This window comes from Cydia strobilella, chromosome 10 (genome assembly GCF_947568885.1).
Source record: "Cydia strobilella chromosome 10, ilCydStro3.1, whole genome shotgun sequence".
NCBI lineage: Eukaryota > Metazoa > Arthropoda > Insecta > Lepidoptera > Tortricidae > Cydia > Cydia strobilella.
Genome location: NC_086050.1, coordinates 12,632,184 through 12,704,272, shown reverse-complemented (window position 1 = coordinate 12,704,272; position 72,089 = coordinate 12,632,184). Strand labels below are relative to the sequence as shown.

The 72,089-nt window shown below is 36.0% G+C and overlaps 1 protein-coding gene across 1 annotated transcript; it reads left to right on the top strand.

Annotated features, from left to right (window-relative positions):
- Window positions 1-19,959: 19,959 nt before the first annotated feature.
- Window positions 19,960-58,354, top strand: LOC134744678 (uncharacterized). The gene is made up of 5 exons (XM_063678585.1): window positions 19,960-20,049; window positions 45,499-45,628; window positions 48,970-49,118; window positions 57,460-57,601; window positions 58,099-58,354. Exons 1-5 carry the CDS (start codon window positions 20,013-20,015, stop codon window positions 58,310-58,312), a joined length of 672 nt encoding a protein of 223 aa, XP_063534655.1. The 5' UTR covers window positions 19,960-20,012; the 3' UTR covers window positions 58,313-58,354.
- Window positions 58,355-72,089: the final 13,735 nt, after the last annotated feature.

Here is a 72,089-nt window from a genome sequence, read left to right as displayed (position 1 = left end):
AATCATCAAAAAAATCATTCAAAATTTTTGGGGAAAAGTTACTTTTCGCGTTTTTTGTACGTAAATTTTGTACACCCAAAACCACTTTATATACGCCGTTGCCGTTGGCAGGTCCTACGTCAAAATGCGCATTTCTAAAGGGGCTTAAGAGCGCTGGTTCCAGCTCCAGCACTTCCAGCTCGCTAACAATCATAGTTTTCGAAAAATCTTCATTGTCACAACTCCTCTCTGTCACAACCCTCCTCCCTACTCGAGCAGTTAAATTTATAAACACGCCGCCCGTGCAGTCACGCCTAGTGAATACAGGAAAGTGCTTTTAAACTTGATGAAAACTGCACTTCAGTAGTTTTACTGGAATCGTTTTACCTGATCATTTATCTGAGATCGGTAATAAAGAACTAGATTCGTTAAGTTTTTATTAGAAACTACTGCTGTTTAAGTACTAATTCTAATTGAGATTTGCTGGGATTTAAAAATAAAATAAAATAATTGATTTTCTAAGAACCAGACTGAAATACATATGTTTCAAATCACTCCTACAAATACACTGGTCCGATTTTTCCGATGGGGCACCACCTTATTTTGTTACATTTATTACGCTGATAAAATTTACCAAGTTTTGTAACTTTATCTCAACTACAAGGGTGTGCTCAACCACTGAATTTTTTATGTTATATGAATTCCAAAAAAAGTATTAATTTTTTAGATTTTTATTTTAGTGTCTGTTTTCACAATATTTAAACATGTGGTTGATAACTTTGAAGTGGAAATCATTTTTATTTCAGTTTTTAATTATTTTTCAATCGTTTAATTTTTTGCAATCCAATTAAAAAAATTAATTTAAAATGGAAAAAAAATATTTTTTACATAATAACTTAGAATGTGAAAACACTACTTAAATAACAATCTAAAAAGTAATTGTATTTTTAATTATATTATACATTTATTTACATACAAGATATATACAGTGGTACTACGTAAACGAAATTAATAACTAGCTTAAATCTAAAATAGGCCCTTGAGGCATTGTACCAAGGATGCTGGCGGCATTTCCCCGCTGTATCGCAATGCTGATACGTTGTGCGAGAAAGCCGCCAGCTCTTCGGTCACCAGTTACGTCAACCAGACGCTTCGCGATTTCTGCAAACAACTTATGCGCGCTGGGACCCCATGGACCTAGAGTTTCAACTCCAAATGGAACGAAATGATACTCTCTACCGAGGCTCTTATATTTATTACGTTTTAAAATTTCGGCGCTTTCCGCCGCTCCGCCCGCTTTTACATTAGTCCGTTGGAGGTGGGACGGTGCCAGTGTGTCTACGCAGGTAGCATCCCACACCAACATCCGTCCCAAGCTCCAAGGAACCAAGGACATCCCATCGGGCCTCTTGCCATCATCTCTGATAATGCCAGTCGGCTCAAGAAGAGCGGGTACATTGATGGTGGCAAGAGACCGACGGATTATGTCATTAAGCGACGCATGTCTTGAAAAACGGCCGGCACTTTTTTGACAAGATAATCCATGGTGTCCCAGTCGGTCCACGTCCGTGCCACAAGAGCATATGTGTGGCGTACACACCGAAACCCCGAGTCGCAAACCAGTCGCCAGTCTAAGGGAGGCCGGATCCAAGAAAGTACCAGTATTAGGCGAAGGATGGGCATGTAGCCAGTAACCCGCTTCCCGGGCTCCGACCGCCAAAAGCCTCGCGCGGTCTGGACCTGTACAGTTGTTTAGGAGAATATTGTAAGTTAAATCACAGTAAACATTATCCCAACTCCTTTGTGAATTTGGGTTGTCTGGAAATTGTTTTCCCGGGCAAGCAATTTTAAAAGCATTTCTGGCGTCCTCAAAGCCCGCAATCTCACAGTTTGTGGGCAAAGCCCTTAAAATATTTCCTATGAGACCAGACGTGCTATGAGTGGACGCCAAAAAGGCTGGGGAAGCCACACTGGAAATTTTGCGAATAAATTTGTATTTTTGGATTTCATACAACTTTGAAAAATTTCAAAGTGGATGAGCACCCTCTTGTAGTTGAGTTGGCGTATTTTATCAACATAATAAATGCAACAAAATAAGGGGGGGGGGGGGGGGTTGGGGGTGGGATTCTTCTAGCTAATATTTTTTCCCATACAAACGTGAACCACCCTACTCGTCAGTCTCGTGCCAGAAATTTGGACTGTAACTTTCAGTTAAAGTTATTTGTGAATATACCTTTCCCCATTTATCACTTAATTTTGATGCTGGTTTTTTTTTCAAGAAACTATTTTATTCAGTCCCTAGGACTCCATCACATGAAATGACTAAGTGGCGTAAAGGAGGCTCTTTTGTTGCTCTATCGTATTTTATTTGGATGTTTCTCTCGGCTACCCCTGCGCTGTTTTTATGCAGGGTGAAGTTGGTGTAAACGGTAGCGTCAGCTTTCCTTGCAGGTTCCCACACACTGTTTAGTAATAATTTCCCCATGAGGGCTGGTGGCTGGTCGAGTCGTGGTGGCATTAACAATATTAGTTCTATTTTGTTATTACGATTTTTTAGGGTTCCGTACCCAAAGGGTAAAAACGGGATCCTATTACTAAGACTCCGCTTTCCGTCTGTCCGTCTGTCACCAGGCTGTATCTCAAGAACCGTGATAGCTAGACAGTTGAAATTTTCACAGATGATGTATTTCTGTTGCCGCTATGACAACAAATAATAAAAAGTGCGGAACCCTCGGTGCGCGAGTCCAACTCGCACTTGGCCGGTTTTTTTTTAGATTTCTTATGTTAGTATTTTAAGTATTTTTTCGACTATGAAAAAAATTCTGTAACAAAAAACATTAAAAAATAAATGCCTCGTATTTGTTATACTGTATGTAACTCTTTTAAAAATGCTCTTTACGTACCTATTCGGTTGAAAGTGGGTAGAAATCTTAGTTACTGCGTTATGATAAGCATAATTTGTGTAATAACGTGTAAATTTATAGGTAATATTTAATTGAAGATTCATTTATATCTCATTGAAAATATACATTCTATTTTACATGTCAAAAAAAAATGCATTCACCAAAAGATCGACGCAACAATAAAATAATAATTAAGAGTAAAATTTAATAAAGAATAATAATCTAAAAAATAAAACATTGTCCGTTAATAAATAATCAAAAGAAAATAACTAAACTAGATTATTTTTTAAGATTTTCTCAATTTCTGTATTTTTATATTTATATAAACCATACCAACACCCAACAACAACTAACTAACTAACTAGCCGCAACCACAACAACAACCAATTTACAAGAGCAGCTCAGCCGAATTTATTGCAGAAAGCCTGTCGAGAGTGTCGAGTGATGTGAAATTCAGCTGTAATTGTGACAGGCTTATTTTTTATTACAACCATTATTTAACTTTATCAGTGGCAGTGCAGCATAGCTTGCTAGCTTTTCTAATCTCGTTTTGCCACGATCGGATTCGATTTTATCAATCGCTTTTGGTGAAGAAACATCGTGAGGAAGCCGGACTAATCCCAATATAGTACATCTCGATGCTAGTGCGTATTACTTCACGAGGACCGAGACATCTTGACAAGACTCAGGACGAGTGAAGAATGACATTTCCGCGCGTGTATCGAACGACGTTTTTTAATACAGGTGCGAAAAAATAAGAAAAACAACAAGAAAGAAATTCGAAACTTTTATATTATTAATTTTGTGACATCATTGACATTGACATTATGAAGAGGTATTTTTTAGCTGTTATTCGACTAGAATGGATTTTGTTATTATTATTGAACCCACTTCAATGAAAGTTTTTTTTTTCAAATGCATGTTCTATAAGACAGAAACTATTGTAAATATAAAACAGTGTACTAGTATTACCTAAATATCGTTATTTACGATTATTTGTGTATCGTATATTTATAAAAACGATATCGAATGTTGCCTTTGGAAACATAAAACATTCTTGCAGTAAAAAAAACGCCTCTTCTTTGACAGGCATTCCGTGCCATTCAGACAACTTATTAAGAACGGTTTTTCAACATTAAAAAATAAACGTATAATAATACTTATAATGATGAAGAGGTAAGTAATAAAATATTAAATATGCATATTTTTCGTATTCTTACATTAACAGTAGGTTTTTATGTTGATTACGACGTTTAAAGGAAACTAATATTAACACTCATCAATAAGTAGTCATGAATTGGAACAAGTATAAATTTAAAAAAATTGGAAAAGTAAAAAGCACTAGTTTGCGAAAACAACTTTCCGCACGCTAAACAGCCACGAAAAGTAGCACTTTTTGAGCAACTGTATTAAAAAGGTTATTTCCTTCGGGGTTAGAAAACCAACTGCATTATACTGGGGTCCGATAGGTTCCATATCGGACCCCAGGCTCTAACCAGGAACACGAATATATCTACATATCAAGATGTGAACTTTCGATAAGTGCAAGCCGAACAAATTATTCACTACGTTGGTTGCATGTTGCATCCATTTGCAGTCTTTATTCGAGCCACCCCACGTTTACGAGTCGTACGTGCCCCAACGTCATAAAACGAACTCAAAGAGCATCTCCGGGTCGTAATATTCACTTATTCATTATTCATAGAAATTGAATCGTGAGAACTGATATTTTATTTTCAGTGGAGTTGGTCTGGCGATATTCCAAGATTGTGTCATGATTTAGAATGAATAAAAAATCCTACCATAGCCGTTTATACAGTGATGCCAAGACTCACAAACTCGAGGCTTTCACTGTTAAAAGCGTTTGAACGTTACCTATATACCTATCTCTTATTAAATCACGCATAGCTCAGCCTATAACAAAGTTAAACTTTACCTACCTAACGTTGGAGACTTTATTTTACATTTGAAATACTTTTTAACAATCCAAACATTATAGGGCTTATTACATCTAATTAATGTCATTTAGCGCCACTTGCACCATCCCACTAACTAGGGGTTAACTGGTAAAACCGCTAACCCAGTGTCAAATTGTACTGGTAACCATGGTAACTCCCGGTTTAACCGGTTAACCCCGGTTAACAATCCCACTAGATGGTGCAAGTGGCCCTAACGGGTCTAAACTCTAATGCGATTAAATTTCATTGTTTTACCTCTTATTACATCTGCCCTTGTATTGGCAGGGTGAAACATGTCAAGTTTGCCATTTCACGAATATTAAGACATTATGTTATTTTTACAAAAAAAAAGAATTAGTTTTGTTTGTATTTTTTCTTGTAAAATTTAATAGCAACACATAACATGTACTGCAGCAGTAGTGTTTGGAATGTGGCAGTCTTCATTATGTAAATAGTTAAATGTGATATATATTTTTATTTATAATTTAATGTGTGTTTACTAACATTAGCATATTAAGATTAATTTAATTGTATTACTAACAAATTATATGGGCATTTGCCTGAAATAAATAATTGAATTGAATTGAATTGAATAAACCGGAAAATGAGCACAAATTAAGGCCTTTTGAAAGGAGCTGAATCAAAGTGGCTTGTTTCTATGTTTTTGACCGGTATGTAAAGATCCCGATTTAACAACAAGAGAACCGAAATTTAATTATCTCAGTTGTATATTAAACAAGTTACGTATAATTATCATAATTTGGTCTGTTTAATATAATTGTCATAACTGAATATCTTCCCTTCATTTATTACACGACTCCTAAAATAAAGAATGTATGTTCTACGGCTACAATCAAAATAAAATATACATACAGGGGGGCGATTCTTGACTTTCGAGCGCTCAATTTCGTGTGGCCCCTACTAGGCATTTAAATTCTACTAATAGAATTGAAAACGAGTGGTCAATACACCCAATTTCTATCGCACGTATTTCAACGTACTTACGAGTATGTTATTATTTAAATTCGTTACGTTAAGTTTACCTTAAATATTTACCTATCTAAAAATATTGATATTTTAGGGTTCCGTACCCAAAGGGTAAAAACGGGACCCTATTACTAAGACTCCGCTGTCCGTCTGTCCGTCTGTCTGTCTGTCACCAGGCTGTATCTCATGAACCGTGATAGCTAGACAATGGAAATTTTCACAGATGATGTATTTCTGTTGCCGCTATAACAACAAATACTAAAAAGTACGGAACCCTCGGTGCGCGAGTCCGACTCGCACTTGGCCGGTTTTTTTTTCAGTTCGCTTTTAAACTGCACCCTTGTTTTGAATTTTTAATTGCTTGTTGTTTATCTACTTTTCTTGGAGGACTCTACATTATATATATATTTAATATTTATATGAAATGAAGTATGGAAGCCTTCCAAGACCGTTTCCTTACCTTAGCAATATTCTAGCAAGAAAAGTTAGGTTGTTTCACTCTCCTCGTCTGTACTGTTTTGTACTCGTTTGTTTTATTATTGTTACTTAAACTTAAGTTTGTGATGTTTAACATTTTAAGATTATGCTAAACATTGCAGCTGTTCTCCGAACCCAAAGTAGACTTACGAATTGTTCAAAATGATTTATAGTAATCTATGATAATTTCATAAGTTTATTATCTAGTTATCTAGGTTCTGTTGGGATTTAGACTTCACCGGCATTACTGCTGCAGTATTGTGGCGCGACTTTGCTGCATTGCTGCTGCAAATGTCGAACATTAGGGTGTCAACGTTAATTTTTACATTTGCGGCAGCCATGTAGTCGGCAGCATGTCGCACCACATCACTGCAGCAGTAACGCTGGTGCAGTCTGAATCCGAACAGTACTCCGAATAACTTATAATGCTATTGCTATACAATTTTAGTATATCACAAAAAAGGCGCTTATAACGTCGTTTAATACTACTTACTTTGTTATAAGAATCCCAAGGTGTCCCTCTCCCTCCAATACATGCGAGTGAGATTACGTGATATCACGCGTAATAATAAAGCAATACGTCATATACCTCTCTGGTGACCCACATGGCGTTTTGGAATTTTTTTATTATACGAGGATTTAGTACACAATTAGTACTTAGGTCCTTGAAAAAAATGGTACCTACCTCTTTTTATTTGTTAGTGAAAGCCAAATGAAATCAGTATCGAGAGTTGGTTTTATTTGCAAGTTTCCTGGCAACTACCAGGTATTAAACTAAACAAAGTTTACCTACTTAATTGAGAATAAAATCGTGAGTACTAATTTCTGGATATCCCAAAGTAGTTAGTTAGTCATAGTTTCTTAAAAATTCTTAAATTTATAGGAAATATTTTAGTTAATGTAATGTACTAATTTCATATAGCCATAAGTTTACTGCATGTTTACCATTGTTCACAGGTACAAGACACTTATATAAGTTGTGGTTACCTATAATTAGATAAGCATCAGTCATGATTGTTATATAGATTTAAGAGCATGTAAGATTATCTGTTGGTAATCCTAAATAAAGAAAATAAAATATTTTTTAAAACTTCTCGTTTGCTGAAGAAGTTTATATATATATGCTGGAATTAGGTAGGGGTGGTGAGATGTTTTACAGCAACCACAACTTCATTTGGCGTTCACTCCCAAACAAAGGGGGTAATTTTTTTTAAGTACAAGTTAAGTACCAATTAGCTCCATGCATGAATTTATTTTTATTTTTGGATTCATAATTTATATCGTTGGAACACCGGAAATGATAAAAATACTTTTGTAAACCTTAACATTATTTTATTAAAAAATATTTAAAATGTTGAAAATTTTTGAGCAGTTGAAACGCTCATAATTTTTGGCGCGAATTCGACAGAGCGTGATGACGTCACACGTTGGGCGGCCCAACTGACGTTTGCTACTAATAACACTAATCTGTCGAACGCGTGACGTCACGTGGCGTTTCGAGCGTTTCGCTCACTAGCTTTTCGCGGGCAAATTATTGTACTTTTTATTTATAATTTTAAGTAATTAAATGGTAATTTAAAAACGGAAATGCATTTGTAACATGATATAACGGTAACAAACATCCGAATAAAACATATTTCGTTCAAATATAAACTTCATGCATGAGGCTAATTGTGTACTAAGTTGTACCAATTGTGTAATTGTGTCCTCATATAATATAAAGTGCCTAAACGCAATGTGGGGTTGCCAGAGAGCATGACATAAAAGTAATGCACATCGCGCCTTTGTTAACACATAACATTAAATAGCACTACCACCTACTTGTAAACGTATGAAACGTTTTGCGGTGTAGAGAGGTATTATAAAGCTATTTGCATGAAATTTGCTTTGTTTGATTAATCAAATCACTCTCATAATGAGACTCTGCAATGTTAACAGACTCATGTTGTATTTATAGCTAATTGCGGTAATGTTCATTATCTCTTCTTTGATATTGTGATAGCTTCTAAATTACTCATAACAACATTTTAGAAAGATTCATGTTCCTTTACGTGAAAGGTAGGTACTTACCTATCTAAGCAGGTACGTACTATTATAACTACATATATGTCACTACATTTTAAACGTCCACATGGACCGATAGTGGAGCATTCCACCATACAAAGACTACTTTTATTTTCTAAGTATCATATGTACTATATGGACTGGAATAACACTGGCACTGCGGGTACTGTCAAAATTTGCAGACTTTTCTGGGTCTAACTCTAAGTACTTACTTAGATAATAAAAGACATAAAGGCTGTCGATAAGCGACTCTTCAGTGTAATTCTAGGCTGGCACAAGAATTTCAAAAAAAAACCTGTCACCAGCCGAAGGATGCATGCATTTACATTTTTATTTTATTTTTATTCATAAATAATTTACATATAAAATACACTCTAAATATTTAACATTACGTCATTTAATCGTCACTTAATTTGATTGGAATATAATTTGATTTTTTATTGTCAATTTGATATATAAATTATGTCTTTGATATTAAGGACCTCTTTCGAGTATAGGCCTCCTCCAACTCCTTCCATTTATCTCTTATTTTGCCTTTTTCCATCCATAGTTTTCCTGCTATTTTAATAATTTTATCATTTTCATCTGACCACCTTTCTAGTGGTTTTCCTTGCCTTCCTTTTCCCGCTGGATCCGGCCATGTTGTCACTGTCTTTGTCCACTTGTTGTCTTTCATTCTTGTTAAAGCCTGACCAGGAATATATGATCACGCACCATGTTGAGGAATTTCACTGGAACTATTTTTTTCATACTATACTGAACTGTCACCCTATACATTTATAAATTGAACCCCCTAGGAACGATTTCAAAAAGACGAAACACCATTATACCTATCACCATAGTGAGCGCTAGAACACACTGCTATTAAAATCAAAATGTTGTTGTTGTGTGTTGTTGTTGTTGTTGTTGTGGTGTTGTTCCGTGACCACAGCGGGTGCAACCTAGCTGAAACGTCAGAAAAAAGGTAAAATAATGAAATTTAATCGCGTTAGACCCGGTAATGACATTAATTAAAATGTTGTTATATTTAACGTTCCAGAACACGCTAATATTGTGCAAACATAAGACATTCCAAGCAACTGCATATCCGAATTGTTTTATCCTATTAGGGGAATATTTTCAGTTCGCGCTCTGTACATTAGGCGCTGCATTGCAGATGCCACCGCACGCCATTTATTTTCCAGCTCGCTTTCTCTGACAATAAAATGTATGTCGTAATTTGCAAGTTATGACTTTTTGTGGATGGTTTGTTTAAAAACCACCAGGGATTTATAAAGCTTTACTGATGAAGCGAAGAGGAGAATGTATAATATGTAACCTACTGTTAAAACGTATATACACTTGGTAATATTAAATAATTAATAAGAAAATGTGTTTTGACGATCATAAAGAATAGGAAACTCCATTTACAGAATGACTTCAAAGGCCTGAACTTTAATTACTAAAATGAACTTACCTATAAGATAAATTCCAGAAAACGGGGTCAGAAGATAGCTGAACTCTTGTAGATATTAGGAGTAAACGTTAAATGGGCTTTATAAACTATAATTATTAGAAAAACGAATGAGAAATAGTTATATATAATGGAACATCAGTCCGTAGTAGTTTATAAGCTCTATTTTTATACCCCAATAGGGTAATTTTTTATTTTTATTTTATTTATTTGGCTCACAAAACAAGTTACAGACAATTTCAGAAATTAATACAATATTAGCATACAGTTCAGATCTAGACTATAACTCTAAGCATGTGTGCACAGAAGGATTAGAAGATTTAGTTACAATTTATTGCTAGGGAGGTGAGATGCCATTTCTACACAAGATTATGGACAGAAAAGTAAAATAAAATAAGCAAGATCCAGTTTACAGAGTTGCGTGCGCTAGTAATTAATCTACCTAAGTCTAAAACTAAAACTAAATTATACTAAATATTTTCAATTAATTAATTAATTAATTACACTGTATTTAAAATAAATTATTTCAAACCATTCATGAAATAAAGCACTAGATAATTATGAGAAAATCATAGATAGCAGTTATTTTTACGCTGCGTCTTACGTAAGCGAACAACTCTCGAATGCGAAGCGAAGCGGCGCCGGCGTTCGCGTTTGTCGAGATCGCCAACGTAGGAGACTTCTATAGGCATCAAAGGATTGATTCACCCCGCGCCGCATCGCTTCGCGTTCGCGTGTTGTTCGCCTACGTAGTACGCTGCGTTAAACACAATTTCTATTTAATCAATCGGATTCAACTATAAAAAGTAAGTGAGTTGACTGCACGTCATTGTGTAATGTTTCATAAAAATTCCATATTAGCAAATCGTTTTGACAGTTCCAAAAAAGGAACTGTTTTGACTAGTAGGAGAATACCCTAGTAACAGTTCTATAAATCAATTCACTACCTAAAGGTGACTGTCCGTTTCCAACCGCAGCTGCACTGCTGCTCCGACACTACTGCGGCGGCCCAAACGCGTCGGTGTTATTGTCAATTTCCATAGTAAAATGAATGACGATATCGACTGCACGTAATATGGTGATTTTAACGTTTTCCCGACCGCAGCTGCACTACTGCTCCGACACGTCGGTGTTATTGTCAATTTCCATAGTAAAATGAATGACGAGACCGACTGCATGTAGCATGGCCATTTTTGCGTATTTGGTGTATAAAGGTGACTGTCCGTTTCCAACCGCAGCTGCACTGCTGCTCCGACACTACTGCGGCGGCCCAAACGCGTCGGTGTTATTGTCAATTTCCATAGTAAAATGAATGACGATATCGACTGCACGTAATATGGTGATTTTAACGTTTTCCCGACCGCAGCTGCACTACTGCTCCGACACGTCGGTGTTATTGTCAATTTCCATAGTAAAATGAATGACGAGACCGACTGCACGTAGCATGGCCATTTTTGCGTATTTGGTGTATTATTGCAACTGCGGCTGCAGACCGCACGTCAAATCTGTCACCTGCACTGAATTGTATTGGATCACAGATATTAGTAGTTTTAAGCAAAGAGGATATAACCACTACGTTCTAAGGAGTTATTACACCCACGGATAAACAACCCCGATGGTACCGTCGCCATATATCGCAGATATATCGGGGCGGCCAAGGAGCTCACAGATATCTGAACACGCATTTATTGTCAATGCGCTAGAGTGCATGTTCAGATATATTTAGCACCTCGGTCGCTCCGACATATCTGATGGCGACTGTAGTACTACTGTAAACTTTTTTGCTAATCTATATTGAGCCATACGAGTATCACAGAGCCAGTTAGGAAACTAGAATGATAGGTCCGAAAAAGAGAGTGTCAAATTCGGAAGTTAACTATAGTCTGGCAAACCCTTCGAGCAACACCGGCTTCCGACACGTCGGAAGGGAGGAGCCCAAGCGATATCTTACCGTACAAATCGTTCTGCCATTTTTGCGGGGGAAAACGTGCACAAAATCGCACTTCTCACTCACTACTTGCAAAATCCAATCTCTAATTAGGATTGTTAATTTTTTTTTAATGTTCTATTTCGAAAACCATTTCGAGATATTAGGTTTTTAAACAGTTTCCGACATTTGCTGCGATATAATAATCGAGGATTGAAGATATTTCAACAAACCTTTGACCTTCTCGCGAGGCTGAATATAATAATGTCATCGTATAGTAAAAGTTATCGAACCATAATAAATAAATCCGTCACTCACGTAATTGTCAAAGATGTCATTGTCATCAATTGTCATAATAAAAAAATTCAGTTAAACCGCTAGTTTCTTACGATTTGATTTATAATTTTTAATACCTAAACAGTAGATTTTGATTGCTTAATATATCAAAAACCTTGTTTCCACTTGTGGGAATGATTTACAAAAATTATAGTCCGCGAAGACCTACGTGAAAGACGGTGTTGTCGTGAAGTAAATGTGGAATGGAATACTTCAAGTGTTACACACAATATTGCTGTGAGGATCACGTCGATGTAAGTATAAAATTAATATTATTTTACTACGAATATTTAAAAGTCCATTTTGGTGGTCGGGTCACTATTACCTATTTATTTTCTGTGATGATGTGGCCAGAATATCTAAAGACAAACCGTTTAACACAGCTTGTCCGCTACTAGCTCCGTTTTACTGATTTGAAGTTAAATTCAACAAACAGACATACATATATGTAACTTGCAAGCAATAAATCATATACATACAAAAATACATAGTTATATTCAAAATACAACATGAAACTGAAAAGATAATTTCTAATTTCCAGGTACCTACAAGTTGCAGTTCAAGGCTCAAGCTGCTGATATCACGATCATGGCGGACAAAACTAAAGTTAATAAAGAGTTGTGAAAAATAAAACATGTCTTATTTTTTACTTTTTTATTAATTTACGAAAAACCTGTTTCCCAAAAAAGTGTATACATTATATGTTCAACATGTTCTGCACGTAAGGTTGACATTGAGGGCTTTGTTTAGTAGCATTCAGTTGAAGTTGATTTAGGTTCTACTCTTGTTGATCCAGAAAATAATTGTATAGTTTATTATTAAATCTATGCCCACGCCCAGGCACTATTCTTGCTATAACTTTACATTCTCCGCCTTCTCTAGAAATTTGTACATTATATACATCCAATAAAACTAAGGTATATAACTTAAGGCAGATTTGTGGAATCAGCTTTCACAAATTTAGCGTATTTTGAGATTATTGATTTAGGGATTCAAATAATACGACGATATTATTTATAGATTCATTAAATAAACTGTTCTTTTATTTTTTCGTAGTTTTGCGAGGATAGCTATAAGCTCGACAGGGCACGAGCGATAGAGAGGCAAATAGAATACCGAATATCCGGCAAAGTGGCCAAATACCGAATAGTTGCCGAATATTCCTGGCAACTGTAATTGTATTGTAATATATCATATTATATAATGTCGTTTATGGTGACAATTTCTCATTTTGTCATTGCAAAGCCATTCCTGAGCTAAATAAAAGAAGCAATCATTTATTTTTATTACAAGGGGCAAAGATGTTATTTAATACCTCATGGTAACATATTGATATCCAAACATACGAAACGATACAAAATTGAACCACGACAGAAGCGAATGGTTTAAAATTTAGAATATTGACAGTTGCGGAGGTCTCAAGGCATGAGGGTTAAACAAACTGTGTTACAGTGCAACACGTAATTCTTCACACCAACACGAGGAAACCATTTATTATTCAAATTAATTTATTAAAAGTTCTTTCTATCGGCCAAGGCGAGGGAAATATCTTTCTTCATAAAGGATTTCTTGTCTCGCCCGTCAAGTTTTATATGGATGGTGCGGTCATATCATAGAGTGCCGTCGCCCATTCACACCTGCAACTGGACAATATGAAGTGTAAATTACAAATTATTTTATTCATCATACTTCACTGTTTGGTACCTAAGGAAAGTAAAATTGGCTTAATATTGATACTTAGAAAGATAAATCTGTAATATTTTGCTAACACCGAACGACTGCCTGCCCACCATTGGATAATTTTATTCTTACGTGTCGCATCGTCATCTCCAGAACCCACGAATCACTTTGCAGAAATCAATAAAAGGCCTGCTAAAAGAGCCTACCTGGCATGGTTTTGAGGGGACGTTTATTACAGACTTCTAAATCCAGCCGCACGTTTCTGACGGCCGAGTACCTATACGTGATGCAGGTGGATCAAGTGCGCACTCCCCCCGTATATATCACGAACTCCATGAGTCCCGTTTCCGTCGGATTGCTGTGTGCGGTGGTCACGCATTTAGGCAAGAGGATGGGGAAGAAAATTTCACATTGTGAACTTACCTTAATGTTAAGAATAATTTTTCCTCTGCATTAATTTTATTTGAGTAATTTGATTGTATTTCGTCAATTATTAAGTCTCATTCAATGTTGAATTGCTTTTCATTTAATCGGCAATATTATCTGAATAAAGGATCACCATTAAATATCAGATTTTTTATTAATATTGCGTAGCTGCCTTCGTCGGACTCTGACTATTGTAGAAAGGCAAACTGGTCTTCTTTTTCATGTAGCATGTAGCATTATCGTCACTCGCTTCTTCACGTAAAAAATACAAAAGTAAATTAGTATTTTATTTGTACGTATGACATTATATGACTTGACATTGACAAGCCATCAACGAACGCTGTCGCGACTGCACGCCGCAACAGCCGCAGTCGTGCTGCTACAGTAGTGCGGCACCGCGTAACGTCGCAACTGCAGTGCAGCGGCAGTTACAATTGGACAGTCACCTTAACTCACAACCCATCACCATTTCCCATCCTGCGTTTGTCACATAATAACTAATAGCTATTCACAATTTTGTACGGAAACGACAAATTAAATGCATTAATTCATTAAATACTTAAAAACCTGCATAAGAAAAAGGTATAATTTTCTTTGTCTTTACTCCGGATGATTCCATTAACAGCAGCCCTTGGCCAAACTGTATTGTTGAATTTTTTTCCCCATTTAATATTTGAAGAAGATAATAAAATTGACGAAATCAAACTAATTTTAATAAAAACAAGCATTCTGGTATGGAAAGTCAGATGACTGACGAACCCTACAAAAGGTAAGATAATCATAATGAAGTAAAATACCGCATAAATGCTCTTTGAGTAGTTAATCATGCATAACAGCTGTAATAACAGGTAAAGTTTGATCACAACACGAGCGGCGACAGTCGACACGGAAATTGCCCGCCATATGATTTACGAGTATGAGCGTTAGTTCTAGTGGCTTACCTAACTAGGCCGCCTGCATCTGGCCATGATTATTTCCTACTGCTCGCGAATGACAGCTAGATGAGCCAGTCCACCCTAACCCTGAGAGCTGTGAAAACTATACGCGGTCGCAGAACACATTTATATGGTTTCGCCCAAAGCGATTAACTACATGGCGATTACAATGCACAACGTTAGTTCCTACAGCATACCGAGAGCAGGCAACTTCGAGGTAGTGCAGTACGTACGCCGGAAGACTGGCTACTCGCTGAGGAAGCACCAGCTGCAGTCGCGTTACTACTACTACGTGTATCTACTTCACTTCGTTTGTGGTGCTCGTGCCGAGGCCGCTGCAGGAAACCATTGCAAGCGCGGACTTCTGGCCTAAGTGTCGTGTTTCGCTGGTTCCGGGGCAACCGGTCGAATCCTGGTCCAAACGAGACGTAACGGAGCCACGCTGTCACATCGTCGGCCAAATCCAGTGTTTTATTTGTGTTTTGTTTTTATTTGTAATGTTTTTCGTTTCTTCGTATTTTCGATTTTCTTCTATCAACAGTAGCTACAAGCGAACTGGCCGGTGTTAAGATGACTCGATACCGTCCAGTGGCGCCCTCATGAGTGGAATTGTGTTTTCTAATAAACCATTTTTGTTTTGTATAAATCAGTATATTAATATTATTGTCCTACTTATTCCCCACTTTTTTAAACGAAATATATGGTAAAGCACTATGTTTGTCTGGTTCACCCCGATCAAATACAAGCCCGAGATAATGCTTGTCTGCAGTCGATACGCGAGAGGAATATGGAAGCTGACTCCGTATAAATGAGGCTGTTCTTGGAATGGAATAATTGCATTTATTTACGCGGCGCAGCATTTTGAGTTTCGAGGATGCTACTCCACGTTGAATTTTGACATGCATCGCAAAGCTTCTAATACATTATGGGCCCCATATTTGCCTTCTATTCACCTTATCATTGACTTAAAACTGCAAAAGTGGTAACTATATATATATCGGACATTTTTTTAGTTCTGGGAGCGTTAATTAAAATTAAATATGTAGTAGGTACCTAAACTACCATAGCGAAAAAATTAGGTACTCGTTCTGACAAACATAGTTCTTGTGTTTTGTATGTCTATACATATATAATTGACTAAAAATAATTAAATGCAAATATTGAATGTTAAGAGAGCAGTTATCATATTTGATATTCTAGTGGCGCATTTTCGTGAAAACGTAGTTTAGTTACAGGCATTATTATACCCTATTCAATATCGGTAAATAATTATCTCATGACATTGTCAGGAACAGATCAATCTTTAACGGTAAGACTGCCTTTTCTTTTAACGTCTAATCTCGCGTAACCTTGCCCTTGAACTTTGTTTATATTCATTCCTTTAACTCATTTATAGACGAAACTATGAAAATGCCGAGAATGTTGAATAGGTATTACCAACCATTACCGAATGCATATTATTTACCTTTAATATTAAATAATATAACAATAAAGCATAATTTACACTAAAAACTACAGTAGATGAAGAGTCAGAGCGTGTATATGTATGAATAAAACTAGCCCCGACTTTGTTCGCGTGGATTTAGTATTTCCCGATACGAGTACTGGTGTGGCTTAAAGCCGCTGTTTAATCCTATTAGGGGATGAATTTTTAAAAGCACTGAAATCACTTTTTGTACTTTCTAATAGAAGGATAATAGGTATTTTGTCTTCCTACGAATTTCAAGTGCCTATACTAAATCGTTCCCGTTACTAACTTTCAACCCCCTCTTTTAACCCTCTTTGGGCCACTTGGACCATTCCTAACCCGTTAAATCGTGAACCCAGTGTCTAATTGTACTAGTAACCATGGTAACTCCAGATTTAACCGCTTAACCCCCGGGTTAGTAGGATGGTGCACATAGCGCCTAAGCAAAGAATTTTTAGAAAACTGAAATTTATTTTCTTGTGTTGTAACACGCCACGACTTGATTATGTTATACGGGTTGTTTACGTGCAATTATTGACATGGCGTTGATGACAATGATGACACTTTATTACTTCAGTGACGGTGAAAAGGTTAACACGTAGTGCCTACTGGTAACCATTTAGAAAATCACATATTCTGATTGACTTTCGCATTAGGTTCGGTAAATATTTGTATTTAAGATAAACAAAATTGCCACCTATTTAACCCTAAACATTATGCAAACCTAAACACATCCCAAAGGAAGAAATTTATTTTACCTAATGCATAATTAAGTTAAGAGTTACTTAAGTAAGTACCTTAATCGATTTGCGTCCCCAGTTAAGGGCCTTAACACGGATTAATGAGCTTCCCAAAACGGACGTGCATTAACTTCTAAGAGATGTCCTTGTAACATTCAACCTGGAACACAACTGTCAGAAACTTGCATGCCCGCGCATTTCAAAATTTGCTAGTTTTTGATAGTTTGTTCCGCGATAACTTTAGGAAAGTTTTCCTTATCTTTATAAAACTTGGCGAGATTACAAGTATAAAAAGTTGTCAGATTTCAGTAGCAGTATGCAGGTCATAGTGTTCATACTGTTCGTAGAACCCAAGGTTACCAGGGTTATTCGCTGAGAATATGTCTGCGGTTGCGACTAATTGCCACATCTCTTTTCATCATTTTGTATGGATTACAGCAATTAGACCGCAGACATATTTTTTGAGAATGACCCACCAGTGCTATTTTACATTAGTGAAGTTACACTGGCCGTTAATGTCGTTGTTTGGGTTTCTTTAGTGTGTTGCACTTTCGTATGAAATAAAGAAAATAAAAAAGATGCAACGAATGTTTAGGCAAAGAACGATAACAAACCACGAGGTAAATTGTTAGACTCACAAATCACCCCATCGGGAATCAGGCGTGATTTTACGAATGTCTATATGACACAGAAACTTTTATTATACTCGTAAAGATGCCAAGAACGTCAACGAATGTGTAAAACACTATCCTATTTGATAGTTTGAGTTTTGACATGGACCGGTTTTTCTGGTTACTCATCACTCAATTACTCAGGGACCACAGGGTGTATAGTACTTAAGAATTTATATTTTGCGAGGTGAATATTAAAGGTCACACTTTCACCATGGGACCGCCACGAAAAAAAAACAGCTTCTTTATATATTTTGGCTTATCAGATGTCGACGATTCTAAAGAAGAGCCAATTATTCTTTCGCAATTTTGGGGTTGGCCCTATAGTTAATGTGCCTTAAAATATAATTTGGCTAACAGTAAAAAAAAATACAATCTATTTAGAACAAAAGAAAATTGTACATGGAAAAAATCATAAACATTAAACATAGTCTCTCGTGATCTGCAACCCAGAGGTATTTCGTTTGAAGAAATATTTGACTCATTTTAATAGCACCTCGTAACATGGAGGCCAAATTGTGATTTTTGCGAAAAGTCAAGATGGACCGAACAGTTTGTTGTTGTGTAAAGATTGATTGAACTGATATTTAATTTTCAATTGGTATATCAAGGTTCAAGGTCTGGATCTGCAGCTATCAAGATTTGAGGAGTTGGAACTCATCAGAACTAGATCACACCTATAATACAAATATTCCTTCAGAACTTACTTGCTTAATAAACAACGAAGAGGACAAATCGCCAAAAGTTAAATATGAGATGTTAAAGAGTCTCGTTCCGATCATCGTCAGCAGTTCCACTTCATCAAATGACACTATTTTGGATGAAAATGCTTGGTTTGTTGATGAAAATACTGAAATCGCTATATGCCTTAAAGATTTGAGGAGTTCCCTAGATTCCTCACGGATCTCATCATCAGAACTGGGATTTGACAAAAACGGGACCATCTTGGGACTATAAACATTCAAACAAAAAAATATATTTCCAAATCGATTGACAAATGACGGAGTTCTGAGGTAACATACATAGAAAATAAAAAATAATAAAAAAATACGGTCGAATTGATAACCACCTCCTTTTTTGAAGTCAGTTAAAAAGAAGGCGGCGCGGCGGTGTCACAAAATTTGCATTGTCTTGAACCATAAAAAACATTGTGGTATTGTGTACTCCAGCACGTATATTCATTCGTTACATCACGGCTGACAGAACAGAAAGTATGTAAAGGATTTCGGGATCAAGAGGAGAATCTCGACTCCGCATTTCAGTTTGTAGAGACAAGCGGTGCGTGGCGGACGCGCGATCGGTAAACTTCATTCAATCTGTGCCGATACTTATCGTCGGTCGTGAAAAGTAACTAAAAGTACGTAAACAAAAAAGTGTATGACTAAAACTCCCCTTAGTGACGTCATAGCAAGACTTTCATAACTTGTTAAAAGTTTCAAAGTCATAAGTGCGGCCTTAACTATGTCATAAAGGGTATCCCGTATCCCAGAGGTGGGAGGAAATTCCTAAGTGCCATCGTAGCCTCTGCTGTGTCTGTAATTAAATAAAGGGCTGTAAGTTGGCCACTTAGCCCAATAACATTCTTATTCATTGACAGTTATTGGCAATATCAATCTAAAATAATGGCAACTTGGTAATTAATAATTAATAACTTAGGTGTTCATGAATGACGGTTTGAATATTGATAAATGCAGAATAAAAAACGTAAATTAATGCTATTACAAATTCTTTGGAGGTTTTATATCCATTCAATGTATGTGAGAGTTTAAAAAAAATAGTAGAAAACATATTTCACAGTAGTTCTACTACTTATTTTTAACTTGTCATATATGAAATAGTTTAATTCTATAGGTATTGTTTATATTCTTGAAAAACACTGTAAATTGTGTTTAAAATATAATTATTATAAGGTTTTAATATCTATCTTTGTCATCCTGATCAGGTCCCACAACTGAACGAGTAATAAAAGTAAAAAATATATAAAAAGTGGTCGAAAGTGCTCGCAGAAATGTTGCTGATAGTGCTCAGTGCGGTGTTTATTGCAAGTAAGTATATAGGTGCACGTGTCGTCCGTCGTCGTAGTTGGTTTTAGAAAAACCTACATTGTATATTTATTGACTGATAAATATCACCCCCCCCCCCCTCCGGTCGCCAGTGGGACTCGCCGTGGCTGAAGCACTGAGTGCAGCTACATGCCCCATTATGTATGAATCTGTTTTAATGTTATGTTTGTACTAACCCTAGATTTAAGTATTAGTATGTATGTTGTTTTAATGTTTGGTTTGTACTAACCCTAGATTTAAGTATTAGTATGTATGTTGTTTTAATGTTTGGTTTGTACTAACCCTAGATTTAAGTATTAGTATGTATGTTGTTTTAATGTTTGGTTTGTACTAACCCTAGATATAAGTATTAGTATGTATGTTGTTTTAATGTTTAGTTTGTACTAACCCTAGATTTAAGTATTAGTATGTATGTTACTCTAACACATTATGGACTTTTGTTCGAATTAAATTATTATTGATTGATTGAAATATGTTATCATCTTTGTGTCAGAAATATCATGCTCCTCCTTTAGATTAATATAATAACGCACGAGGATGACTCTACGAGTATACATACTCGTATCATAGTTGTACTGTCTTCACTAGCGATGCACGGATACTCGATCTGGGGGCCGATTCTTGAATATCGAGCGCTCGATTTCGTCACCTCCCCCTGTACCCGTACCAGCAGTCACTGACAATGTCAAAACTGACATATACGCTAACGTCTACGTAATTTACTTTGTATACATCTCGCTCGCACTAATATGCGAGTACGAGCAAGATGCATAGAAAGTAAGTTACGTTCTCGATAGCGTTTATTTAGTGCCAAACTGGTGGTAGCCACACTGGTCCCGAGATTATGTAAATGACAGACATAATAATAATAATTACGATTCGGGGACCTCTTCGGAGAAACCGAGGGTTTTGCCTGTGCAATTGCGGACGAAGGTATGATGACGAACAACTATCGGAAATATATCCGGAAGGACGGTACGATCGACATTTATCGGGCATGCCGCCGTCCCGGAGAGTCACTCAGGCATATCATTTCCGGTTGTTCTCATCTTGCTAACGGCGAGTACTTGCACAGACATAATCTCGTAGCCAGGATTATTCACCAGCAACTTCCTCTTCTATAGGGCCTTGTGGACCGCGAAGTACCGTACTACAAGTATTTTCCTGTGCCAGTTCTCGAGAATGGTCGTGCCACGCTCTATTGGGATCGATCTATCATCACTGACAGGACTATTGTAGCCAATAAGCCTGACATTGTGATAATAGATCGATCGCAACGCCGGGCCGTGCTCGTCAACATCACCATCCCGCATGATGAGCATCTCGTGAAAGCCGAGAAGGACAAGTCCAGCAAGTACCTAGACTTGGCTCACGAGATAACCGCCATGTGGGATGTTGGCTCGACGATCAATGTTCCGATAGTCATGTCAGCGAACGGTCTCATAGCGAAGAGTCTCGACCACCACCTAGAGAGACTCGCTGGGTGGCTGGATCAAGGGTCAGATGCAGAAGGCAGTAATCTTGGACACTAGGTTAGGTTTTTTTATAATGTGTTTATGTTTTTTTGTATTATTTTTGTACGTGTTTTTGTATTTTACTTTTATATTCATGTTACAAACAACCTAACTAACAAATAAAAATATATATTGAGAATAATATTATAGGATATTCTTACACAGATTGACTCCCTCAATTTATGAATCAAGTCCCACAATAAGCTCAAGAAGGCTTGTGTTATGGGTACTCAGACAACAATATATACAAATACATACATAAATACATATGTAGAAAACACCCAAGACTCAGGAACAAATAGCTGTGCTCATCACACAAATAAATGCCCCTACCGGGATTCGAACCCAGGACCATCGGCTTCACAGGCAGGGTCACTACCCTCTAGGCCAGACCAGTCGTCAACGTCAGTCAAAGAATGAATGGATTAATCCGTATATGTAATGAAAAAAAAAATATAAAAACTTGCATATCATATTTGAAGAGCCCAGCGGTTTTTTCCGACAACGCCAACACATTTCAAAGAGATTTGCAATTCAATAAATGCTTTGTTTGAAAAGGATAATCTCACTGGACTTGTTTACGCTGCTTTTATTTAGTGCTAAACTTACTGTCTTTTGTATAAAAATACTAAAATCAGACCACTTTGTTATGCTGTGACAAGTCATAAATGCCAAATTTCTATGAAAATAAGACGTTAGGGAATATTACGCGTAACTCTGCTTAGGGGGCGCCTCTTCCAAACTCTTGAGGGTCTATCGCGAAACAAGAAAATCGAAATTTCGTTATCTAACATCTCTGTCACTCTTGCATATTCGAGCGATAAAGGTATATATCTAAATTTCGGATTCGCGTTTCCCGGTAGATCCTCTGTAAACAAACCGCCTTGATGACGCCATTTTCATATTTTATTATCTCTGAAAACTTGTCAAAAACCTGTTAAAGGTACATTATGTATAAGTTACTCTATGGTTTACTAAAAAGGCTAGTGCTGCACTCTGGTGGCAGAACATTGCAGTAATACCCCCTATTAATAGGTGTTTATTACCCACCCCCTATTAATACCCACCAAAATACGTCAAAAACCATTAAAATAAAAACTACATGTTGGATTCTACAATCGCAGAGACAGTATTCATGTTCACATAAGTATAGGATATTAAATGTATTTAGTTAAGTAGCTACAAAGCCGCAGGCACATCTATATTTATTTAGGTAAAGTTCCGTTAAAACAAAGAGACCTCGTACAAAGTGATTTATAGCCTTTGCTTAATGTTTTATTTTAATTGCAAAGGCAAAATAGCGACTATTGTATTCTTAACCCTTAAATGGATTTTGTCCATGGGTGTGTGTGTTTGGTTGTGTGTGTAAGTAATGTTCTATGTATAAGATTCTATTTTACCAATAAAAGTTTGATTAATTGATTGATTGTCCGTTATAAAGGACATGTTATTAACATGCCCACAATATTATTTCTAGAGACGCTCGCATAAATCTCGTAATACGCGTGGCTTATACCTACACCTTTTACTCAAATGTGTTTTAGATGTGAATTAAACCGAGTTTCGAGAACTAAATTCCAATGCTATTTTCGCTCGTTGTAAATATATGTATGTTTTCGTAAACCTTTCCATCATATATACTTTTTTTACTGGTTATGTTAAAAATCATTTTACTTGTACTCGAAACCATTCAGATTTCCTAGAAAAGACCTGTATGATTGACTGTCAGGAAATTGTATGTCCTATGCGACCCTGAAAAGACACAAAACTAAAGTATACAAACCTGGCACTGTGGCAAAAAGAAGAAGAAAGCGCAGCGTGATTCCGACTCCAGAAGTCAATTCTGTGTACGCTAGGAGACTACGTGTTTCAGTCTACAAAACTATATAATCATATACACAATCAAATTTATATTTACTCCTCAACATATAAATAATGCAAAATCAAAATAATAATAATTGGCTAAACGGAAAATGCTATATAGATATTGAAAATATTTTATCAGGAAATGACTTGTAGGCATAAACACAGTAAACACGATTGTACACACACACACACACACACACACACACACACACATACACACACACACACATACACACACACACACACAACTTATTTAGGTTAATTCTTTAATATAAATTACCTGTAAGGATGGTTCGTACATTAAAATTGTTCCTGCATTCTTCAAACTATTCTAACTTTCAGGTTATCTAGAATAACTTTTGAAGCTTTTTGACTGTAAGATTTTACTACATATTTTTTACTTATATATAAATTCCCCTTGTACGAATAAAGCTACATATTAATGGAAGAGCGGTGTCTCTTGACAAAAGTATCTCGATACTTAAAAAGAGACACCAACCTGCACATTGTAAAACTGTTTGGTTATTAAACGAAAAATATTGTATTTTTTAATTTTATTTAATATTTTACGTAGTTAATGTTTACAATAAGTTGGTAGTTAATTCTCATTATTAGATTAAATGTAGATGTCACTTAAAAAGGACATTCCCGTGACATCCAAATAACAGCTACATTACATTATTGTCAAAATATATATTTTTTTATTGTATTATGGCTGGACAACGGCCATGATCGGGGAGAACTAGCTCTTCTAGATATTATGTCCACTTTTCAAACATATAAACCGTCTTATCTCGTCTAGTGACGGCAATTACACCAGTTTATTGTGGAACAAGAAATCAAAGTTAGTTTTTGCTTCTAGTAGTCGTTTTAGGTATGCTTTATAATAAACCATCGGAATGTTGAACAAATTAAATCTTATATATCAAAAAGAAATGTTAAAATCTCTGTTATTATAAATTATAAGGAAAAATGGAAATATATAATGGCAAAATAAAATATACATCAAGTAACCAACCAATCACTTAATATTAGGGAACACTGGACATAAGTGGACACATTGTATATACATAGAAAAACATTGTATCAAGGAGGTAAAATAGCAGATGAATCGCAAAAAAATGCGCACTATTGTATATATTTTGATATTTTGTTAATTTTGATGATAATCTAAGTGTACGCTATTTTGGCAATGTCCGTCTCATAGGACACAAGGGACTGGGCAAACCGGCAATGTCCGTTGTAAGTGATGTTTTTAAAAACAAAAACTATTTGTAAAAAACAATTAGAGATACAACAAAGTTCAAAGTGTTTTATTTGCGAGTATATGTCAAACTGATTACAGTGGCGGTAAATAAATATTTGTAGCACTATACCCTGCCTGATGGCGTACAAAAACTTTAATAATTTCCTTACATACTAACATGCGAAATAAATTTACATATCTATATAAATACCTACAAAAACAAAAAAAAACTATTCGTATAAGGCACAGACATACAGGGCATATAATTATAATAAAATTATAATTGTTCTCCAGACCAAAATAAATAGGTACGTACTTATCAAATATGTGATGTTCTATGTTCTTCTGTGAAGGACGCTTTAGGCATTTCCATGCCAGGCCACATATAGCTATAGAAAGAAACACACATTGTAAAAAATTTACCTGTCCTACTTATTCCGGTTCATAACGTCCATGTTGTGCCAACTCCCGGATTAATCGGAGGCTCTGCGCTCGAAGTTGTTGACGATTATGTATACCTAGGACAAACAGTCCAGTTAGGTAGGTCCAACTTCGAGAAAGAGGTCACTCGTCGAATCCGACTCGGTTGGGCAGCGTTCGGGAAGCTCCACAGTATCTTTTCGTCCAAATTGCCGCAGTGTCTTAAGTCAAAAGTCTTTGACCAGTGTGTGTTGCCAGTGATGACATACGGATCTGAGACGTGGGCGCTAACGATGGGCCTCATAAGAAGGCTCAAGGTCACGTAAAGGGCAATGGAGAGAGCTATGCTCGGGGTTTCTCTGCGTGATAGAGTCAGAAATGATGATATCCGCAGTAGAACTAGGGTCACCGACATATCTCGCAGAATTGCAAACTTTAAGTGGCAGTGGACGGGGCACATTGCTCGCAGAACTGATGGCCGTTGGGGCCAGAAGGTTCTGGAGTGGCGTCCGCGTACCGGAAGGCGAACTGCTGGTAGGCCTCCAACGAGATGGAGCGACGACCTGGTGAAGGTCGCGGGAATTCGGTGGATGCGAGCGGCACAGGATCGGTCGGAGTGGCGAGCCTTGGGGGAGGCCTATGTTCAGCAGTGGACGTCTATCGGCTGACATGATGATGATGATGAGACCAAAATAAATAGGTACGTACTTATCAAATATGTGATGTTCTTCTGTGAAGGACGCTTTAGGCATTTCCATGCCACGCCACATATAATTATAGAAAGAAACACATATTGTGAAAATTTTACCTGTCCTACTTATTCCGGTTCATAACATCTCGTTGACAGACGGACTCTCAGACAAAACGACAGCGGACACTTAGTACCTAATAAGATTCAGTTTTCCCTTTGAGTACTCTTAAAAAAGAAAAATGTTATCCCTGAAATTGAATAAAATAAGGTATCGGACATAAAACAAGACATAAAGCATAAAAATGTCAATTAAATTTGTTGTTTCGCCTTTCCGTTACTGCCTATTACCCGCCAACCCTTTTATCTGGGCGACATTCGTAAAACGGAGGCCGTATTCACAAACAAAGAATTCGATTGCAATATCAATCAATAATAATATTAATAATTACAATTATATACACGGTGGCTAAAAAAATTGCATTCCCGTTGCCCTCCCATACAAATTCACCCTCCTATAGAAAATGGACCAGCCAAAATGTATGAAACAGCCAAATTTTTTACCGCGATTTCGGGGTTGGTCTCATAGTAAAAGTTGCTCAGTATAATGTACGTACATATATCGAAAAACTTATGCGACCTCTGCTCTATATATAGAAAATCAATATGATACTATATTGTACTTTGTACATTTCTGAATTTACCAGTAGTAGTAATAACAGCCGGAGTCACAGTCAACCATTATCCCTTCTTTCAGAGTTCTGTACTTTCTGCACGAATAAAAACACGAACTCAAAGAAAGAAAGAAATCGGACCGGATATTAAATTTTCTGCTTCCACAGTGAAAACTCAAATTCCAATCTAATATGAATAGCTAAAAAAACTAACTTTAAAGCGTTGTTCCGGGTAAGGGCTTTCTTTGAAAATAATAGAACGGTAGAATTTACATTAAGTATGCTAATTAAATAAATTCACCTTCCCATACAAACGGAGTTTCGTTCTCATTTTAAAACTACGTGAAACTAAGTGTTGGATAGTAATGAAACTTGCCACATACAAAGACATGAGGTATATCTATTCTATGCCTGTAATTCGTTTATATAGCTCCAGCTTATAAAACAACCAGCAAAAACAAGTTTCGTAATAAAAACTTAAATTCGCTGTATTTTTTTAATTATGGTATCCTAGGAGGATATAACGTCTGTAATTTGCTGTAAGTACAAAAAAGTCTGCCAATTATTGCGGGGGAAGGGAACGTCAAAATAATCGTCAGATATGACTTGCTCTTATTAACCCAAGAAAATTAAAATCTGCGGAAATAATTCGTGTAGTTTTGAAAATTAGTATAGTTATACCTTGTGGTGTAGTTATAGGGGGGGGGGGGGGAGGGGGGGTTGTTGAAGGTACCTTTTTCAGATTTTTGCTCATATATGTATACTAGCTGTTTCCCGCGACTTCGTACGCGTGGATTTGTATGTTGGTGGTTAAATATTTTACATGAGCATAGAACATTATGCAGCAAAAGATATCAGTATTAGGGATGGTTAATCATTTGTTACAACAACGCATGAAATTTGTCTTTCACAACGTACGAAGTTTTAAGCCCCTAACTGAAAGAATTGTTTTCGATATAATCCCTCTCAACACTTAGATTTTCAAGTCCAAATTTAAAAAAAAATGTTTACTCCCGATGCAAACTTTATTAATACAAACTTTTCAAACACGGTGCAATCAGTTTTCGTCTATTTTAATTTAATATAATGCCCTTTTACCAAGTTTCATGTTCCTAACTTAACGTAAACTTGTACTACATATAAACTTACACCCACTTTTTAACCCCCTTAGGGGTTGAATTATTAAGAACGTTAAATAACTTTTTTTTGTAATATTATACAATGCCTTTCTAAGAAGTTTCAAAGCATTTGTAATGGATTAAAACTTTCAACCCCTTTTTAACCCTTTTAGGGGATGAATATTTAAAAACGCTTAAATTACTATTCTTGTATTCTAATAATATGCCTTTATACAAAGACTGAAGTCCATTACTCAAAAAAAGATTTGATTTCCATACAAACTTTCAAGCTCTTTTTTACCACCTTGGGGGATGAATTTTCAAAAATGCTGAAATAAGTTTTCTTCCCTTTTAATTTAATATCTTTCTACGAAGTTTAAAGTATCTAGCTTAAAATAAAATTAGGACTACAAATTTTAAACCCCTTTTTAACCACTTTACGGGATGATTTTTTAAAATCGCTGAAATTACTTTTCTTCTATTCTAACAATATACCTTTATACAAAGATTCAAGTCCCGCACTCAATAAAATGTTTGATTTCCATTCAAACTTTCAACCCCCTTTTTAACCCTTTTAGGGGATGAATTTTTAAAAACGCTGAAATTACTTTTCCTGTATTCTAATAATATGCCCATATACAAAGTTTTAAGTCCCGCTTTGATAAAAATGTTGATCTACATACAAATTTTCAACCCCTTTTTCACCACCTTAGGGGATGAATTTTCCAAAACGCTGAAATTAATTTTCTAGTATTTTAATAATATGCCTTTATACGAAGTTTCAAGTCCTGCACTCAAAAAAATTTATGATCTCCATACAAACTTTCAACCCCTATTTCACCACCTTAGGGGATGAATTTTGAAAAACCCCTTCTTAGTGGATACTAACGTCATAAAAGCTACCTATTGTAAAAAAAATCAGCTCTCTAGGTTCAACGGTTTGGGCTGGGCGTTGATTTAAGTGAGTCAGTCAGTCAGTCAGGACTTTTACGTTTATCTATATATATAAACGTAAAAGTCCTGACTAACTGACTGACTGACTGACTCACTTAAAACGGTTTGGGCTGGGCGTTGATTTAAGTGAGTCAGTCAGTCAGTCAGGACTTTTACGTTTATCTATATATATAAACGTAAAAGTCCTGACTAACTGACTGACTGACTGACTCACTTAAATCAACGCCCAGCCCAAACCGTTGAACCTAGAGAGCTGATTTTTTTTACAATAGGTAGCTTTTATGACGTTAGTATCCACTAAGAAGGGGTCTTTCAAAATTCATCCCCTAAGGTGGTGAAAAAGGGGTTGAAAGTTTATAATATAAATGTTTTTTAATTATAATAAAAAAAAAAACAAGAAAACTCAGTCCAGCGTTTTTAAAAATTCACCCCCCAAGGTGGTGAAAAAGGGGTTGAAAGTTTGTATGGAGATCAAATATTTTTGTGAGTGTGGGACTTGAATCTTTGTATAAAGGCATATTATTAGAATACAAGAAAAGTAATTTCAGCGTTTATAAATATTCATCCCCTAAAAGGGTTAAAAAGGGGTTGAAAGTGAATCTATTACAAATGCTTTGAAACTTCTTAGAAAGGCATTGTATAAGATTCCAAAACAGTTATTTCAACGTTCTTTAAAATTCAACCCCTAAAAGTGTTAAAAAGGGAAAGGGGATGTAAGTTTATATGTGGTACAAATTTTCTTTTAACCTAGGAACTTGAAACTTGGTAAAAAGGGCATTATATTAAAATAGACGAAAACTAATTACTTACACCGTTTTTGAAAAGTTGGTATTAATAGTTTCGGGAGCAATTTTTTTTTTTAAATAGTGGACTTGTAAGTCTTCTTAGAAGGTCGAGAGGGATTATATCGGGAACAATTTTTTTCAGTTAGGGTCTTGAAACTTCGTAGTTTGTGAAAGACAAATTTCATGCGTTGTATAATTTTTAACAAATGATTAACCGTCCCTACTGATATATTTTGCTGCATAATGTAGTGAGTGAGTGTAGTGTGTGAGTGTATGTGCATGATGTATTATGCTCATGTAGAATATATAACCACAAACATACAAATCCACGCGTACGAAGTCGCGGGCAACAGCTAGTCTTGAATATTTGTTCGAATAAGCATTATAATTACTTCGGACAAAAGATTGTACATAAAACTTTCTACAAATTAGGTCTTTAGGAGCTACAGGATGTTTAAGTTAACAAAGAGATGAAAAATAGACGACATAAGAAAACGTCGTTTTTTCGTAGTTGTTCATCATAACTCAAATTTAGAATAAGCAAGCTTAGTCCCCCCTACACCCTCAGCACAACACCCACCCCCGAGGACATTTAGTATGTTCATCTGTACACCACAAGATATAACTATACCAATATTCAAAACTACACGAATTATTTCCGCAGATCGTGGCTATATTTAATAGTAACCTAGGGCTCGCGGTCGAATCCGTGTTTCGTTTACACGTTTCGAATACCCGTTTCCGAATAATACGTAAACGGTTTTCTGGCCCGTTCCACACGTTTAATTAAGAAACGTGTAGTTAAGACCCGTGTACACGGATAAACGGGTATTCGAAGATACGTATCTTATTTATCCGTGGCGCCGGACACGTCCTTGACGATAGTAGCGAAGGAACGAACGCCAGTTACAAATGAATAGACAAAAGATTCATGACGAGTTTCTGTCATATTTAACCTTGTTCCGTGGGTCATAGAGTCGAAATTCAATAAACGGTTTAGAAACTCCTTTCTTGAGCATGTAGTTTTTGCTTGCAATAGGTATTAAGAGTATTCACGCTTCTTATCAAAGTATAGTATTTTATATAGCACTTTAAATAGCTACTTTTTTTTACGTTGCGGGTTAGCAATATAATATAAAAACCTGCTAGTACCTATTTAAAAAAAATATTAGAACCATCGAGTTCAGTATGTAGGCAGGAAGTCAAACTAATGTTCGAAATTGGCATTAAGTATTTATAAAAAAATACAATTTTAACTTGCTTCTTTATTTTAAGTTTAATTTAAGAACATGATATGAAATTGTATTTCTTGTCACATAATGTAGGTAAACCTTATAAAACAAAGTCCCCCGCCGGATCCGTATGTCTGTCTGTATGTTTGCGATAACCAGACCTCACCTATGAATGAAGTTTTTCTTTGGGAATGTTTATGTGTATATTTTGTTAAGGTTTTGTTTAAATTGGTAGAAATATGACGATGTTTGCTAATGAAGTTAGAAAAAATCACGCTGGCTTAATCGAAAACGCTGCCCAATCTATTTGATGTCAATGTATGGTGGACTTGTCTCTTTTTCATTGGTCTACAAAAAAGTGCGCCATGGCTGTCTGTCTATATTTTAAGAATAATTAACCCATTATTAACTTCTAAAAAAAAACCGGACAAGTGCGAGTCGGACTCGCCCACCGAAGGTTCCGTACAAATACATCTGTAAAAATTTCAACTGTCTAGCTATTACGGTTCATGAGATACAGCCTAGTGGGTGGTGACAGATAAATGGACATTGAACTCTTAATATTATTAGGCTTCCGAAGTGAATACTTATTACAGAATGTATTTTATTATGCTTGACTCTCCATGCGAAGCCGGGGCGGGTCGGTATAGTTATTAATAAACACTTTAAATCAACTTGATAAAATTGTACCTTCTCAATAAATTCTAATTGTTTTTACTTTAGGTACCTCTTACCACAGTAAAACGCTTTTTAGTGCGGTGCAGCTACAAAACAATTAAAAACATTTTCTTGTGCAGATGTTTTGACCTTATTACAACGACGACGACGACGATTATATATATATTATTTATATATTATATATATATATATATTTATTTAATATTTATTTAGTACTATATATTTATGTATGCTAGTACATATTTATTTTATTGCATAATGCAATTGATGTATTTTAGTTATTCGTAGACGTTAATATTGTAGTTTTCCTTCTTAAATATTATTGTACGTTCTGTAAGTTTGTCTATCTATCTAATTCGAATTTTCCACTCATTTACTCTAAGGTTAGCTGGAAGAAATCCCTTATAGGGATAAGCTCGCCTTTGTACCTAAATTTATATGAATTTCATGTTATCAATTTTTGTTTTGTACAATAAAGTGATTTACTACTACTACTACTACTACAACGACATAAAGCTTGTAATTGGCAGTGACACTTGTGATAATAGTTTGGGAACCTACATGTTTTCGACGATGACAAACAAAAGGATATTGGAAAACAATGGATGGATGGACCACCGGTCGGCAACGTGCGCATTTAAGTTTATTACCTAAACGCTAGTGCGAAAGTGACCAAAGTGAATTATGAATGATTACCAATTTAAAGATCTATCTTAATGTAATTAGCAATATTATCGCAAGTTATCCAAGGTAGTATGGGTTTTTATGGTTCTTGGGTAAAATTACTCGATAATCCCGCTTTTGTGTACCTACTAATAACTTTTTTGCGCCGTTGGCAGGTTTGTTGTTTTCGCAAAGCAGTAATAGATCCGAGATAAAAATAACCACGAAATAATTAAACTGTTATTTTTAATTAATATTGTATTCTGTCTGCACACCTATTATTAACGAAAATACTATACCATTATGTAATTATAAAAAAAAAACTATGATCGATATCAAATTTTTGTAATTAGCTTAGAAGCAATCGGTTTTATTAAATGATATAAATAGTTTAAAATAAAAATTATGTATACCTACTATTAAAGTACCTATGTTTTATCAATACGGTTAAAAACAATAAAAAAAAGTAATTGTGCGGTTTTATGAAACCACGATGCAAGTGAAACTTTTTTCGGATTGTAGGCATTTAACTAAAAAAAATCGGAAATTAATTCGATTTACGGTATTAAAATCGCGGTTTTAATCTTAACTTAATAAATTGGGGCGATAGAATAAAAGCTTCACTTTAAAAATCGTACGACAAACGAATTCATCTGAAGTCAACATAATAATAGTGGACCTTGTTACCATTGTACATTGGCTCAAACTGGTTCGGAGTATTCAGACCCGTTCGGAACGGTCTTAAGTACCCGTGTAAACGGAGATACGTGTCTGAGATACGTTTCTTGGGAACGTTCCTTCGAAACGTTTTCGAATCCCGGCGGTTCCGTGTAAACCGGGTTCTTAGTACCGCCGGGCTTAAGAACACGGGTATTCGTATCGGCGTGTAACACGGATACCGGGAGCCCTATTAGTTACTAATGTTACTACCTTTGTATAACAAATGGAACCAATAAAGTCTTTACTATAACGTTTTTGTTATTTTCATGCCACTCTTTACAACCTTTAAATATCAGTTAAATGCCAACAATAAAAAAAAAGTTTCACGCATCGTGTTTTTCTAAACCACACAATTAATTTTTAATCGTATCTAAATTTAACGACAAACTCTAGGTTAAAACATGTCAATCACACCACATTCAGTTAGTGTTCATAAAAAAGAATACTTAAATATAATATATTGAAGAATAATAAGTCAACCTTAAATGGTTGACTTATTAAGCTATTATTCAATAGTCTGCGGGCTTAGCACGGTAGCATTTTTATCGCCTGTCACCATGCCTGTCACGTTCTAACAAGTATGTAAGTGCGAAAGTGACAGGCATAGTGATAGGTGATAAAAATGCAACCATGCTGACACCGCTGAAGTGCAATGTCATTGAACTGACATGTGCTACACTGTGCCCGTTGCTAGGCAAATGTCATTTAACTATTGTTTTATAGTTATTTGTGCAACAAGAGAGGAAAGTTGGTTTTTCGTGCGAGTGCTGATTTTGAGTCCCGAGTAAGCGAAAGATTCTATAATTGAATCACGAGCGAAGCGAGTAAGTTGAGTCACGAGATGTAGAACAACTTTGCTCTCGTGTACCACATATAACTTTTCACCTCAGTAGTGAGAACATATTAAAGGTTAAATTGTATTTTGAATTACACAGAATAAGACAGAGAAACAAAAAAAAAATGAATTTGTAATAGAAGTATGAAGTGGCAGTTCATGGCCTCCCCTAAATTAAAAAGCTACTTTGTTTCACTCCCTGTAGTGAGGAAAGTCGCACTTTCGTCACTCCAGGGAGTGAAGAAAATAGGCTTGTTCGAGCTGGTGATAAAATTTGATCACCAACCAATTTTATCGATAATATTGTCTTCGGTTACCGCGATAGTTACTCATGAAATAAAACTATGAAAACGGATTATATCGCGTATATTGAATTTATAATACATCCCGACGTTTCGAACTCTTTACAGCGTTCGTGGTCAACGGGTGACTGAGGAAAAATTACAAAATGCAAAAATACCCACATACTAAAATAATGAACAATCATAGACTACAAACTTTAAGGCTGGTTGTACATGCAAAATCGGTTCATAAGGCTAGTTATACACTATAATTATTTTTCAAGTAAAGATATATATATATACGCGATAAAAATAAACTATGCCGGCTCCAACCCTACACCACGGACCCGAGAAGATTTAATTCCCTCCTAAATTGTAGGAGGGTATCCCAATATGGGACCGGCAACAAATAATTATAGTGTATAACTAGCCTTATGAACCGATTTTGCATGTACAACCAGCCTTAAAGTTTGTAGTCTATGATTGTTCATTATTTTAGTATGTGGGTATTTTTGCATTTTGTAATTTTTCCTCAGTCACCCGTTGACCACGAACGCTGTAAAGAGTTCGAAACGTCGGGATGTATTATAAATTCAATATACGCGATATAATCCGTTTTCATAGTTTTATTTCATGAATTTTATCGATACCTACTCAAAAGCAGAATCATCGTTGCTCCCGTTTTACGTCGTTTTCAGGACAGAGCGTCATAATGCCTCGTTATTATGCCTATGAAGCATCCAAATGGTTAGCTCGTTTTAAAAAACCAGAACAATAGAGGTAAAGAATAGCGGCAAAGAAAGGTCGTATTATTTTAAAAGCCAGTCTTAAGACCAGGGAAAGAGATTTACAGTGTTTTCTTCGTTTGTTTATCTGGTTTGGTTGTTACTTCTCAAAAAATAATGCTAAAAATTGTTACTTCTCACTTAATCACAAAAAATGTACCTTAAGATATACTCGTATGTTTCAGCTACATTATATTTTGTTTAGAAGCCATTCTATTTTTTTAATTCGAGTCGGGGCGGGGCGGTGCGTGGCCGTTCTGTATGATAATACTATTACTTATTCTGTGGTCGCACCATAAGAGTTCCTATTGTACCTTTTTGGTACGGAACCCTAAAAAGGAACTCTTTGGTTGGCCAGATTGTTTGATTTGATACCCCGGCCCCGGACTCAATAAGGTTTGTGAAAGTAGTAACGAGAGTCATCCCTAAAACATCACTTTGTTTATTCGTTGACGGAAAGCATGAATCTAGTATAACTGGATCGGTCATGAGGGGTGGGGGGAAATGACCGAACGGGATAGTCTTATGTATCTTTCAGTAGGAGTAGCAGAGAAAGCGCTGTTATTGTCACAGTCTCACATTTTTTTTTATTCCCCACCGTAAATTTGTATGGTTTATGGTGGGCAACAAATCTAATCGATCAATCATATTGTCGCATTGCGTATGTTCCGTCCCTCACGGGCGCACGCGTAGCTGATCTATGTAATGCTAGATCTATGACGGAAAGCGACCTCGTTACTGTCGTTCTCTACAATAGCACGTTCTGTAAATATTGAAATCCACCAACAAACAACCACAGACCAACTGTTGCCCAATGACGAATAGAATAGTTACACCTGCTCGTAGGTACATATCCATACTATCCATACTAATCCATATCCATACGAAAGTGTGTCTATCTGTCTGTCTGTTACCTCTTCAACCTTAAACCGCAGAACCGATTTAATTGAAATTTGGTATAGAGATAGTTTAAGTCTCGAGAAAGCTAGGACATAGGGTAGTTTTTATCCCAGAAGTCATCCTTTAAGGGGGGGTTGGAAGTTTGTATGGGGAATCGATAAAAAGCAGATTGGAAAAAATAAGCTACCCAAATTACTAACTCCACGCAGACGAAGTCGCGGGCAAAAGCTAGTACCTAATAAAAAGTAATTTAGGTCACTAGTTAGGCACACGGTGCAATGGGGTAACTGCTAAAGCGGAGTGATTTTGTAAATGGCAATAATAATAATAATTCAGCCTATATACGTCCCACTGCTGGGCACAGTCCTCCTCTCATGCGCGAGAGGGCTTGGGCTATAGTCCCCACGCTAGCCCAATACGGATTGGGGACTTAACATACACCTTTTGAATTTCTTCGCAGATATTCCACACGATGTTTTTGTTCACGGAAAAGCGAGTGGTAAATATCAAATGATATTCCGTACATTTAAGTTCCGAAAAACTCATTAAATTAGTTTTTGTTGAGATGTATTTATTTGTAAGACATCCCCGTTGACATTGTAACGTATCAAGGGCGAAACCTTATACAAAATAGTGTATTATGTTTTGGAGCAGCTTTAGTGAGATAAGTCTTTTCATATACTGCCTGTGTATATGGAGATAAACTACATGGCCGGCCTACATCAGCTAACTACGTCGTAAACTATTATATAACGAGCTGAGTTCTATGGCCCGTGAACGCCCGCAGAGCCTGAAAGGCCAATTCGAACGTGCACTGACATCAAACCGATATTGGAATCACATCAGTTAGCTGCCATTCGCGCGTTCGTTTCGCTCAGACTTGTCAGCCCAAGTATTAGTGCGAGCGAGACGCCCGAGTTTGATGTCAGCGCACGTTCCAATTGGCCCGTGAGACCCTCTACTGCGAAGCCGTAGATTAGAAGGTACGACTTCGTTAGTGTTTACCCGGTGGGTCTATTCTTGGATGTAATAATGAATAGAAAATGTATCGAAGGACGTTTCGTACTTAAATAATCTTAACCTGATTTCATATAATTATACGGTTACCTAAATTAAGAGCGCGGCTGGCGTTATTGCTGCAGCGTAGCGACAGCGGGAGACGGTCGATCTCACTGCCAATCTATTTGTTACAATGAAACCAATTTAAACTTACACTTGACATCAAAGCAAAACCTATCTAAAATATGTAATTTTGCTCTCATTCGCCCCTGCGTCCCAGCAAAATGATTGCGTTAATGTTAAAAGAACGATATCATTTAGATATAGGTCTGATGTCAAGTGCATGTTCTCTTGAGTGCTCTTCAAGATGGCCTCAATGAGTGACAGAGTTGATTTCAGTTGCGACTAATGAGGGAACGTGAGCAATGAGATTTATCAAAAAAAATCACACTAGCATCGCTTGTTCCCCGAATGGAACCACTTGCTCTTGCGTGCAACAATACGACGAAATACGAGTAATATCAATAGCATATCAAGTTGAGATTTTTAAAGTTCAAATAAGCCTCTACGCACGCTCAAGCAACGTTAAACCAAACCTCGAGTATTTTAGGATAAGGATTATGTGGGTTGGGTTGAATTAAGTAGTTACTTGATTCTTAAGTAGTAAATTCTCGAACACTTAACAGACACATAAAATTGTTATTAGATTTGAATCGTTGTATTTATTTGTATGTACGCCGTAAAAGTGCATGGCGCCTTTATCAATGAATTCATTCATAATTTCTCCATGCAACATCTCATCTCACTGCACGTGCCTAAGTCGAAACCAAATATAATTATGCCAACGCGTTGCAGGAAATCGTATTTAGTCAGAATAAAATATGATGAAATAGGTTAGTTAGGTAGTAATTATTCTAAGGAGGTACACAATAAATAAATAAAAAATAAGGAACTAGACATAAAATAATTATCCTGATTGTTTGGTATATATTAGTTTTGGTTTCATGAAAATCTATTAATTAATTCAAAAAGTATATGCTACATGCTCGCCCGCAGGTTTGCTTGATGCTCAAGAGAGGTTAAAATTGTGCTTTTCAAAGCTTTCAATCAATCATTTTACACAAGCAGCCTGTGGGTAAAGTATACGAAAAAAGCCTTTAATGCCCTGCGCGTGCAATATAATAATGCACTCAGAATGTTGTTGGGGCTGCCCACATGGTGCAGTGCATCGCTCATGTTCGCCGAGGCCCATACACAGGATTTTCACGCGGTTATGCGAAAGAAAATCGTCTCGGTGATGGGCAGGCTTAGGGGCAGTACCAACGGCATTCTGGAGGTCATTATAGAGAGGATTGAGAATCCTATACTGGCGCATTGGATTCGCCAAGTTATAGGTTTTCGTAAATTTATAAAATAGGTTATGTATAATTGTATATATAGTTGTAGTATTATGTACAAATTTAACATTAGTTCTTAAGTTATACTAACAAAATATGGATGTAAATCTGAAATAAATGTATTCAAAACAATTCAATTAAATTCAATATCCACAGTAAATATCTCGACCAAAACATGGACGTAACCAGACATTTCGATGTGTGTCCTCAACTCCTCACACTAGTTCTAAATGTTCCAATGGCTCAACGAGAACGCGTCACATGTTGAGGTTGTTTTTAAAACTTTATTGCACAAAATATATACAATATTCAAATGGCGGACTTAATGCCACAAATGGCTCCTTGACGTTGCTCGCTGACTGTTCACGCTAGGTAACAGCAAGTGTATTTGAAAGAGAAAACACTCGCCCGCGTAGCAAAAACTCGCTACCGTGAGGTCGAGAAAATATATTCGATTTGATGGACGAATTCCTCGGAGTCCAAGCTACTATCTGATAAAACCTGAACTGACAACTAAATAGGTAAAACGAGTTTGAAACGTTTTTGCTAAATTTAATTTTGTATGAACCTTGTTAAATAGCAATTATGCATAAACGTTCCAAAACGAATTTAAGTGTATTATTTTATAAACATATCTAAAATAAATTTAATATGTAAAATAATAAATAACAATGAGGAACATACAAAAACAAAAAAAAAAAATTGAAAATGTATTACAAAAAAATAGGACATGATCTTTTGAGCTTAGAACCTATGCCAAAAATAAGCTTATATGGTTCCAAAAGTTATCAGAAACTTATATTAAACATTCAATCATCATCGTATTCTATGATCTCGAAGTCCGGAACTCCACCAAACCCATCAACATCATCAGTAGCTTCTTCATAACATCAATATTATTAAAACCTGTAAAAAAGTTAAACCTCTTCAAGTTTACAAAATGACAAAGACTGATTTTTTTAGTTCAACTAAACTGGAAAAGAAGATTATCAATAGGAAGAGGTTTACAGACTCATCTAAAGTTAGTTGGCTACATACAAAAGAAATTAAGTTGGATAAAGATAAAATGTTTTCTATTTTTATGCGGTCTACGATGGAAGACGATTTCATACATAAATACATACATACATACATACATACATACATATAATCAAGCCTATTTCCCGGAGGGGTAGGCAGAGACCACGGATTTCCACTTGCTACGATCCTGACATACCTCTTTCGCTTCCTTCACTTTCATAACATTCCTCATACACGCTCGCCGGTTTAGGGTGCTCTTGACCTGGCCTTTCTTCAGGATTTCCCCGATCTGATCAGAGAAAGTCCGCCGAGGTCTGCCCCTTCCAACTCCCGTTTCTACCTCTCCCTTATACACTCTCTTTGTTAGCCTTCTTTCACTCATTCTTTCCACGTGTCCAAACCATCTCAACATACCTTTTTCAATTTTTGTCACTACATCTTCGCTCAGTCCACACTTTTCCCTTATCACACTGTTCCTAATTTTATCTTGTAATCTCACACCACACACACTTCTCAACGCTCTCATTTCCACTGCATTCACTTGGCTCTGATGCCTCTTCTGCCATACCCAACTTTCGCTACCATACATAAGTGTAGGCACCAGCACCCCTCTATGCACAGCCAACCGTGCCTTTTGCGACACCTTCGTTGTCGACCAATGAGTTGAAAATTGATAAAAGAATAAAGCGAGAACTGCAATACATAAAAGAATCTGATTTTTGTTTATTTTGGCCTAATGGCAAACCGATTGCTTCAGCGAAATTAGTGGACTTACAATCCATGTACCACTACATACCTGAGGATTGCCTTCAATTTTATAGAACGCTTCAAAGTTCTGAAGAAGCTACTGATGATGTTGATGGGTTTGGTGGAGCTCCGGACTTCGAGATCATAGAATACGATGATGATTGAATGTTTAATATAAGTTTTTGATAACTTTTGGCACCATATCAGCTAATTTTTGGCATAGGTTCTAAGCTCAAAAGATCACATCCTATTTTTTTTTGTAATACATTTTCAATTTTTTTTTGTTGTTTTTGTATGTTCCTCATTGTTATTTATTATTTTACATATTAAATTTATTTTAGATATATATTTATAAAATATTAAATTCGTTTTGGAACGTTTATGCATAATTGCTATTTAACAAGGTTCATACAAAATTAAATTTAGCAAAAACGTTTCAAACTCGTTTTACCTATTTATATGCCCCTTGTATTATGTATTTACAAAAAATATGCATATCATCCAATAACCAGTTTGGCATTCCACAGTAAAACCAATAGTATTTGCCTGAAATAATTACAGGGAAAAAGTGTACCGCTAAAACACAAAATTGCGTTTATCTCAAAATGGGGTCGCTGTGGGTTGGAACGTTTTCGCGTAACTACGTCCAATTGTAGGTACATCATGTACCTATTTTATTCAAGGCATTTCAATATAACGTTAATGCAGGAAAAAAACATTAAAAATATTCTTGACAGACCGCAGGACGTTAGGTTTCTTGATTTCTTTTCGTTTCGAGACATGAAACCCTATCAGCGGTTAGAATTTACGGCTGGCATTGCCGCCAAAATGGCGGTACGATCTTTGTACGACACGCAACAAAGGTTTAAGTAGGGTCCTCTCTTTTTGTTAACTAGGGTAGCCTGATAGAGGAGTAACCACTTAAGTTTAGTGTTAAAATAAATAAACAAAAACCTTTTATGAAATATTTATTTTATTTTAAAGGAATTTCTTACTAAGCAATTTTTACGTCTGCAAGAAACAAACATGCGTGTGACGTGAAAATTAAATGTGTGCGACGTGTGTTTTAAAAATTTCTTATTTTATTGGGACCGGTGCAGATGTTTAAATAATGAATAAATCCATTTAAAATGAAGTAAACATATTTTTGTGGACAACATATTTATACTTACTTAAATCATGTTGATCATGACGTTCTAATATTATGAATGCCTGTATTGTAGTCGAAAAAAATAGGTAGAAACTTCATGTGTTACGATGGGACAGTGTGTTTTTAGTTTTACCGTTTAAAAATGACTAGGGAAAACTGTTTGACTTAGATAAAAAAACTGTGTGCACGATCAACTCCGATGCACGACTGGAGTTTACTCTTTCAAAAGATTATAAAATACAATACAAAATGTAAGATGAAAACTCCGAAAAATTAACAGTTGTTGTTGACATAAAATAAATAAAGTGTTTCTACAGCCGTTGCTAGGGGATGCGCACGAAACATAACGTAACGTAACGTAACATAACGTAACGTAACGTAACGTAACGTAACGTAACGTAACGTTTGATTTTACTCCCCATATTTTTTCATACTCCGGTAAACTCCTAAAAACGTTTCAGAGCTTTTGTCATAACTGATACCGCCGTAAACGTGGTCATTTGATAGATGATATCGCTGTACCCTAATCATCATTTTGCACGCCACCGAGCTATTTATGAGCAAATAACGCTTATGCGGTCGGGAAATAACGTTTACTTAATGCGAGAGATAAGTTTCCAAATTATCCGGTCCACAAAAAATGGTTGACGGTACTTTACCTGTACAGGCAGTAGGTACGTACTCGTAAAGGCTTACATTGCCTCTTAAATCAAGGCGTTAAGGTAGGCAGGGGATATAAAACGCAAGTCTACATGATCGAAAACAACAAGTAAATGAAAAATAATCTTCAATAAAGCTTAATTCTAAAGCTAGGCAGTACAATCAACAATTTATTCCTTTTATTATATTATGCATATTATATTCAAATAATAACAACACACCAGATTTATAATATCCCAGTAAAGTTGGTTACATCTGCAACACACAGACTGACGGCCGGTCCACAGTGTGTTAAAAACCCTTATTTTGTCTCATTCAGTTTTTTTTAATGCATAGTTCTAATCGTTTTAGTAGCTCACAGGAACAATCGGCATAAAAATTATTTTAAATTTATAGCCCTAGTGTTGTCACGTTTTAAAATCGACCCGGGTGTATGTTTTAAATATGTACTAATTTTACTTTTTAATTCGATTACAACATTTCGGGCATCCGGAATCTAACGTAATAACGTTAAATGCAAGATAAAGTTTACTCAAATGCGAGATTTTTAACGGAAGTTGTGGTACTTTAAAGCCATCGGTGTCGAAAACACAAATGTTGGCATTTTTTTTAGTTACAATTTTATCTTCCTTAGGAAAACCTGTTTAGGAAACTTCGTATGCTCGACATATTTCACATTCTCGTCCGTTGGACCATTGGTGTTCTCAAAATGATAGTTACCTTGCCATAAATTTCCATTTTAAGTGACATATGATTTTAGTAATCTCATTTTTAACTTTATATAATTTTTGTTTTTTCTATGTACCACAACAATGTTTAAATGTTAAATGTATCCACGAATGCAGTGTCGATACAAACCCGATTGGGTTTCACGGCACTTTTCTGTCTGATTTAATGTAAGATTTTAATATAGAATAAAGAAAAATAAAAAAAGTCCCCCCGTAAATCCCATTACGCAAAAACAGCTGTTTTTGTACATTTTTGTCGGTATGATGACGTTCCCAAACTTTTTTTTTTGGTGACGGTGACCTTAACTTTTATTGAATGTTTGCCGATGCCCATATTTTCAAGATAATTTTAAACAGTTTTAAAAAATAAAATTAAAAAAAAAAACATTTATTTCAGACTAAAAGGTCCATACATACATGGTTAGCAAACATTACAATCTTATTACTAGTGTTAGTACCGCATAAAAACTAAAACTAAAGACTAGACGGCGAGTGCATGCAGCCCCTGCCAACGGTTGAGCATGGGGCCATTTTCGCGCTCCATGAACACGCCCAGAATGCTGTTGGGGCTGCCGCGCAGTTTTACTGCCACATTTGAATAATCTCTGACCTCTGTCAGATTTTGTGACTCGGCGGAGTCAGCGGGCCGTCATTCTCTTCAATCGATCTCTCCCAGGAAACTGGTTGATGCTGGAGTGTTTCCCTGAACCAGACTTTCTAGCGGTAGGTTTTTTTAAAGAAAAAGGATGCAAAAATATTATGAACAAACTTTCAGCTCTAACCCGCTTCTACAAAATGTTCCACTATCTTCGCTTTCGGCCATAGGGAAATAAGTAGTACTGGAGAAATTACATACAGTTTCGCGATGGTGTTCTTCTAATAGATTGACCACAATTTCAAGAGAAAGAATCTTACCGGATTAATTGACAGATACATAGACATTAAATAGGCAGTTTGATATAATTTTAGTTTATTTTTTACATGTTCAAAGCTTTGTCAAGATTTCACTCTGCATACGTTAGCTCATTCCATCTCAGTATGATGGCATAATTGGCATACTATAACACCGTTTACGAGCAAGTGTGATGAAAAAATAGTTTACAGTACATATGGTGCTACTTTCTCGCACTAGTGCGTAAAAGAGCACTTTTCGTGCATATGTCGAAAGTTTAAAGGGCCATATGTACTGTAAAACGTTGTACGATACACGTGCGAATAGGTAATTCGCAACTCGTGTCGATTTAAAACACTCCCTACGGTCGTGTTTTAATTTATCGCTACTCATTTCGAATTTCCTCTTTTCCGCACTTGTATCGTAAATAACTATTGTTAGGTTAGGCGAGGGCAAAATGTGCCCCGAGTAATCTACAAATTTCAATTTTTTACACGAAGAGAGTAAACAAATCATAGCGCTGAACCGAAGGATGACAGTTTTATTATATTTCTGACAGTGATTTGTGTAATCTAATTTCAAAACAGATTTGAATAATATTGTTATAACTTATTTACTTAGGGCCTGTTTCACAATGTCCAAGTAAAGTATTGGATAGCTAATTAACAAATAAATTAACTTCCAAATAAAATTTCTTGCAAAAAAAGCACTTTATCCAGCAGATAAAGCTTATTTGGAGATTGTGAAACGCAAACGATGACTTTATCCGTCAGATAAGTGGCAAGTAGCTTATTCAGAACTTTACTTGGACATAGTGAAACAGGCCCTTATGCTTGTAATGTACATGATACACCTTAAACTACAGATAGTCCCTATACGGCTAATCGGCCAAAAGGCCAAAAGGCCAAAAGTGAAGCCGAAACACGATTGATGTGTGCGTGGAACGCTCGTGTTTTACGCTCAGCTACACACACACATAATATACAAAAATATGTTGCCAGTATATATTTCCCTTAAAGTAGGGGAATTTTAACAACGTCTATCAACGATTTGATTTTGTAGAAAAAGGCTTTTAGTTTTCTTTTAGTGATTTATTGCATTTCTGTACTTTGTGAAATAAGGTTTAAAAAAAATATCTGATACGTTTTTACTATTTTATTATTTAACAAATGTGCATAAAATAATAAAAACAATTTTCGGAATGTAGGCATTAAACTGAAATTTTCCGAAATTTTAATCTAAAACGAACATTACACAAAATAAAAATTAGAAAAAAAAGTTAAATAAATAATTAATCTTATTTGATAAAAAAAACATTGATTTGAAATAAAATAATGAAAAATGTTAAAACATATGTTACCCTGGGGACCTGCTCTGCCCTGATGTGAACGCAGCCCGATGGGTGAAGAAGCTAGATGTTAAATTATAGTACCTACTCAATAAGCAATTAATTATTATATAGGTATATGCGACCAGGTTATTAAAAGCCATACGATTAAATAAATTAAAACAGTCGACCAGTGAAGACGTGTCGTGTCTCCGTGAAGACGGTCCTCGTAAATTGGACCGAAACATATCGAGCTATTCGACTTAATAATACGTGAGTGACCCGGTTTAAAATAATCTAATAAATTAAAACATATAATTTTCTATTATACGAGGAACTTCCATTCATTTTAAAATGTAAATTCATGTCCCATTTGGAGAAAAAAATATTCACTACACTGGCCACATTTATAAGAAATGGCGGCTGACGAAAATTTGTATTTTTGTATTTACGATTACGTAAAAATATCACATTGAACTCAATACTTACGCGTGAAATGTAATATCAGGCGATTGGTTTCTATCATGGAGACTAGTTTTTGATGCATTGTGACACCCATTCACTGCACAAACAATCATCTTTCCTGTGTTTTTGATATTTAAACGGGAGGTGTACACAAACCGATTTGACCTTGAGTACTGCGAGGGCCGTTCGAATACGATGACACGAGTGCGACGTGACGTCGCACTTGAAATGGCTTCACTAGCGATGTACGGACTAAGCATTAAATCCTTATTAAATCTATGATACTTACTAATATCCCCCGTTGAGCCTATTCTGGCAGAATGGTAACTAAGGAACCCTTCACTGAGCATGGCCCGACATGCTCTTGGCCGATTTTTTAAGTTGATAGGTAAGGTGAACTAATACAATAAATTGTTATAACAGGTTAATTGAGGCCTTGAGTGAACCGTATATTAAAGCGATTTATGTCAACAACATTAAAGGATAATTATCTGCTTTTAAATTATGGTAATAAATATTTATTAATTAATTCATGAAATATTGTAATCGCTATATATATGCATTTAAAATACATATGGGCGATTGGGTATTGATGGAAATATTTATGTATTTTTCACCAAACCATGCATTTGCATTCAGATGAAGTGGAACTGCTGACTGTTGTAAGTTAAAGTTTTGCTTCATCAGGTGGAGAAGGCGCGACGCTGGGAGAACCGGACAACTGCGACCCCAGCGAGCTTAATATATGTGTAGAGAAGATCCCGAAGACCCCCGTTGGCTTGCCGAAGACGAAAGAGGAACTAGACACGCATTGCCGGTAAGTATCTTGTAAAGAGAATAGTATCTGTAGGTATATTTAAATTTAACACGTTCACTGCGGGTTGAGGCAGAACCGCCTCAAGCGCGACTATACGTTGGTGTGGGGCTAAAAGTTCGTGTTATCTCTCTCGTGCGGGAGCTGTCGCCGTTTACTTACAAGGCGTATGATAAAGACAAATGTATATTTCTTTATGATTTTCAAACCCGGACTCGTTGGTACAGAAAAAAATGTTTGAGGTCTAAATAAGCCTAGAACGCACTGGGTATATATTATTTTCACACAGTGCGGGTTGAGATTAGTTTATGCCTCAAGATTTCAAGAAAGTTACCTCAAAGCCGCACTGAGCAGACGCGGGCGACGCAGGAATCGACCGCTTGACGTTTGGCCATAGTTGTCGATAAAACGATACAAGTCGATACCGAACCACGCGTGTTTCACCTGCGACATAAAGATGTTCTCAAACGCCACCTCGTCGCTTGCGGTATACCGACTGACTGCTGGGAGGACATTGCATTACAAAGATCGGAATGGCGTTCTAGTGTCCATAAGAAAGTAGATCAATTTGAGCAGCAGCGTCTGGAAGACCTAGTGCTAAGCGTCATATATCATATATCCGCAAGACGCGACCACACCCGCAACTCGACCGGACAACTCCATTGCGCATCGTGTAACCGCATCTTCAAGACAAAGTTTGGTTTTGCGAGCGACATTAGGGCATTTCATAATCCGGATAAGAATTGTTGACGGGGTCGCCACTGCCGGTTACGGCAAGGAAGGAAGAGAGAGATATTTAAAATGTGAATAAAATGTTAATTGCCGAACCATTACAAAATACAGAATGGAATATTTATCATGAGCAGGACCCCTGAGGCAGTTTGATGCTCACATTGAATACACGCAATAATTTTCATGCTTCGATAATGGCCGTTGACATTTTGGGTTAACCTGCGGTTTTTAAAGTACAGGATGACTAATTTCGAGTTATAAAATATTTCCAGCTTTGTTTGCTTTACAATGCTAATAAGTTTGTTGAAGAATACTTGACTAAGTGTGTTGCGAAATTTAGTTGAATGAAAAGTACATTGAAGGCACTAATGGTGACGTTCAGATGTCAGCTGCAGCTGCATTACTGTTGTGTAGTCGTTGTTGCCGCCGCGGTATATGTCAATTTCCTTGATAAAATGAGTGATAGAATGTCACGAAAACGTCACCTTTAGGCAACAAGGTAATTGGATAGTAATGGGATAGGTACAGTTAGACCAAGATAAGTCTGCGACGATTTTGATAGCATATACGCAGTGCAAGTGTTATTTATACATCATAATTTCATAGAAGTTTGACTTTTAAAATAATACTTGCACTGCGTGTGCTATCAAAATCGTTGCAGGCTTTTCTTGATCTAGCTCTAGCAGTGGTTTTTCTAATTAGAGTAACAACAAGTTTGGCAGTAGGTATGCCAGGTATATTCGTCTTGCAAAACCCATGTCGTTTTGGTTAAATCTGTCAACAGTAATGTAATAATTAAAAAATAAATAGCTCTTTTATAATATAACCCATTGTAAATCGGTTGGATGGACTAGATACAAATTGTGTCGAAAGCACCCACATACTTGTAAATTCATAAAATCTAGGTTGATACTTGGGGGCTATACCCAATACGAAAGCCTGAATAGTCCACCTGGCTTCATAGCCAGCAGAACTGTCGCATTCATTTAACAAACGGACAATTGTTAATGCAAATGTGACCGGAATATCGGTTCAGCCTCAGCCTGTATTTAGAGATTATGTAACGGTTGACTACATGGCACACAACCCTCGCATGACTCGTATAACACACATGTTACGAGAAAGTTTGTATCACGATCACGGCCGGGCTGATATTGAGCTTTTGAGGACCTTGTTCTGGGTTTCGCTACTTCTTAGAGGTTGTGAAGTTATAATATACTATAGTTACGTAAGAATTGTTATACTTCCACAACTGTATTAACGATTAACTTGGTTTAAATGCATTTAATATACAAATCGTTTATTTACTAGAATATGTTTACAGATTGAAGCTTACCTATAGATAAATAAAAAACATAATAACTGAAATTGTAAAACAAATCGAATATCCGTCTGACCCGGAACTAGGCGCAGGGAATCAGGAAAACTGAAATTTACTGAGAGAGTTGAACATTTACGGAATATCATGGTCGTGTTTTGAATGAGATATCTCTAATATAAAATTAATTCAAATACAAAATGTAGGTACATGCTGGAAAAAAAAAACAAAAAAAAATGATATTTGGATTTAAGCGATTTTTCAGTGACATTTTCGTAATAATTTCAGTTTTTTTTTGGAAAAGTATAATATTTATTGAAAAAAAATTGAATGCTGCTGCTCGGCGCAACAGCACCACAAAACCAACATCAACAGCGACTATACGTCGAGGCTCAGTACGGATATGATGGTCATTGTCTACGTGACAGCGTGTTTAAACGGTGTCTGTCACTTTCTATCCCGCGGTGTTAAAAAGTGACAGTTATTTTATCACGTGGATAAAACCATCCATAATACGTCGGCAGGAGACGCAAGTGCAGGGGTCTCATAGTTACTTATCTGCTGTTGACTGAAATAGTGTCTCTTCCTTTAACATTTTGTATTTATTTCGGTTGTATTTTGTACTTCTTTTCCCAGCCCTGGGCCTGTTACCTAATATTTTAAAACAGCTAATGTTTCACAGTAAACGTTAATTAAGCAGATAAATGTTTTTCAGGTTTATTTACACGCATTTCCTTAAAGGAATGCGAACGTGCTGATTAACTCGCATTCTCCAGTATCCCTTACAAATTGTTTTCATTAAGGGAGCTCTCCATAACGTTTAACGGCTTTGACAAATATCGCTCTAGAGCCTTTTTGAGAATTGATTTCCCTATGGAATAACGTAATGCTTTTCATTTTTCATGCTCTGAAAGTGATACGTTTCTGCTCTAGAACACTGTACTTTCTAAGTACTAAGGTACGTTTTTTTTTTCTTTTTTTTACAAGCAATTAAAATTTTTGGTTTAAATGGATTTGTTGTACAATTTTCATTCTGATAATTTACTTCCCATTCCATAAATAACGATATTTTTACCTAAATTGTTAATTGAAAGTACTTCCAAAACTAGGTACTTACTGAAGTTTATACTTACCCGTGATTTTTTAAATATACATGTAATTTTACTTTCCTCGTATTCGAAAGGAAAAGTAGTGTTTAACTCGGGTAAAATGCACCATTTCAGTTTCGGACTATTGGCCACCACGCGTCAAGTCATCCTGTATACAGAATTTCATAAAATCATCTTGTATACAGGGTGTTCAACATGGGGATGAGCTGCATGGACGCTTGGATACGCCGCTGCCTGCCGACGGATGGACAGAAACTTGTGCACCAGCAGATCGGCGGCGCGCGCGCCATCATGCGCTTTCTTTGCGCGAACGAAACCACAGCGCTGCGACGGGGTAGGTCATCCTTTTTACAAGCTTTTTTTAAGTTTCTGTTGTCTGCATTTTTGTAGGTAATCTAAATTTTGTAAGCTAAATTAGACTACCTAACTTTCCATTACGTGAGTGAACTTAATATTATGGTACCATCGAGCTGATCTGATGATGGAAACATGGAAAGCAAATAGTAGGAGATACGTTATATATGGTCGACCTTCACCCATACGTCTGACGGATGAAACTTATATTTTATGAAAGAAAATATGTTTCTGAGCATAAATAAATAGGGTTGCCTAAACAAATATGGTCAAGGCTATTTTTAATAAATTTTTGAAAATAATTTTTTTTCTTCAAATTTCACCGATTTGTCTGACGGAATAAGTTCCAATGGAAAGTATACAACTTCTATAACATGAATAAATTAGGTTGCCTATGTTTTTCCGGTCACTATTATGAGGTTGCCGTGTTTAAACAGGTGAGTTAAAATCGATAATTGCACCCATCTGTCTGACGCTTGAATTATATATCAAAATAATGGTAATTTTATTGCGAATACAATGGTATAGGGTTGCCTGCAAAAATCCGGTCACAAATAAGGGTTGCCAGGCTTTTAAAGAAAATAAGATGGAAAGACTTTTAGCGATAACTCAAAAACGGCTTAACTAATCACGATTGTTTTAAGTATTTTCGAACGTGTTTATTAATCACTATTTTTGTGGTTTTTTTTCATAATTTTTGGATCAATGGTTCAAAAGTTAGAAGGAAAAACCCTTTTTTTTCTAAATAATTATTTCCGAAATGATTCACTTTATCAAAAAATGTTGTTCAAAGAGCCCTATTTATTTTGAAAGACCTATCCAACGACACTCCACACCATAGGGTTGAAACGAAAAATTTTTTTTACATATATTTTGTTCCTAGAGCTAGAGCGATTATTTTCGAAAATAGTAACTTTGTCAAAAAATTTTTGTTCAAAACCCCTATTTATTTTAAAATACCTATCCAACGACATCCCACACCATAGGGATAAAGTGAATATTTTAGGAAATAATCGCTTCTAAAAGAACAAAATATATGTAAAAAAAAAAATTCGTTTCAACTATAGTGCCGGATATTGCTGGATAGGTCTTTATAAATGAATAGGGGACTTCAATAATCAATTTTAGATAAAGTGAATATTTTCGGAAATAATCCCTTCGAAAGAATCAAAATGTATGTAAGGATTTTTTTTTATTTGAAACCTATAGTGCTGGATATTGTTGGATAGATCTTTTAAAATGAATACAGGTTTTCATAAATCAATTGTTGATAAAGTGAATATTTTCGGAAATAATCGCCTCGAAAGAAACAAAATGTATGTAAGGATTTTTTGTTTCGTTTCAACCCTATGATGTCGGATGTCGTTGGATAAGTCTTTTAAAATAAACAGGGGTTAAAAAAAAAACATTTTTTGATAAAGTGAATATTTTCGGAAATAATCGCTTTGAAAGAAACAAAATTTATGCGACAATTTTTTTATCGTTTCAACCCTATGGTGTGGGGTGTCGTTGGATAGGTCTTTCAAAATAAATAGGGCTTTTTGAACAACATTTTTTGATAAAGGGTATTTTATTTCAAAAACAATTAACAAAAACAAACATAATAAGACTTTACCTATAGGTAAAAAATTTGGCCTAAATCGCCGTCAATGGGCAAGGTGCCTAGAAGGCTGGCCGTATTTCCACGCTGTATAGCGATACTAACACGCTGTGCGAAATAGTGGCCAGCCCTCTGGTCGCCCGAGGCCTCTATTAGGCGCGTCGCCAAATCTTTATACAGCCGACGCGCACTTGGTCCCCATGGCCCCAAGGTTTCAACGCCAAACGCCGCAAATATGTAGCTACTTCCTAGGACGGCATATTTGCGGCGCTTGAGGCTTTCGGCCGAGGATGCCGCAACGCCAGCGGTGGCGCTGGTGCTTAGAACATGGGACGGTGCCAGGGTATCAACGCAAGTAGCATCTCAAACTAGCGGCCGACCCATGCTCCAAGGCACCAGCGTCATTCCGTCAGGCCTTTTGCCGTCGTCCCTGGCCAACCCGCTGGGCTCGAGGACTGCCGGCACTTTCGCACTGACAAGGGCCCGACGGATGACATCGTTAATACTGGCGTGGCGGGACATTCTTCCAGCGCTCCGGACACATGAGAGGCCATGGTGGCCCAGTATGTCTACCATGGCGCCGCATTGACAGCGATGTGGCTGATTTGTTGATGCATTTTATAAAGTAATTCATTTCGGAAATAATTATTTAGAAAGAAAAAAAAGGGTTTTTCCTTCTAACTTTTGAACCATTGATCCAAAAATTATGAAAAAAACCACAAAAATAGTGATTAATAAACACATTCGAAAATAGTTAAAACAATCGTGATCAGTTAAGCCGTTTTTGAGTTATCGCTGAAAGTCTTTCCTTCTTATTTTCTTTAAAAGCCTGGCAACCCTTATTTGTGGCCGGATTTTTGCAGGCAACCCTATACCATTGTATTGGCAATAAAATTACCGTTATTTTGATATATAATTCAAGCGTCAGACAGATGGGTGCAATTATCGATTTTAACTCACCTGTTTAAACACGGCAACCTCATAATAGTGACCGGAAAAACATAGGCAACCTAATTTATTCATGTTGTAGAAGTTGTATACTTTCCATTGGAACTTATTTCGTTCGTCAGACAAATCGGTGAAATTTGAAGAAAAAAAAATATTTTCAAAAATTTATTAAAAATAGCCTTGACCATATTTCATTAGGCAACCCTATTTATTTATGTTCAGGAACATATTTTCTTTCATAAAATATCAGTTTCATCCGTCAGACGTATGGGTGAAGGTCGACCATATATAACGTATCTTAGACTAAAAGGTGGAAACCAAAACAACGCAACCTGTGTTTGTTAGAATTGTGGCGATGAACATTTTGACTCTCGAAAGAAAAGTACAGTCGGCGATAAAAATGACTTTTTTTTGTAAAAAAACATTTCGTACAACGTTGGTAATCAAGCGTACGAGTCGCCTAGGGTTAAGCAGCAATGCGGTTTACTGATGTTTCGGCGAAAATTACTTGACAAACTTTCAGTTCCCAAACTATTTATCCCACGAATTTATCCCATATTTTTAGTTGGGCGAAATTTCATTTCGCAAATTTACATCATTCGCAAGTATGGGGTTTGGAAATGAAATGGTTGCGAAGTAAGGTTATGCCAACGATTGGTTTGCCAAATGAAACTTTGGCGAAAAGTTGGTTGCCAAGTGAAATTTGGCGAAATAAATTTCGCCAAAAACGAAGTACACCGCAGCAATGCAACCTATAGGCGCTTTGAATTCTATTCTAGTGACGTTACTCGGGCCTTGCCGACCCTTTAAGACGCGAAAGTAATTTGGGGTCGTGCCATACATATTTCTTCTCAACTTTCATCGACTTGCATGGAGACGGCAACTCCAACGAGATTTTATTCATAATATTTTGCTATTCGAGTGGCGTAAATAAAACTTTCAGATTGAATACGAGCTCCTTAAACTACAGCGATGCGCTGAAGTGGGTACTCAATAACATAATGCAAGCATTAATGGATTCTGGACCGAAATAAATCTTAGTAGGTATACCTACCTACAAACTGTGACTACAAACTAACGAACTTTAGTTTATAATTGTCCTGCAACACATTTTTACCTATTTATTAATAAACATTGGCATAGAGTTCAGGGTTTCTATTAGCTGCAGCTTCACATGCCCCTGTCACCAAGGGAATATTGACAAGGCGGCGTGCATGGTTAAGACATGGAATCTCTACCTAGCTACCTACGTATCCACGCTTGTATACTATAGTATACAAGCGGTGGGAACAAATAAAGCGACAGATTTTAATCACGCATTCCTGAGGTCAAGAGGAGCAAAAAAACCGGCCAAGTGCGGGTCGGACTCGCGCACGAAGAGTTCCGTACCATTACGAAAAAAAGGCAAAAAAAAATCACGTCTGTTGTATGAGAGCCCCACTTAAATATTTATTTTATTCTGTTTTTAGTACATATTTGTTGTTATAGCGGCACCAGAAATACATCATCTCTGAAAATTTCAACTGTCACTATCACGGTTCATGAGATATAGCCTGGTAACAGACAGACAAACAGACGGACAGTGGAGTCTTAGTAACAGAATCCCGTTTTTACCCTTTGGGTACGGAACCCTAAAAAAGTGTGTGTGTTTCTGTCAAACGACACGTTATTTCTTTTTACATCTTGGCGAAAAAAAAACATTACAACGAATAAGTAAATTTTTAATTTTATTTACAGATACATTTTTCAAGTTTTCTTTAAAACTTTTACGTCTGTCAGTAGTTATGTCTAAATCAAGTCACATAGTGGCAGCGTCGCAGCCTAAAAGGCGTTTTCACTGAGTTATCACACAAACAATTTTTTACAAGAATTGTCGTTCTCTAAAAGGCCGATTTCAAGAAACTTCAAATGACATTTTAGACTCTAAATTCGGTCAATAACACACCTGTAAAATCTGTCGGGTTACTTGCCCCACCGTGTATACACTACATGTTATATGTTACATGTGTATGTATGTCGACGGCGGGCCGTTGATTGTTAATTAAAATGTAAATTACGTTGCTCTTCGATTGCGGAGGACATCATTAGGAAACTATACTAATCCTAGTAAGGTTTAGGGTTTTATTTGGTTTCGAATTGACTTCGAATTAGTTGTCAAAGCGGACCCCCGGTTCGTTTAAAATGCAACCCGGAAAGTGCTTATTTGAGGAAGCAATTTATTTAAGTACCTCATTTATTAATTTTCAATGTTCATATTGATTTTCTAAAAGCAATATATAGGGTTAACTGTTTGCAGTCTAAATTACGTCATATTAAGCAATAACCTGCATATATTATGGAAATATGTAATATTAAATGTAATAACGAAAAGGTATGCCCGAAGAGCAGCCGGGCTCTCACAATAAGGTGTTGGTTTGTCAAGTTGGTTATATTTGTACAGTAGGTACTGTTAGAAAGAAAATGGTACTCTAAACCCCGTGTGGCAAAATTTGTAGGTATGTACTACCACAATAACGGGAACTATAGTACAATTTTGCGTAATTACTAGCTAATAATTATGTCCCAAAGCCGTATTTGAAAACGATGATTGCATTATAGATTTTTTTGAAAAATCTAACTTTATTTTGCTGTGCTCTACAATGGGCAAACACACGCGACCCAAAAGCATAGCCCCAGAACTTCGGGAAATTCAAGCCCGGTGTTCAAATTTCAATGGCGAACTATGTCCAAATTGTTACAAAAAAAATTAAAAATGCTTTGTTAAAAATCGGCATGGACTATACCTAATTTGTTTGCGTCGAATCAAACTTCAAGTTGGGTTGCAAATGAACTTACGTTTTAGTTAAAAAAAACACGTTATTACATACTTTACACAGATGGCGTTAGTGGTAATACATATACTATTATTTTGTTACTAGGATAGATTCTGGTATATGTATAAGCAGCTCTGAGGAAATGGCAGTCTTGCTTGCTTTCCCTCGCAGCTTTCTCTATCTAACCTGCCACTTTCTAACCTTTTTGTCTTGAAATTAGACACTTTCAACTACTCCATTATTCATTTTACTGAGATCATTTGCATTAATATGGCCTAAACGTCTATGCCAAACTTGAAGTTGCTGTTGCTGCTAGCATACTTATTTGCCTAATGTTTAGTTTAAACGGTACACTCCATCTACTAAATGATTTAGTAATCAAGTCATTGGAAAGGCTGGTTTAGTCTAAATCAGCCTTTCCAATGACTTGATTTTTGTGCATTTATAATGTAACAGGCGTAACAGCCAGTTTTCTTAAAATGAACCTTGTTTCCATTCGCAATCAGCTAATCTTACGCGTGTACCGTACCCTAGAACCTAGATGAATAAAGAAAATAAAGTACAGAAGGAGGTCATGATTTTCGGTCCCAGCGGGACGTCTGGCACAACAACGGTTATATAGGTAGGTATTGTGTATTAGAAAGATATTGGAACAGAACCTAAACAATAAGATTTAAAAGTGGGTAAGATTTGAGAACGCCGCCGCGCACACATCAAAACCAAAGAAAGCTAAGGAAATAAGAACAGTAAACATTTGACATATACATAACACAATATATTTTATTTCAGTCACTTTTACCTAAAAATATAACAAATGGGAAAGTGTGGAATCTTAAAAATCATAAAAAATCATTATTAATTGAGACAATAACGCGTTGATCCATAAACACATGCGAACGTTACTTATCTTTATAAATTTTATACCAAGAACACAATTTAAGGGTTTTATAACAAGGAAAAAGCACCTTAGGTACTGATCTGCTAAAAAGGATAGACAACACCATCCGGTAATGCGATTGAACAATCTTTATGCACACCACACCTTTAGTACATTTTCCTTTTAAGGCCGTTCCATCGGTTTACCGCTATCACTGTCACATTTCGCAAGAAAGAATGGGAAAGACCATGCGCGCCAAGTGTCAATTTTGATCGAATTTTGTCGATTTTTATTTATTTTAAAAACGTTGCCTTACAATATCGAAATTCGAAAGCGGTAAAATTACTATTTAAGTTAAGATTGTTTTTTCTTCTTTTTTTTGTTTATAGTGTCATACAGTTACATACAGTTACATACTTTACACAGATGGCGTTAGTGGTAATACATATACTATTATTTTGTTACTAGGATAGATTCTGGTATATGTATAAGCAGCTCTGAGGAAATGGCAGTCTTGCTTGCTTTCCCTCGCAGCTTTCTCTATCTAACCTGCCACTTTCTAACCTTTTTGTCTTGAAATTAGACACTTTCAACTACTCCATTATTCATTTTACTGAGATCATTTGCATTAATATGGCCTAAACGTCTATGCCAAACTTGAAGTTGCTGTTGCTGCTAGCATACTTATTTGCCTAATGTTTAGTTTAAACGGTACACTCCATCTACTAAATGATTTAGTAATCAAGTCATTGGAAAGGCTGGTTTAGTCTAAATCAGCCTTTCCAATGACTTGATTTTTGTGCATTTATAATGTAACAGGCGTAACAGCCAGTTTTCTTAAAATGAACCTTGTTTCCATTCGCAATCAGCTAATCTTACGCGTGTACCGTACCCTAGAACCTAGATGAATAAAGAAAATAAAGTACAGAAGGAGGTCATGATTTTCGGTCCCAGCGGGACGTCTGGCACAACAACGGTTATATAGGTAGGTATTGTGTATTAGAAAGATATTGGAACAGAACCTAAACAATAAGATTTAAAAGTGGGTAAGATTTGAGAACGCCGCCGCGCACACATCAAAACCAAAGAAAGCTAAGGAAATAAGAACAGTAAACATTTGACATATACATAACACAATATATTTTATTTCAGTCACTTTTACCTAAAAATATAACAAATGGGAAAGTGTGGAATCTTAAAAATCATAAAAAATCATTATTAATTGAGACAATAACGCGTTGATCCATAAACACATGCGAACGTTACTTATCTTTATAAATTTTATACCAAGAACACAATTTAAGGGTTTTATAACAAGGAAAAAGCACCTTAGGTACTGATCTGCTAAAAAGGATAGACAACACCATCCGGTAATGCGATTGAACAATCTTTATGCACACCACACCTTTAGTACATTTTCCTTTTAAGGCCGTTCCATCGGTTTACCGCTATCACTGTCACATTTCGCAAGAAAGAATGGGAAAGACCATGCGCGCCAAGTGTCAATTTTGATCGAATTTTGTCGATTTTTATTTATTTTAAAAACGTTGCCTTACAATATCGAAATTCGAAAGCGGTAAAATTACTATTTAAGTTAAGATTGTTTTTTCTTCTTTTTTTTGTTTATAGTGTCACATAATAAATAACCGAGTAAAGTTGGATTAAAAGTCCTAGTTAGAGGTTACTTTGGGAATTAATTGTATAAAGCGAAGTGTCATAATTCATGTATCGGAAGCTTATAAATTAAAGATAATATAATCAAGAATCATCATCAAGATCATATATTTTTTCCACGTCTACGAATATCAACGTTTAAAAAGGGACGCCCCCATATCCGGATTAAGCCCGCAATCCTAATTGGCCTAGCTTGCCGAGTACAACCAAACACTCTGAAGAGACTTATGGCACCCCTTTTTTGCGTCAGGGGTAAATAACAGCCCTCTATTTGCGTCAGAAGTTTAAAATAATATTAATAACAACATAAACAATTTGTTTCAAAATTCAAAGCTCAGTTAAAACACATTTTTTACTTTATCAATCAACGCATGATTTTAACCAAGCTGTATATTTATGTCGTAACCAGAATTCCTGAAGGAGCAGAGCTGCTGGGCCCGTGTGTCCCCGGAATGGTCCGGCTGTGTGAACGAGCTACAGAGCGCCGTACGGGACATCAGCGACCGCGCACAACTGTTCACGTATTTCAACAGGAACGGAGAGCTTTGCTGGTAAATATGTTGTGGCCGGAATTCCAGAAGAAATATTGCTGGGCCGGTTCGGCGTGCCTCCGGAGTGGTCCGGCTGTGACAACTTGATATAAAGCATGTTGCTAGGATTTTTTTTCATTCGTCATGCTCTGAAAGTGGCTACGGGCTGAAAGTGATACGTTTCTTCTCTAGTGCGTTTTACTTTCCAAGTACGTTTTTTCTATTACTATTCACGTTAGTATTAACAATAGTGCTGAAACCCAAATTTTAGTTACTGGAACTACTCCGGATACTGTGTGGTAGTCATTGTTTCATCTATCAAAGCGAGTAACTAAATTAATTTTGGTTCATAGCAGCTAAACTTGATTTCAATCAGTACTTACCGGGAGCATTCCCTTATTATATATAGAACTTGAGGTCTTGAACTCTTCAATTATCTACCCACTTCATCAGATCTTATTTTAAATTCAGTATGTGTCATCATCACTATTGATCTCGTAAACACAGTATTATTACAGCGCGCGAGACGACTTCATGGCCTGCGTGACGCAAGTGGGCCGCCTGTGCTCCGCGAACGCCGGCAACCTGCTCAAGCGCCTTGCCTGGGTGCTCGCGCAGGACGTGGCCGCCTGCAGTCAACCGCACGCCTACTGCATGGCCCCGCCTGCTGCGGTCACCACACCTTTGCTGACCGCACTGTCCACGATTTTACTATATCCACCAAGGCTCTAAGCTCAGTTTAAGCTAGATATAATTGTATTGTTTAAGTAATTAGAACGCTCTTCTTTTGTACCGACAAACCGATGTTCTTCTATTTTTTTTAACGATTGACATTTATGGATTTAAAATTATGTCTGTTTTAAAAAATCAGTTCTTATTAAGAAGATGATAATTTTTACATAGTGAATGGACCAACCGCAAATTGTGATGCGTAATTGTTTGAGATACATCTCAAGTCAGAGCGCGGCGCGCTCTTTCTTTTTCCCGTGGTCTCAAGTTAATCGCTTCTACGTATTCGCGTTAGTTCTGACTTTTGTGGCCGCCTTTGCTGGCCGCACCCGTCTACGGTTATAATAGAACCACCAAGGGCCGACACCCTAAGCTCAGTGTTAGCTAGATATCTTCATTATCATCGACGTAACACCGTCGTCCATGTTTCAAATTTTTGAACAATCGTAATATACGGTTTTGGCCCCTTATTAGAATATACTTATTGCTTGTTTTTCTGTTGCATTCAGAAATCATCAGTTAGTTTTCAATAAAAAAGATGAATGGCCCAGTCACTTATTATTTTAGTGTTGCTCTAAACTAAACATTAAACGACTTTGAGATGAAATCTGTGGAAAGTTAGGTTTAAGGTCAATGAATTGATGAGATGTTATTAAGTTTGGTAAAGTAAACTAAGTAAATTGAAATTGTATATAATCAGAGTTGAGCGTATAAACAAATCTGAAGGTTTATTTGCAAAAGGAAGTGGAGATAGATAAACGAAAATATACGAAATTTACACAAAAATTCATTCAAATATATTCCTTACGCTTAATAATAATGTACTTTCCAAACTTGTAGGTAAGTTTGGAAAGTACACTATGATGAAATTATCAATATCCCGAAAATATAAAAACTAGACAGTTGTTGAGTTGGCCGCTTATTTTCATTAATAAAACAGGGTAGATTTTAAGTCACCGGCAAGGGCGGTAAGCTCGGCCGAATTTCACCTCTCCATTTTTATGCGGAGTGTTAAAAATAAATGGAAATCATGGAAATGGGTATTTTTCGGTTCTCGATAACTTAAGGATGAAAATGTCCTGAATGACTCGCGCTAGTTAGTAGTACGTGCTCCATCCGAGTTTGTAAAATATATCACCTTTAATAATATTTACTTTGAAGACGCCACGAACGTGTCTATGTTGCCTCCTAACACCAACCCAAATATTTATTTAATTTAATTCTAAGTCCATCTATTACCGTTGTCCTAATAATGAGTATAGTTAAATAAATAAATAATGTTTAATGTTCATTCTGGTATATTTATTAAGTAAGACTTATCTTGTGTGAACGGGGAGACACTGTTTTATGTGAGTCACATAACAAAAAACTTAAGAAGTTATATTAGTTTTTAAAGATGTATGATTTTTAGACGTTCCAATTTAAATTTAGACATTCAACAACTCAGTACAGTCATTTAACAATTAAGTACACAAATACACTTTTGGCCGAAAACACAAACAACACCCATACACTTTTCGTACATATCCCGAAATTTTAATTGACCATTTCCATCTTTGAAATTGAGACTTAATTATTATTTTTGAAGCTGATTAAGAAAAAAACAGTGTGATCGTTGAAATTTGTGGCTGTATTTCTAAAAAAATGTTATCTGTATTCTAATTTTGTGTAGGTACATTTAATAAATTTATAGGATTTGTAGAGTATTTTAACCCTAAGCAGCTAAGTCAGTGTTGAAAGTTTATATGTAAATAGCACCGAGGAAACAAAATTAATGGAACACTGTTACATAATATTGTTTTGTTCTTTAAAACATTAAATAATGTAAGAGGGCACAGTGCTTAATGTGGTTTGGTGGGTGGTGAAATTCTCTTTTTGTATGGTTTAATATAAGCCTAGAGACAGCTATTTGACGCACGTATACGGGTAGGTACGTGATTGGAGCATGCCTGCGTTACGCCGCAATTTTATCTGATAATCCCGACAGATTAAGCATTCAAATTATTCACCTTACATCATCATACATTTCCGGAAAGCTTATTCCCGTCGTTTTTTTCTGCACATTTTTAAGGACAACATTGGCTATTAATTACTCCATTTGTACTAAAAGTAGCTGGGACATAATGGGCTTATAATTTTAAAAAAACATATATGTAGGTTGGGTATGTTCTTTGTGATAAATAAAATATTAAAACGTGTTTATGTATTTCGCGTCAATTTTATTATTTATTAATAAATAACTAAATTGACGCGAAACGCACTTGATTAGCAACAATTAAATTAATTCCCATAACAGAATAAATATCTATTTACTTTGTAAGTCTTATAATTTTAACATGTACTGCCTTTAAAGGGGCCCACTGACTATCAGTCCGCCGGATGATATCGGCCTGTCAGTTGTTCGGAACTGTCAAATTTTTGTTCTAACTGACAGGCCGATATCGGCCGGCGGACTGATAGTCAGTGGGCCCCTTAAATCTAATTTTTAGGCCACCAAACGAAGATCAAACATTGCCAATCGGGGGAAATAATTCGTGTATAATGAACAAATGCCTTTTGACAGCATTCCATTTCCATTTTATCATTTTTATTCAAAAGAGATTTTCATAATAAAGTAGGTACCACGTAGGTAGTACTCCTTTGCCATTAACCCAAAGCACCTTAGGGGTCATCTTATTTATCAATTATAGGTACCTACATGTAGATAGATTTAAGATAAACAGCAAGTAATCAAAACGGAAATCAGGCCATTTAGTGTATCTGACAGATCTCTTAAAACTGAAAAAATGTGTTAAGCTAAGTGTCTAAGAATAAATAAAATGTTTGGAATACTTACTTTTTTCTTTACTGTCCTATGTATATAATTTATATTAATCTTTAATAGAAAAAAAAACCGACTTCTCGAAACAGATTGAAATAAAATAAATAATTGGCTGGTATTTATTTGATCACCAGATATACTCGTAGTATAATTAATCCATTTCGTCACGTTTTTCTAGCAGTTCGGTTCTGTGAGGACCGTAGTTCAAGCCTAACCTAACCTACTTATCTAGTAGCATATCGTTTCTGTAAGGGTCGCAGTTATAACTCTCCGGGTCCGAGTTCAGGTCCGGGTCCGAACCGGGTTCGGGTCTACGTGGAAAGCTCTAAAAGGGAATGACATACATTCATTCGCAGCTGCCATCCCTAAAACTTGTTTTAAAATTAAGTAATTAACATAAAATACTAAGGGTGTCCACGAAATTTGAGATATAAGAACTAAAAACTAAATTGGTAGGCGTAGGTAAGTAATTATATGTATTCCCATCACAAATACCTACGTTACGAGTACTTTAAGCTGCCCTTCAATGTCTCTCATCTCACCTATCTATTTCCTATCAATTTTCAGATTGATTTGTCTATCTATCTGTTAATGGAAAAGTGTTTCTTTTATTATCCATTTTTATTAAATAGACGTGTATCAACAAAATCTATTTTCGTCATACAGTCAATTTGATTTCTTATAATAGATGTGTCTAACATCTATTACAAGAAATCAAAATAAAAATACAACGCTCGCTCAATAATGTATATTCTATTAAGGACGAGTATCTAATAAAGGATTGTTTAATCCAAAACTCCGAAGATAAAAATAGTAGCTACTTTATTGGACGTAATTCCTATTTCATTTTTCGGTAAATTTTGATCCTCTGTTAAATGAAGCAGAAAATAATCCTGTACCTACTTGTAAGGAGCATGTTCTTTGATATTACGTACAAGCTTCAAACGTATGGGACCAGACCATCAGACAGACATTATATCCTAATAGGTTCGGCTGTCACTGCTAAATTTGCGTTTGTTTGTCAAATAGAGTACGAGAGCGTTGTCAAAATAATTATTTTAGAATAATTACAATAGCCGCATGTCTGCCGCATGCACCCTGAAAGGTGGGCCGGAATGGTTACCGAGTGGGACCCACGGAACACCATAGCTGGTGCTGGCCGGGGTGCAGGTAGGCCGAAAAGGAGATGGCGGGACGACTTGGACGCATTTTATCCGGATTGGCGGGAAACTACAAACGACAGGGTCGAGTGGAGGAAGCGAGGGGAGGCCTTTGCCCAGTAGTGGGACACTAAATTAGGCTAGTAAAAAAAAATTACAATAGCCGAAAAAACCTCATGAAAGTCGTAAATATAGACTTAAGAAATAAACCTACTAATTACTTCAGTAAAAAAAGTTTTTGGCAAAAATTTCATTTTTGGTACAAGCTTTTATCGCTGACTGTACTTTTTCCACAGGCAACTAATACTCATCGAGACAATTCTAAAAACCCCAAACACAATTAGGTTGCGTTGTTTTATCACAGAGTTCCTATGGCCACCTCCTGTCTCCATCATCAGAACAGCTCGATGGTACCATAATATTGCATTGTCACACGAGTTACATACATATGTATGCAAATTTTCAGCTTCATCGGAAACCGGAGAGTTGGTCAAATTTAACCTGCAAGATTTGACCCTTACAAACATGTTACATACATATTACATACATACTTATATAGGTACATTGCAAGTTAAATAAAAGCTCGTAAAAATATAATACTTTACTGACGACACGTTTGACTATTTTCTTTTTAAATAGTTTTTGTTTAAATATATGAATCCATAATAAAAAAGACATTTGACGCATAATACAATAAAAATATAGTCCTTTACAATGCATGTGCTCGAAAAGTGCGTTTCCTACGGAGCCATATCATGCGGAATGTACTACTAAGAATAAGAATAAGAATAAGTTTATTGTTTACCGTGTCAAACATGATGTTAAAATGATACATAGACAAAATGTTAAAATGGTACATAAAATGGTACTTTTCCGCACTAGTGCTTTTTGTTTTCAATTTTTTTTACAGTACATATAGTGCTACTTTCTCGCACTAGTGCGAAAAAGAGCACTTTTCGTGCATATGTCGAAAGTTTAAAGGGCCATATGTACTGTAAAACGTTGTACGATACACGTGCGAATAGGTAATTCGCAACTCGTGTCGATTTAAAACACTCCTTTTAATAATTAAACTTATTTGCCATGATATGTTTTTTTATTTACTCGCACAATGCAAAGTAAAACATTGTATGATACACGTGCGTAATGATGATTTCCGACTCGTATTCCTTTATACTATATTCCACTTGGCGGAAATCATACACTTTCCGCACTTGTTGCATAAATAACTATTACAGTGTCAGTATTTTTAAATGAGGTATTTACATAGATAAAAACCTCGAATCGTGTACATCACTAGTGTTTCACTAGACTTATAACTAGTGTGTAGTCAAAACTCTTATTACTAGTGTGTTTATTTTCATATAAAATAGTGAGGGTAATTTCAACTAGTGGAGCTAACTCGCACGTGCACACAAGGAATTTCGTCGAAAACAAAATAACCGCGTGAATCATACAGCATTCGGTCTATGAAAGCCATCTATGGTGAAATTATGAACAAGCTTTTCCGCTATCTGGACATATATCGCACTGTTTTTAATAATGTATATAATAACATGGAAGATATTTCAATTTGTTGAAATTTCCTGCAGTCAGGATTGCCCCGCTGCACCTTATAGGTAAGAAAATACGTAAAAATGTTGTATAAACATCATACAATTTTGGACAATAGGTATTTTTGAACTAGCAAATTATTCTATCGGTTTTACAAGCCTTTGGATTTAAGCCAATGTCAATTCATAGAAGCGTTTGTTCCCAAGAATCTGCAGTTGATACAAACAGCTGCCGTGTATTCCGATCGGCTTTAGAAAACCAGCGTAATCTGAAATCTAGATCCATAGATATAACGAAAAATATTATTTGACTGCATCCTGGAGGTTCCTTGAGGTCTTATTACTATAATCGGACTGCGGTCTACTAATTATGCACAGGACATAGTAAAGTTCTAGAGACCCTGCAGTATATAAGACAAATTCGTGCTTTGAATTTAACAGCTAATGTATATGGGGCTCTGTGACCATAGAACATGAGAGCCACATTAAAGCGCGCGGTTGTTTTATGCGATAAACGCAGCGTTGAACCATAGAGTAACTTATACTAGAGCGGTACTGTCATAGTAAATTTTGTAACCCCAGTAAATTCACTGCCATCTGTCGACACACTTTAAAACTAAAAATAAATATTTATAAAAATACGATAAAATGTAGATAAATGTTTTTTTTTTAATTTGCATTAATTATTTTTATGATTTTGAGCCATGTTCTTTCACTGATATGCGTTAACATTGTTAAATAACAAACGAAACCGTCAACGCCATCTATACGACAGTCGGCCAAAGCTAGTAGCGCCCTCTGAACGAGAATCAAATTTTCTTGATTTTCGAGGCACGTTTTTTCCTTAGACTGTATCCATCTATTACGGAGTTATATCTATCTTTGGTTGAACGCATGCGTTAACGGAATGTAGAAAAAATGTCAATGTAAGCGCATTTAATATTTTTCATTTGTTTTCACGCTGCAATTACCCCGTAAAACAATGTAGGTAGTGTAATTAGATTATCTCATGTAAAATGGGTGTGCGGCAAACGCATTGCGTTTAACGGTGCGGTTATCGCGTAAAACAACCGCGTGCTTAAATTTTAGATATTTGTGTGATGGCCAAGTACTTATTCAAGCAGCTGGATATTGTTCCTTGTAAGCCATTATGACTCCTTGAATAACGTCGCATTAGAATTGCTGTAGCTTTCTGCAGGATCCCCTTGATAGTAACTTCAAGCCTTCAACTCGCCGCTCTATCGGAAATTGATTATAACAAAACGGCTGCCAGCAACTGTCTCCGAAGAGAAAATCGGTTTAGCAATTAATTGATCCCAAATAGTTTCTATTCATTAATTATCACAAACCGTCAACGCCCTCTATACTAAGGCCAAAACTAGTGGCGACATCTGATCGAGAATCAAATTTTCGTGATTTTCGAGGCACGTTTTTTCCTTAGACTGTATCCATCTATTACGGAGTTATATCTATCTTTGGTATTTCAAATTACACAGAATAAACAGAAAAAAAAGTATTATAATATGTACGATACGATACGATGCGATACGATACGAGACGAGACCGGACCGGACCGTACCGTACCGCACCATTAAAAAAAATGTAAAAAAAATTATGAAGTTCATGGCCTTCACTAAATTAAAAAGCTACATTGTTTCACTCCCTGGAGTGAGGAAAGTCCCACTTTCCTCACTCCAGGGAGTGACGAAAGTAGGCTTGTTCGAGCTGCTGAGGTGAAAACATATGTGGTAAGGGCCCGTCATTGTATGCTCTATAGGTACGTGGGTAAGAAAGAACCCACCCTTTTAAGAAAAAGGTAGTATTTTCAGAGCAATATCCATTGTAGTTTTTATCGCAGTTGCTCTTAAAGGGTAAATTCCACGTAAATTAAACACGGGCACGGTGAATGGCTTATATTTTTCCTAGTAATTTGAGTTTAAATTTGTTTCTCGTAAATACCAACTGCACACTGTGTAGTAAATCTATTAGGTAACAGAGTTCCTAAAATAGATTTTGATTTCCTTGATAACATCCTATCCTTGATATCAGCCGACTTTCTAATACTCAAGCTTCTGTTATCTTCTCGAAATTTTTAATATCATTTTAGAACTTTATTCATACCTAAATAAATTATAGTTCCTATGCTCATGATTTTTTTTAAAGTCAAACACTCAGAATTTGAATCGCTGAACCGTCAGAGAAAGGCCTCAAGATTGCTAATTAAATGTTTTGCAACCGTATTGTGAAAAAACTCCGTTCTCTGAGCATACTGCACCTTAAATACATACACCGACAGATGCCAGTACCTTAAAAACCGGCCAAGTGCGAGCCGGACTCGCGCACCGAGGGTTCCGTACATTACACAATTTAAAAATTGTATTTTTTTATGAGTGAAAGGTAAATTGCGGTTTACGATTTATGACGTATAAAATAACTACTTACTAGATCTCGTTCAAACCAATTTTCGGTGGAAGCTTGCATGGTAATCATATATTTTTTTTAGTTTTATCAGTCTCTTATTTTAGAAGTTACAGGGGGGGGGACACACACACATGGGTTTGATGAAAAAAGTTTAGTTTCAGTTCTAAGTAGGTATGGGAACCCCCAAAAATTTTTTTTTTCTATTTTTGTGTGAAAATCTTAATGCGGTTCACAAAATACATCTACTTACCAAGTTTCAACAGTTGTTATAGTTTCAGAAAAAAGTGGCTGTGACATACGGATGGACAGACAGACAGACAGACATGACGAATCCATAAGGGTTCCGTTTTTTGCCATTTGGCTACGGAACCCTAAAAAGTCCAGTGTTTTCACTGCTACCAAATTACAGTGAAATAAAAGACAAAGTATTAAATACGCGTGCCGCGCCGCGTGCCGATGTCATTACAACTTACAGGATTCGAGTTTCCAGCAGTTAAAAGTTTTTATTTTTATCTAGCGCCATTTTATCCTGCTCGTGACGTATTTTCAGGAAAATGAGATATTTTACTATCGCAAGGCATTGCCTACTGACGTACCCCACCTGCCCCAAGATTGGTTATTCAGGCATTCAAGAAATCTGAAATCGATAGTTTAAGGTGGCTTAAGTGACAATATACCGAACCGTAAAACACGTGTGAGACTGTTTCCAAAACTCACGATTTTCATATTTATCCCAGATTACTTATACTTATATGATCCTTCCAGCCGATTTCGACCATGGCGACCACTTCGACTCCTAGCTACTAAGAGCTAACTGTTACTGTTAGCACGGCGCTCGTGCGCCCGAATATGGCTGACGTAGCCGATCTTCGAGGCGAACCCCCGCTCACATTGAGAGCACGTGAGGACACCAGCCACATAGTGGTAGTGAATGGAAGCAGGCTGGTGTGCTTTCAGCTCGTCACGTTTAGCGTCGAGGTCAACTTTACGTTGCTCCTCGAAATCGCGCACTTTGTCCTGCACCAGCCTGCGCCACTCAGGACGCCGTGCTGCCAAACCTTCCCACTGAGAGGGCTCGATGTTGCATCTTTTCATGTGTCGTTTCTGAACATCTTTGTATCGGAGGAGTTGTCCGTCATAACACATAACATTATGATAACTCATTTATGAAGTCAAAAAAGTATTTGCTTGCCCTTAGGGAGCCGCGCCCCACCAGTAGTGTATTCCTGCCCCAACGCGTCAGCTACAAAAAAATATCACGGCAGGTTGCAATAATGCCGACACAATTGAAATGGCTAGATGCCGCAATATCCTATTCCTCCAATATATTTACTATAAAAGTAAAACCATGAACTTGCAGATTTCAGCGGAACATTCCGGAATTGTAATAATCTCAGCCGCTACGACAACCATTCTCTTCAGCGGAACGGTATTTCATGTCACCGGCACCGGCAGAAAAATAGGTTTGACACGCCATAGACTTGTGCAATGGAGCCTATCTAAAATTGAAATCTGAATGCCAATATCTCACAGCAACTTGTCCAAACGTTACCCACGAGCTTTTATTTAATTTAAATATTATGGACCAATTTCATCAGGTATAAAAAGGTATAAGTTTTGAAAGTATGAGCATGAATATTGATTCTAACCCTAAAAATAAGCAATATTATGCTTATTACTTTTTTTATTGTTAAAACATACCAAAAATGAAAATTCAAAAACATGTTATCCGCAGTTCCGAGCACGCACATCGCTTTCGCTTACGCCTCATAGAGAGTGAGAGAAGAAGTACGAGCCTACTGGGATTTAAGGAAATCTGTTAGGTAATCTTTTAGATTGTAAGACCAAATCCTACTGATTGCGCCAACTAATTCACAATTTTTTTTTTAGTTTAGATCATCATTTACAAACTGAATATGAAAGATCAAACGACTTTTAATATGAAACCAACCTGCAGTGCCTAAAATAAAGCCAACCTTGTGGTACCTTTTGCCATACTAAATTAGAAATGATTTCAGAATTTAATTTAGTTTAGTACACAGTCAGCATCAAAAGCAGGATCAGACTACGCATCAGTGTTTTCTAATAGCTTAACAAAAATATATAAGCCCCTTTATCTAAAAAAAATATACTGTAACAGATAACAGACCCGTCTTTAAAAAAAAATTAGTTAATATTTGCGATAAAAACACTCGGTAGGTATGGAGCTGTGGCATATAGCATAGAGAAATAAAAAGAATGCTCACTCCATATCCATACATGGCTTACCTTACTTATAATTAATAGGTAAGTTGCATGGGAGGTTTGGTAAAACGTATATAAATAAGCTTAAATCTTAATATAAATTAAATCTTAACTATTAAAAATGGATTGTTATCTATGTGTGGAGGATATTTCTCTATGGACTTAGTTTGATTGAAAGATGTTTCAAAATTTGCGATTAAAGCATTTTAATTTAATACATAAGATGGAACTATATCATAGTTTTATTTCACACACATTTTGAAAGATGTTTCATCTAGGCAAGTCTCCAGAACTTCCTTCATATAATTATTATTACGTTGTTCTAATCCCTAAAACCTTTAGCTTAAGCTGACTTAAATTAATGAGTCGTGGTTAAATCCCTCTGAGTAGTTCGGGTTAGTTTCGTTAATTTCATTTATTCATGGAATTTTGTTTCAGTGAAAACCTTTCATTAATGTCGTATTTATATTTATACGGTCTAGTTTATAAAATAAAACATATTTTCTGTGTTTGAGATAACAGAAACAGTACGACAATGTTTATTAATAGTTTTTTGAAATTTTCTGTTGCTAAGTTGGATTACGTAGATTGCTAATCGAAAGTCTCCAAACATTAAAAATAAATTCAATGAGGTATTTAAGTTAATTAACTTGTATTGTGTGTATTGACGACCAGTTGTTACTGACCCTGCCTGTGAAGCCGATGGTTCCGGGTTCGAATCCCGGTAAGGGCATTTATTTGTGTGATGAGTACAAATACTTGTTCCTGAGTCATGGGTGTTTTCTATGTATTTAAGTATTTATATATTATATACACCGTGTTATTTTTGATTTCCGTTAATTTTAAGGGGAGATTCTATTTTAACTCTTACAGTTTTTGAGATATTCAATAAACAAATTTAATTGCTGAGCCTGTGTAAAAGATTCTTCATTGCCTTCAAATTTTATTTATTTTTTAAGTTTCGTCAGTAAAGAGTTTTCCATTGATAGCTATTCACTACAAGAAGGTTACTGAGGTGAGTTAGTTTGACAATTCCGACATTCTTTTCTTTCATTATGTGTCACACTAACTTTTACGTAACTCTAAAGGACCTTTTACAATGCAATATTCATTTATTTTGTATGAAAAAGGAAAAAAAAATTTTTTTTCGAATTTTACAAAAAGCGATATACCAGGTAGCTTCTATTAATCTACCAAGCAACGTGTCGAATTTAACGGAAATAAAAAAAACACGATGTATATATCGTTGTCTGAGTACCCATAACACAAGCCTCCTTGAGCTTACCGTGGGACTTAGTCAATCTTTTTTTTTTTATGAAATAGGAGGCAAACGAGCAGACGGATCACCTGATGGTAAGCAATCTGTCCTGATGGATGGCAATCTGTGTAAGAATGTCCTATAATATTTATTTATTGTACTGTACCTACTACCTACGGTTTTATAAGTATGTCGTAAGTAGGTACTTACTATAACAATACATTTCGTATGATCTACTGAATCAAGTATAACTGTTACCGTGAAAACGAGGTTTCCCAAGTTAAAACTTGTATTCGAAAATGCTTTCATGAAAACGCGCTTAGACTAGTTAAAACTAGTTTTCCGAAAGGTCCTCGTGAAAACAGTCCGTTTCCCATAATTCCCGTCCCAACCACCCCGTTTTCACCATAATTATTATTTCGTCTAATTGGAACTATAATTTATACGTGGGACTAAGATTAGATAAGATAGATAGATAAGATTTATTTATTGTGTAATATTTTGACATTAAATTTTCTGTGATATTTTGGTGGTAGTGTATACATTGTTAGACTCTAATTGTACTTGTAAATAAATATTGTAAATATTGCATGCCTTCTGTTTGGTAGAACATAAGACACGCTTCTTTTAAATGTTTATCTACTTATGTAATACTATGTTCTTGCAATAAATTATTGATTGATTGATTGATTGATAGAGGCGTATTCGACAAGGTATAATATGATAACGCTTTTGTGTCAAATCCATAGACGTTATATCCGCCCCACCACCTGTAATAACCGAAATATCTGTTTGTGTTCAGAAATTACTGCGAGTTTATAAAATAAATAAATAAATATGATAGGGATCATTCTTACACAAATTGACCAATTCCCACGACTTTGGTCTACGTACATACCAACTATAACAACATTTATGTTTTGCACTCCTTTAAACAAGCTTAAACGTCAGCTTCACAAAATAGTAGTTAAGTAATTAGTTCGTAATTACTCCGTTCGTTCCTAATTATTTCGTTTGGTAATAATACATCTATCGCGTATATCTTTACTTGAAAATAGTTGTAATGTATAAACAGCCTTAAAGTTTATAGTTTATTATGGTTCATTATTTTTGTATGTGGGTACTTTTGCACATTGTAGTTTTTCCTCAGTCACCCGTTGACCACGAACGCTGTAGAGGGTTCGAAACGTCGGGATGTATTATACATTCAATATACGCGATATAATCCGATTTCATAGTTTTATTTCATGAATACATTTTAATTTGCATGCAGTGTTTACCTCAATTTTATTGTACACTATTTCTATGCCTATTCAGGCAAGATGTGCTGATCAGAAATTGTTTTATTAATACATCTTTATTGTACCGCATTCAAGAAATAAATAAATGATTATGATTATAATGATTATGATTATGATTACTAAGCTCTTAGTTATTAAGGATTTAATAAATTTATGTATGCGTCCGTGTAACAGTTACTGGTAAACCAATAAAATAAAATAAAATTTAAAAACCAAAGGGAAATATATTACTTTAGTACTATCATAGTAATCAATCTTACCCTTTAATACCATGTAAACTCCCTGCAGGGCAGTGACCACTTAGAAACCACTTGAAATGACTTATTGAACGTGCCCCAAACAGGCGGAGGGTTCATACGAACCACAAACTTTTAGAGCGAATATTTTATCAGAAAACAATAACTAAGGTAAATTATGTAATAAGAATGTCCTATAATATTTATTTATTTATTAGTATTTTTTAAGGAGGGCGTAGCAAACTTTTATAGCGGGAGAAACATACAAAAACTGCCATTTGTTGTCGATTTGAACTTGACGACTAAAATGTCAAAGACATTTGTTTTGATACCTCTAATTTTTTACGTTCTGAAATCACCCACTTGATAGACTTTAAGGCAATGACATTTTGTGGTCGTTGTGGTCATTCTGCTCGTCAAAAAAAAAAAACATTTTCACCTCACTCGCTCGGAAAACCTCAGTTTATAGCGCGAAATCTGCGTGCAAAAGTCTATTTTATCCGCTAGCGTGCAAAAGTCATTTAAATTTCGAATACGATGAATATGTATGCTTTTTTCTTGTTTATTTTGTTTGGATTTGAGTATTATGTCTTAAATTTGATATGTTAAATAGATGGCAAAATTAAATATATATTATTATTTTTATATTTTTATTGTTTTTTTTTTCTTGCATCTCGCATTTTCCTCGCTGTAGTGAGGTGAAAAGTTGTGTGTTCCGCACGGCTGCAAAATTATTTGGCGTCTCGTGTCTTGAAAACCTCGCTACGCTCAGGAATCTACCTTTGA

Coding starts and splice junctions, on each gene's coding strand:
- LOC134744678 (XM_063678585.1), top strand. CDS start 20,013: ATGTTGCTGATAGTGCTCAGTGCGGTGTTTATTGCAA. Junction 20,050..45,498: donor CAGTGCGGTGTTTATTGCAA/GTAAGTATATAG, acceptor TTGCTTCATCAG/GTGGAGAAGGCGCGACGCTG. Junction 57,602..58,098: donor AGGAACGGAGAGCTTTGCTG/GTAAATATGTTG, acceptor GTATTATTACAG/CGCGCGAGACGACTTCATGG.